This window comes from Gossypium arboreum, chromosome 6, assembly GCF_025698485.1.
Source record: "Gossypium arboreum isolate Shixiya-1 chromosome 6, ASM2569848v2, whole genome shotgun sequence".
In the NCBI taxonomy this organism is placed as follows: Eukaryota; Viridiplantae; Streptophyta; class Magnoliopsida; order Malvales; family Malvaceae; genus Gossypium; species Gossypium arboreum.
In genome coordinates, this window is record NC_069075.1 from 12,135,144 (window position 1) to 12,207,232 (window position 72,089).

A 72,089-nucleotide genomic window follows, 5' to 3' on the forward strand; every position below is an offset into this window, starting at 1 on the left:
TGACAGTGATAAGAGTATATTAGCTAACACAGTTGTGGATCCTACCTATTATCATCTAAATTACAGGCTTAACGAATCGAGTTTCGATCCTTTAATTATAATTAAATCATTTGTTCGTTTTAATAAACCACACACACATTACGAATTAAAAAAAAAAAAAGAGTATAGTACGTGTGAAGGATATAATTTTAATGCTTTGTAAATAAAGATGGGTTAATATATTAAAGTAGTTTAGTAGTTGTCCTATCTTGCATAATTGTATATATTTATTAATATTTTAATAAATATTAAAATAAAATAAAATAACGTTTCAATTTTCATGGCTTTATTTTCTGAGCTTTCTCGGCTCATTTATTTATGATATATATCTACAAATTGTTGAAAATATTTGTCTACTATATACCCTTGCAAAATCATAAATATCTATCTTTAAAGTTAGTTTTGTATTTGTTTCCTAAGATTATCTTCTTCAATATTTTCCACAATATTTTTAACATATAGTATTCTACAAGTAGTATTAAAATTTGACATGTGTTCTTTTCTTTTTTTTTAATGTTTTATTATATCTCTATAAGACACTTGACAACCTCTTAACTCTATTTGTAGAGTCTAAAAACTTCACTAGCACTAAAAGTATACCAAATATTTTTCCATTAACAAATAGATAAACTAGTACATAATTAGTGAATATAATAATATACCAAACAAATAATAAAATATATAATACTTAAATAATAAATAATTCTAATTATATTATTATGTAAAAACTAAAGTAATTATTGAGTTTTATTTATAAAGTTCGGAAACAACATAAAATTGAATAAAAAATGAAAAAAAATCATATAATTAAAATCTAAGAAAATACAACAAGAGCTTAAATTATAAATAAAAAGTAAGAAATTAAAATTAAATCCAAAAATCAAATTTGAAATCAAAACTAAAACTAAAACTAAAACTTAAATAAAAATATAGAAAAATCTGATAAAAGATGAAAGGATTAAAATTGTAACTAAATCTCGTGTTAAAATCATATAAGGAATAAAAATCCTTTGTGATCATACGAATGAGGTGATAGGAGACCTAAGTGGTTTGAAGATGGAAATTAATATGAAGATAAACAAAGAGGAGTTATACTGGGAGCAAAGGTCGAGGGCTAACTGGTTGAAGATAAGAGATTGTAATACGACTTTCTTCCACAGATTTGCTTCTTAGAGGCGTCAAATAAATCATATTAATGAGCTAAAAAGGGAGGATGACTCGGTGTAACGCCCTAATTTTCGGGAATTCTGTGAATGTTGGCATAGGTTTAATTATGTTAGTGGGCCTCTAGAAGGCCCAAGCTTAAGATAGAACCCGACAATTTTAGTTAATTTTCGTTCCATAAGTAAAAATGGAGTGAAATTATGAAATAGAACCTATGTGAAAATGTTTGAAAATGCTATAGGCTAAATTGAAGTGGCCAAATAAATAGGAGTGCAAAATAGGAGGATTTGCATGACAAACCTCCCATTTTACATGAAGTGGCCAGCCATCATGTTGTTGTAGACAATATAAGCACTTGATATCCATAATTCATGGTACAAATTGATAATGGGTTAGGTAAATGTTCCATGATAATGGATTAGGTAAATATTCCATGATAATGGGTTAGGTAAATGTTCCATGATAATTATGGTTTAGGTAAATGTTCCATGATGGGCATTTCATGTCTTTTGTATTAAAGAATTAAATGGATGAAATATAAAATTTTATTAAAAGAAAAAGGGGTGAAAAGAACAAAGTTTTGTCCATCTTTGTTCATCATAGCCTAAAGTTAGAGAAGAGAAAGGAGAGGAGAAAGCTTTTGAATGTTCGGTCACTTGGGGAAGAGAATTGAAGGTAAGTTCATGGTAGTTTGCTTCTATCTTGATGTTCATGAGTTCTTCTTGATTCTACCTTAACTCTTGAAGCATATTTTGGTTTTTAGTTGTGTTGTGAGCATTTAGTGATGAATTAAAATGAAGGAAATGGTTGTTGTTTCATGTTCTTTTGATGAAAAATGGAAGATAGGTGAAGTTGAGCCAAACAAATGAGCATGCATGTACCTTAGATGCTAAGGGGAAAAATCGGCTAACATGTTGTGCTTTAAAATGATGAAATGGAGACTATACTTAAGTAAACTCGTAGATATGTGATGATTGATTGGTGATATACATGTTTAAATAACATGCATGCAAGTTATGTGTGAAAGACTGATTTGGTAATAAATCTGCTTGGGACAGCAGCAGTAACGTGACTTTGGAAAATCACCATAAATTGTGAGAGATGAGTTAGAAGGTGAATAAATTATGTAATTAAAGCTTAATGAGTCTAGTTTCAAATGAAATAAACAAGAAAATATTTTGAATTCTGTACAATGAGAAATTTGATTCGTAATGAAGAGTGGTTAGATTAGTCAAACAGTGAAACATGGGAAACTTTAAGAAAAATCTGGTATTGATTGGCCAAACCAAAAATTCTGAAAATTTTATGGATAAAAGATATATGAGTCTATTTTCAGAGAAAATTAACGGCACTTGATTTGGAGTTTCGTAGCTCCAGTTATAAATGATTTAGTAACTGTTGCTCAGGAAGACAGCTTGCAGTGAAATTATGATTATGTGGTAAACATTGACAAAAATTTGTTAATGAGTTGCTTATTGATTTCTTATAAGCTTACTATGATCTGTAGGTGTGGTTGGCCGAATATTGTAAGGGGTTAATACGTAGTTTGTATTTGAATAGTTAGATTAACGTGTTAGTAATCCAATTGTAAGGGGTTCGTGTGTGGATCTCGTCAGCATATCGTCGCAAACAGGTGTGTAACTGACACCCTCTCATAGACTAGATTGGCAAAAGCCGAAAAGCCGAAATGCCGGTATTTTGGGAATTTGCGAGTGTGCGAATGCTCGTAAGATAGTTGGGTTTGTATATTTGGTAATCTAAAGTAATAAACTGCAGTACGCGCGATTTCGTACATTTTGATAATTTGGGCTTAATGGGCCAAAGATCGGGTTCATGGGCCAACGGCCCAATTCGTAAGTATGCGTGTAAGTGTTCGATAGTACGTAAATAGTTAGGATATGCATGAAAACCCTAAAAGTAGCTAAATTACTATAATACCCCTATGTATGGAAAATTATGTTATACCCCTAGGTGCAAAATTACCGTTATACCCCTAGGGTTAATTTTGACCGAAAAGCATGACGATCGATTCGTATGATGTATGCCATGATTATATATCATTGCATGGGACATGAGTTATATTATGGAGGAAGCGCCCGGTGGCTATGCCACAATTATTCGATCTGGTGGCTCGCCACATATATTCTGCTCCGTGGCTATGCCACGATTATTCGATCTGGTGGCTCGCCACATATATCTGCTCGGTGGCTCGCCACAATATTCAGATCTGGTGACTTCGTCACAATATCCGGAAGCCTCGCTGCGATTTCGTGGTGTGTAGCGGTTGGGTGGGTCGAGTAGTCTCCCACATGGTGTAAGGTCTGTACGGGGTGTTATGGATGAATCTGAGTTGGGTTTCGCATAAACATGTAATATCGTTTCGCTCATTATGGGCCTATGGGCTTTATTCTGAATTTCGCTCGGCTAAGGCCAACTTATTCTGCTTCGTGGGTTGAGTGATTTAGACTATGGTTGGGTTATTTTACACATCGAGTTTCCCCAAACTCACCCTTTTATTTTATCCACGCAGGTAATCCCCAACCATAGTGGGCTTGGAGCTGTGAGGGAATTTGGAGTGGCCACCCATTCTGAAAGTTTGATTTTCTTCTGGTGAACTGGACATCCTTTTAATTACATTTGAGGTCTTGGGCTTTTAAATGTAATAAGGCCGCTTATTTATTTTTGATGGTTTTTATATGTTTTATTAAGATAGGTAATATTTATATTTAACTGTTGAAATTGGATAGCTTTAGGGCGCATTTTCAAAAACAGTAGTTGATTTCAAAACAACACGAAAACAGGCAAAGCTTCCGCAATAAAGATATTTTCCAAAATTAATCACTTTACCTAAAAAGGACTTAATCAAATCGGTTTCCTAGAAATATACATGACGTTAAGGTATGGCAATGGCGATTTGCATATCTAAGATTGGATCCGAAGAGAGTTTGGTACTTAAGCAATCCGATGGACTCACCTCCTCTTTTCCGGTTTCCTACCTGGTGCACAGCTTCCATTCACTTTAACCTATAATGAAATCATCTTTTAAAACACTAAGTTTTCTTTCTGGATCGGAAATGTTTTGAATGCTTCGATGTGGTATGTCAGATCCGGCCATAACGTCTGGGCCGGGTAAGGGGTGCTACATTTAGTGGTATCAGAGCCTAGGTTACAACAACTCGGCTGTGGAATGGGTTTACAAAAACAAAGATTTTCGAAAACGAAAATTTTATAAAGAATGCGAAAAACTCGATTTTCAAAATTTAGATCTTTAGAAGGTGGCGTTCCGAATCTCCGGCTCAAGCCTGTAAGTATTACTCTGAACTTTTCTGAATATTTTCCTGAATTATCTGTCTGTACTGAAACCCTATTAGGATGCTCTAGATAGGATGATACTGAAACTATAGGAAAATCTGATAAGAGACTGAAACTGTAGCTAGACTTCGATTCTGCGAAAACAAACTCTGAATTACTGTCTGATTCATAAAACATTCGTAATAAACACTGGAATATTGAATTAATGCATAAAAATTCGTAATCAGATAATACGATATGAGTACAAGAGCCGCTCGTGGAAGAGGCCGTGGACGGGGCTGAGGAAATGCTCGAGCGAGATCTTCGTCTTCGAGACATATACCGGCAGTGGATGCACCGATACCACCAGCAACAGAGGTAGAGTCTCATGATTGCGGTGCCGAGGATGATGCCCTGTCACAGGCAATGCTTCGTGTTTTGAAAAGGGTTACCGAGGCAAGTACGGGCAATGGAGTTCGGGGATCTATTTCTGAACGACTTCAGGCTAACGGAGCGGAGATCTTTAGGGGCGTGTCTGGTATAGCCCCGAATGTGGCGGAATATTGGTTGGAGGCCACAGAACGGATTATGGACAACTTGGACTGCTTTGAGGAGATTGTGAGTGGGTATCTGTACTAAGTCCTTTGGGTCACTCGGTTAGGGTAGACAAACTGTATAGGGATGTACCCTTAGAAACTCAAGGTAGGATTTTCCCTGGAGATCTGATGGAGTTACCGTTCAGAGAGTTTGATCTCATTTTGGGAATGGACTGGCTTGTTAAGCATAAGGCAACCCTGGATTGTGCTGCTAAACGAATGGTGTTAAGGACTATAAGGGATGAGGAGGTTATGGTGATAGGTGAGCGAAGGGATTATTTGTCCAATGTGGTGTCGGCATTAAGAGCCGAAAAGTGGATTCAGAAAGGTTGTGAGGCCTATTTGGCATTTGTAAGTCAGTCGAAAGAGGAGGGACTGACAGTGGATAAGTTTAGGACCGTAAAGGAGTTCCAAGATGTTTTTCTGAAGGAGCTTCCAGGATTGCCTCCGAACCGAGAAGTTGAGTTTGGAATAAATTTCTTGCCTAGAACAGCGTCTGTGTCCATCGCACCGTATAGGATGGCACCGAAGGAGTTAGTGGGTTAAAGGCTCAAATTCAAGAGTTGTTGGATAGGGGCTTCATTAGGCCAAACATGTCTCCATGGGGAGCACCGGTGCTATTCGTGAAAAAGAAGGATGGTACGATGCGGATGTGCATTGATTATCTCCAGTTGAATAAACTGACGATTAAAAATAAGTATCCACTGCCAAGGATTGACGATCTGTTCGACCAGCTTAGAGAAGCTTCTGTATTTTCCAAGATCGACCTTCGATCTAGATATCATCAGTTAAAGATCAAGGAGGCAGATATCCAAAAGACGGTATTCAAGACTCGGTATGGTCATTACGAGTTTCTGGTTATGCCATTTGACCGATTTAACGCCTCGCAACATTTATGGATCTGATGAATCGTGTGTTCCAACCATTCTTAGATCAGTTTATAGTCGTCTTTATTGACGATATCCTGGTATATTCTGAAACTGAAGCGAAATATGATGAGTATCTCCGTATAGTGCTATGAGTGTTAAGGGAGAAGGAACTCTTTGCGAAGTTCAGCAAGTGTGAATTTTGGTTGAGGGAGGTAACCTTCTTAGGACATGTGGTCTCTGCCGAAGGGATTAAGGTGGACCCTCGAAAGATTGAAGCAATTTTGGAGTGGAAGCCACCTAGGATGGTGTCGGAAATACGAAGTTTCCTAGGGTTGGCAGGATACTACAGAAGGTTTGTGGAAGGTTTTTCTGTGATGGCAGCACCTCTGACAAAATTCATAAGGAAAGGGGTACCGTTTGTATGAACTGAGACCCAGCAAGAGACTTTTGAGAAGTTGAAGAAAATTCTGACTGAAGCACCTGTGTTAATTCAGCCAGAGTCTTGGAAGGATTTTACTGTGTACAGTGACGCATCACATGTAGGCTTGGGTTGCGTGTTAATGCAGGAGGGTAAGGTGGTTGCATATGCATCACGACAACTTAAACCTCACGAAGGGAACTATCTTACTCATGATTTGGAGTTGGCGGCAGTGATATTTGCACTTAAGATTTGGAGACATTACTTGTACGGGGAGAGGTGTATTATATACACAGACCACAAGGGTCTTAAGTATTTGTTGACTCAGAAGAAGCTGAACCTTAGGCAAAGGAGATGGATTGAGTTGCTTAAGGATTACGACTATTCAATCGAGTATCACTAGGCAAGGCTAATGTGGTAGCCGATGCTCTAAGTCGTAGAATTGTATCTGATCTAAGAGCAATGTTTGCTCGTCTGAGTCTCTATGATGATAGAAGTCTGTTGGCTGAGTTGCAAGTGAGGCTAACCTGGGTGGATTAGATTAAGGAAAAGCAGTTGAACGATGAGTCTTTGGTCGCTTGTTTTCAACAAGTTAAGGAAGGGGAAAATTCTGAGTTTAGGTTAAATGGCGAAGGAGTTCTGTGTTTCCGAGGAAGAATTTGTGTTCCGAAGGACTCTGATTTAAGGCAGACAATATTGAAGGAAGCTCATGGGGGACTATGTGCCATTCATCCTGGAGGGAATAAGTTGTATCACGACTTGCGAGAATTGTACTGGTGGCCTGAACTTAAGCGAGAAGTAACGGAGTTTGTAGGAAAATGTCTGACATGCCAACAAGTGAAAGCTGAGCATCAATTACCTTCTGGACTGTTACAGCCGGTGAAGATACCACTTTGGAAGTGGGAGAGGGTAACCATGGACTTTGTGAGTGGGTTGCCTTTGACACCATCAAAGAAAAACTCGGTGTGGGTGATTGTGGATAGGTTGACCAAATCAGCCCATTTCATACCTGTACGTACTGACTTTTCGCTTCAAAAGTTAGCCAAGCTGTATGTGGTAGAGATTGTACGACTTCATGGAGTCCCAGTTTCAATTATTTCTGATCGGGATCCCATATTTACATCTCGGTTTTGGAAAAGGTTACATGAGGCGTTGGGGATGCGATTGAATTTTAATACGGCTTTCCATCTCCAGACTGATGGTCAATCGGAAAGGGTTATTTAGATTCTGGAGGACATGTTGAGGGGATGCGTGATTGACTTTCGAGGTAGTTAGGAGGATTACTTGCCGTTGGCAGAATTTGCGTACAATAGTAGTTACCAGGCGAGTATTCGAATGGCACCGTATGAAGCACTGTATGGACGAAGGTGTCGTACACTTAGTTGTTGGACCGAACTAGGAGATCGACAAGTTCTTGGACCAGAGTTGGTAGCTGATACTGAGGATAAGGTCAGAATAATTAGGGACCGATTAAAAGAAGCATCTGATAGGAAAAATTCATATGCAGATTTGAAGCGTAAAGAGATTGAGTACTTAGTAGGTGATATGGTCTTCTTAAAGGTTTCTCCTTGGAAGAAGATATTAAGGTTCGGTAAGAAGGGCAAGTTGAGTCCGCGGTTCATTGGGCCTTATCGGGTTTTGAAGCGAGTAGGCCCAGTGGCTTATCAGTTCGAATTGCCTCCAAAGTTAGACAGGATTCACGATGTTTTTCACGTCTCCATGTTAAGGCGTTATCGTTCTGACCCTACTTATGTCCTGCCAGTTGCTGAAATTGAAGTTCAGACTGATTTGACCTTTGAGAAGGAGCCTGTGCAAATATTGGCTCGAGATGTTAAAGTTCTCAGAAGGAAATCTGTCCCGTTAGTGAAAGTACTTTGGCGTAATCATGGAAGGGAAGAAGCTACTTGGGAATCAGAAGAGACTATACGTCAACAATACCCTCAACTAGTTGGATCAGGTAACTTTCGAGGACGAAATTTCTTTAAGAAGGGTAGAGTTGTAACGCCCCAATTTTCGGGAATTCTATGAATGTTATCATAGGTTTAATTATGTTAATGGGCCTCTAGAAGGCCCAAGCTTAAGATAGAACCCGGCAATTTTAGTTAATTTTCGTTCCATAAGAAAAAAGGGAGTGAAATTATGAAATAGAACCTATGTGAAAATGTTTGAAAATGCTATAGGCTAAATTGAAGTGGCCAAATAAACAGGAGTGCAAAATAGGAGGATTTGCATGACAAACCTCCCATTTTACATGAAGTGGCTAGCCATTATGTTGTTGTAGACAATATGAGCACTTGATATCCATAATTCATGGTACAAATTGATAATAGGTTAGGTAAATGTTCCATGATAATGGATTAGGTAAATATTCCATGATAATGGGTTAGGTAAATGTTCCATGATAATGGTTTAGGTAAATGTTCCATGATGGACATTTCATGTCTTTTGTATTAAAGAATTAAATGGATGAAATATGAAATTTTATTAAAAGAAAAAGGGGTGAAAAGAACAAAGTTTTGTCCATCTTTGTTCATCATAGCCTAAAGTTAGAGAAGAGAAAGGAGAGGAGAAAGCTCTTGAATGTTCGGTCACTTGGGGAAGAAAATTGAAGGTAAGTTCATGGTAGTTTGCTTCTATCTTGATGTTCATGAGTTCTTCTTGATTCTACCTTAACTCTTGAAGCATATTTTGGTTTTTAGTTGTGTTGTGAGCATTTAGTGATGAATTAAAATGAAGGAAATGGTTGTTGTTTCATGTTCTTTTGATGAAAAATGGAAGATAGGTGAAGTTGAGCCAAACAAATGAGCATGCATGTACCTTAGATGCTAAAGGGAAAAATCGGCTAACATGTTGTGCTTTAAAATGATGAAATGGAGACTATACTTAAGTAAACTCGTAGATATGTGATGATTGATTGGTGATATACATGTTTAAATAACATGCATGCAAGTTATGTGTGAAAGACTGATTTGGTAATAAATCTGCTTGGGACAGCAGCAGTAACGTGACTTTGGAAAATCACCATAAATTGTGAGAGATGAGTTAGAAGGTGAATAAATTATGTAATTAAAGCTTAATGAGTCTAGTTTCAAATGAAATAAACAAGAACATATTTTGAATTCTGTACAATGAGAAATTTGATTCGTAATGAAGAGTGGTTAGATTAGTCAAACAGTGAAACATGGGAAACTTTAAGAAAAATCTGGTATTGATTGGCCAAACCAAAAATTCTGAAAATTTTATGGATAAAAGATATATGAGTCTATTTTCAGAGAAAATTAACGGCACTTGATTTGGAGTTTCGTAGCTCCAGTTATAAATGATTTAGTAACTGTTGCTCAGGAAGACAGCTTGCAGTGAAATTATGATTATGTGGTAAACATTGACAAAAATTTGTTAATGAGTTGCTTATTGATTTCTTATAAGCTTACTATGATCCTGTAGGTGTGGTTGGCGAATATTGTAAGGGGTTAATACGTAGTTTGTATTTGAATAGTTAGATTAACGTGTTAGTAATCCAATTGTAAGGGGTTCGTGTGTGGATCTCAAAAGATATCGTCGCAAAATGTGTGTAATCGACACCTCTCATAGACTAGATTGGCAAAAGCCGAAAAGTCAAAATGCCGGTATTTTGGGAATTTGCGAAGTGTGCGAATGCTCGTAAGATAGTTGGGTTTGTATATTTGGTAATCTAAAGTAATAAACTGCAAGACGCGCGATTTCAGTACATTTTGATAATTTGGGCTTAATGGGCCAAAGATCGGGTTCATGGGCCAATGGGCCCAATTCGTAAGTATCTTGTAAGTGTTCGATAGTACGTAAATAGTTAGGATATGCATGAAAACCCTAAAAGTAGCTAAATTACTATAATACCCTATGTATGGAAAATTATGTTATACCCTAGGTGCAAAATTACCGTTATACCCTTAGGGTTAATTTTGTTGAAAAGCATGACGATCGATTCGTATGATGTATGCCATGATTATATATCTGTTGCATGGGACATGGGTTATATTATGGAGGAAGCGTCCTGGTGGCTATGCCACAATTATCTGATCTGGTGGCTCTGCCACATATATCTGTTCTAGTGGCTATGCCACGATTATCTAATCTGGTGCCTCGCCACATATATTCTTCGGTGGCTCGCCACAATATTCAGATCTGGTGACTTCGTCACAATATCTGGAAGCCTCGCTGCGATTTCTGTGGTGTGTAGCGGTTGGGTGGGTCGAGTAGTCTCCCCACATGGTGTAAGGCTGGTACGGGGGTGTTATGGATGAATCTGGGTTGGGTTTCTGCATAAACATGTAATATCTATTCTGTTCTGTTATGGGCCTATGAGCTTTATTCTGAATTTCTGTTCTGGGCTAAGGCCAACTTATTCTGTTTCTGTGGGTTGAGCTGATTTAGACTATGGTTGGGTTATTTTACACACTGAGTTTCCCCAAACTCACTCCTTTTTTTTTCATCCACGCAGGTAATCCCCAACCATAGTGGGCTTGGAGTTGTGAGGGAATTCGGAGTGGCCACCCGTTCTGAAAGTTTGATTTTTTTCTGGTGAACTGGACATCCTTTTAATTACGTTTGAGGTTTTGGGCTTTTAAATGTAATAAGGCCGCTTATTTATTTTTAATGGTTTTTATATGTTTTATTAAGATAGGTAATATTTATATTTAACTGTTGAAATTGGATACCTTTAGGGCGCGTTTTCAAAAACAGTAATTGATTTCAAAATAACACGAAAACAGGCAAAGCTTCCGCAATGAAGATATTTTCCAAAATTAATCACTTTTCCTAAAAAGGAGTTAATCAAATCGGTTTCCTAGAAATATACATGACGTTAAGGTATGGCAATGGCGGTTTACATGTCTAAGATTGGATCCGAAGGGAGTTTGGTACTTAAGCAGTCCAATGGACTCACCTCCTCTTTTCCGGTTTCCTACCTGGTGCACAGCTTCCATTCACTTTAACCTATAATGAAATCATCTTTTAAAACACTCAGTAAGTTTTCTTTCTGGATCGGAAATGTTTTGAATGCTTCGATGTGGTATGTAGGATCCGGCCATAACGTCTGGGCCGGGTAAGGGGTGTTACACTCGGTTACTTCAAATAAAGATGAGATGGCAGGGATTGTGAAGGATTATTTCTTCAACTTGTTCAAATCAAAAAAGGGTAGGAGTTTGGAGAGTGGTTGGGAAAGCATGAATAGATGAATAATAGAGGAAATGAATTGAGAATTGATGGAGGTTTACAAAATCAAAGGGATCCAAATAGCTTTGAAAGATATGACTCTTTTGAAGGCTGTCGGGGATGATGGATTTCCAACACTTTCCTTTTAAAAAATTTGGCACATTGTTGGTCGGGATGTGGGTGATTACTGTTTCAGTATTCTAAATGGAGGTAATTCTTTGGAAGCTATTAATTCGACTCTTATTTTTTTAATTCCAAAAATTTCTTAACCAAATAGGTTGAAGGATTTTAGGCCTATTAGCCTACGTTTGATTCTATATAAAATTATATCAAAAACGGTGGCTAACCGCTTTCAACAAGTACTTGATAGTTGAATTGATGAAGCACAGAGTGCTTTTATTCTAGGGAGAATGATAATAGATAATGTGTTATTGGCCTATGAGATTTTGCATACTTTAAAGCAAATGAGAATTAGTAAGAAAGGATCTTTTGCGCTCAAATTAGATATAAGTAAGGCATATGATAGGGTTGAGTGGGGGTTTTACGAGAGATGATGCTGAGAATGGGTTTTGAATGGGGTATGGTTGGATTTGATTATGAAGTGTATTTCTTCAGTTGTAACGCCCCAATTTTCGGGAATCCTGTGAATGTTGGCATATGTTTAATTATGTTAGTGGGCCTCTAGAAAGCCCAAACTTAAGATAGAACCCGACAATTTTAGTTAATTTTTGTTCCATAACAAAAAGGGGGTGAAATTATGAAATAGAACCTATGTGAAAATGTTTGAAAATGCTATAGGCTAAATTGAAGTGGCCAAATAAATAGGAGTGCAAAATAGGAGGATTTGAATGACAAACCTCCCATTTTACATGTAGTGGCTAGCCATCATGTTGTTGTAGACAAAATGTACACTTGATATCCATAATTTATGGTACAAATTGATACAAATTGATAATAGGTTAGGTAAATTTTCCATGATAATAGGTTAGGTAAATGTTCCATGATAGTGGGTTAGGTAAATGTTTCATGATAATGGGTTAGGTAAATGTTTCATGATAAGAATTTCATGTCTTTTGTATTAAAGAATTAAATGGATGAAATATAAAGTTTTATTAAAAGAAAAAGGGGTGAAAAGAACAAAGTTTTGTCCATCTTTGTTCATCATAGCTGAAAGTTAGAGAAGAGAAAGGAGAGGAGAAAGCTCTTGAGTATTCGGTCATTAGGAGGAGGAAAATTGAAGGTAAGTTCTTGGTACCTTGCTTCTTATTTTGAGGTTCATGAGTTCATCTTGATTCTACCTTAACTCTTGAAGCATATTTTGGTTTTTAATTGTGTTGTGAGCATTTAGTCATGAATTAAAATGAAGGAAATGGTTGTTGTTTCATGTTCTTTTGATGAAAAATGGAATATATGCGAAGTTGAGCCAAACAAATGAGCATGCATGTGCCTTAGATGCTAAAGGGAAAAATCGGCTAACATGTTGTGCTTTAAAATGATGAAATGGAGATTATACTTAAGTAAAATCATAGATATGTGATGATTGATTGGTGATATGCATGTTTAAATAACAAGCATGCAAGTTAGGTGTGAAAGAGTGAATTTGGTAATAAATCTGCTTGGGACAGCAGCAGTAACGTGACTTTGGAAAATCACCATAAATTGTGAGAGATGAGTTAGAAGGTGAATAAATTATGTAATTAAAGATTAATGAGTCTAGTTTCAAATGGAATAAACGAGAACATATTTTGAATTCTGTACAATGAGAAATTTGATTCGTAATGAAGAGTGGTCAGATTAGTCAAACAGTGAAACATGGGAAACTTTGAGAAAAATCTGGTATTGATTGGCTAAACCAAAAATTATGAAAATTTTATGGATAGAAGATATATGAGTCTATTTTCATGGAAAATTAACGGCACTTGATTTGGAGTTTCGTAGCTCCAGTTATAAATAATTTAGTGACTGTTGTTCAGGAAGACAGCTTGCAGTGAAATTATGATTATGTGGTAAACATTGACAAAAATTTGTTAATGAGTTGCTTATTGATTTCTTATAAGCTTACTATGATCTGTAGGTGTGGTTGGCCGAATATTGTAAGGGGTTAATACGTAGTTTGTATTTGAATAGTTAGATTAACATGTTAGTAATCCAATTGTAGGCGGTTCGTGTGTGGATCTCACAAGATATCGTCATAAAAATGATGTGTAACTAACACCCTCTTTCTTAGTCTAGATCGGCAAAAGTCGAAAAGCCGAAATGCCGAAAACTGGTATTTTGTAGATTTGCGAGTGTGCGAATGCTCGTGAGGTAAATCGATTAATGTTTTTGGTAAGTTACAATGTTTAGACTGTAAAGTGCATGATTTCTGTGCCCTCGATATTTTTGGGCTTAATGGGCCAAAATTGGAATGATGGGCCAACGGGCCCAATTCGGTAAGAACCCTCGGTACGTGATTCTGTAGTACGTGAAAGGTAGGAATATGCATGAAAAACCCTAAAATAGATAAATTACTGAAATACCTTTAAAAGTAAAAAATTTACAATTTTACCCCTAGGAGATAAATTACTGAAATACCCCTAGGGTTAAATTGACCTAAATGCATGTTTGACTGTTGTTATTTACTGCATGCCATGTTGTTATTATCTGATGCATGGGATGGGATATTGACGGAGGAAGTACTGAAAGTGGCTTGTCCACGATTGGAGGCTTTGCCTCAATTTATCGTTAAGCGAGCAAAGAAGTTTGAAGCTGTGGAGTGTCATTTGGGTGGGTTGAGCTATTCCCACATGGAGTGTATGGCTGGTACGGGTGGAGTGTAGTGGTTGGTGGGTTGAGTAGTCTCCCCAAATGGGCTTGCATATGTTTACTGATGTTGCATGTATTTTGAAATGGGCCTATGGGCCATACTGTTATCTGAATAAGGGGCTAAGGCCCAGTTTATTGTAATCTGAAAAGGGCTTTGGCCCAGTACCACTGTTACCCAAATGGGCTTGCATATGTTTCTCGATGTTGCATGTATTTTGAAATGGGCCTATGGGCCATACTCATTATCTGAATAAGGGCTAAGGCCCGTTTATTGTAAATGAAAAGGGCTCGCCCAAGATCACTATTACCGAATGGGCTTAGGCCCAATAGGCTTGAGTGACTTGGGCTTTGAATGGGTTTTCCTTACACACCGAGTTTCCCAAACTCACCCCTTTTATTTTCATCCACGAGGAAATCCCCAACCATAGTGGGCTTAGAGTCGTGAGGGAATTCGAGTGGCCACCGCTCTAAAAGTTTGATTTTCTTCCGTGAACTGGACATCCTTTTAATTACGTTTGAGGTTTTGGGCTTTTAAATGTAATAAGGCCGCTTATTTATTTTGATGGTTTTATATGTTTTATTAAGATAGATAATATTTATTTTAACTGTTGAAATTGGATAGCTTTAGGCGTTTTCAAAAACAACAGTTGATTTCAAAATAACACGACAACAAGAAAAGCTTCCGCAATGAAAGTATTTTCCAAAATTAATCACTTTTCTTAAAATGACTTAATCAAATCGGTTTCTAGAAATATCCATGACGTTAAGGTGTGGCAATGGCGGTATGCATGTCTAGGATTGGATTCAAGGAGCTTGGTACTTAAGCGATTCGATGGACTCACCACCTCTTTTCCGGTTTCCTACCGGTGCATGACTTCCTTTCACTTTAACCCTTAATGAATTAATCTTTTGAACATCAAGTATGATTTTCTGGACTTAGAATGGAAATTTTTTTTTTTACGTTTTGATGTGGCATGCCGGATCCGGCCATAACTTCTGGGCAGGGTTTGGGGTGCTACATCAGTTTTGTATTTAGTGTGAATTAATGGTGAAGCGGGTGAAATGTTTAAGCCGACAAGTAAACCCGCTGAGTCCTTACTTGCTTCTAATTTGTAGGAAGGGTTTGTCAACATTGACGACATCGACATATTTTTCCACTCTTTACACTTCTTTGTAGAAATTTCAATTGTATTGTTGGTCTTTTTTATGGAAATGGTAGATGGGTTACTGAGTGGCAGCATATTGAAAATTTGGTTTAGGATCACTTCTACCAACTTTTTACCACTTCCGAGGAAATATCCAATTCTGCCTCTTTAAGATTTACTCTTGACTGGCCTAGACTTTTTACTTTGGAAGCTCAATCCCTTCTTGTAGAGGTTTCCCCTGTTGATATCGCCAAGGTAGCTTGGTCTTTCAAACTCCTGAAGGCCCTGGTCTAGATGGCCTTCACCCATTTTCCTTCCAAAAATGCTGACCCGATGTTAAACAGAAAGTAATTAGGATACTTTTTGGGATCTTCTCTAAATCTTCTATTCCGCCTTCGCTAAATGAAACTATGATTTCACTGATTCATAAGTCCAGAAAAGCTACCTCAATTTCTCAATTTCTTTCGATTAACCTATGTAATATAGTTTACAATACCGTCACCAAAGTACTGGTTATGAAGCTTAGACTTATTCTATGTAAGATAGTATCCCCCTTTCAAGTAGTTTTGTGCTTGGAAGGCAACCTTTGGATAACACCATTATTGTCCAAGAGATCATGCACTCATTCAAGAAGGTAAAAGGGAAGAAGGAAGTCATAGTCATTAGACGTGATTTGGAGAAAATGTATGACAAGTTGGAATAGAGCTTCATTAAGAAAGTCCTACACTTTTTTAAGTTTTCGAATTCCTAGATAAATCTTATCATGAGTTGAGTTACTACTACCTCCTACGCAGATCTATTAAATGGTTTTAAGCTTAAGTCCTTCAATCCTTCTCGTAGAATTAGATAAGGAGATCCTCTCTCTTCCTACTTGTTTATCTTATACATGGAATTTTTTAATTTCCAAATCTTTCCTGCCATTGACCAAAAGGAATGGCAACTGATCTGAGCATTGAGGAGTGGGTCGATTTTCTCCTATATCTTATTAACTAATGATGTCATCCTCTTTGGGGTATATAAGGCAAACATTGGATCTATCTATAAAGGAATCTGGTCAGTGTATTAACTTTCAGAAATCTAGAATAGTTTGATCTTCCAACTGTCTACGAAGTATAAAGGCTCGAATAGTTAATTTCTTAGGAATTTAGGAATCCTCAAACATTTGGAAATATCTAGGATTTCCAATCCTTCTTAGGCGTTCCTCTTGAAGAGATTTTAACTTCATTGTAGATAAGTGTTTTCAGTGGTATCAGAAACAGTGGTTTCGGGACCACAAATTAGACGAATAAGTTCGTAATATTTATTATTATTTTATTCATATGAGTTAATTATAGTTATTATGAATTTTGATTTGATTAAATCTTATTTTATTGAATAAATAGTAAAGGTAAGTTGTATGTCCCGAAAGTCAAGTGGTTCTAGAAAATAAGTTATCGAGACCTCATTTCTGAAAACTGAGATCGTAAATATTTTTAGATCGGAGTTACTATTTAGGTCTATAAAGGTTTGGTTTAGAGATTTTATTGTTTAATTAGTTAATTAAAGAAAAATACTAATTTATAAAAGACATAAAATTTAATTGCTATTGAATTTTAATGATTAAATTACTTAATGAACATAAGTGGAAGGATTTAAATGGTAAATATACCATTTTTATATAGTGGGACAAGAGGTAAATTTTATACATTTTATGCATTAAATTTTAATGTTAATAATAATAAAACATATAATAATAAAAGTAAAATATAACAAAATCATCATCATGTTTATTTTTCTTCTTTGGAAACTGAATGTTCCATTGAAGTGCATTCAAAGTTTCGGTCATCCACTTTGTCTTTGCATAGTATGTAACTTTGATCCGTTTTTAGTAATTTTTTTGTGTTTTTTGAGGTCGCTGTAGTTTAATCCAGCTAACTCAGGGATTAATTTGTAGAACTGTTAAATGCTTTAAATTATTCCATTGATGAATTGGTGATTTTTTGAAGTTTTATAATAGATTTATAAGCTTAATAGTCAAATAAGACAATTTTATAAAGTGATTTTGGTTAATTCTTATGTTAAAGGACTAAATTGCTAAAATAGTAAAGTTATATAAAAATTTTGTGAAATTTGGATAAATGTGGGCTGATTAGGGACTATATAGAAATTGGCTAGCATGGGTTTTGCTTAAATGTGGATAATTTGTAAGTATCGGTTTTAGGGACTAAATTGCATAAATGGTAAAATATTAGGGTAATTTTGTAAATTTGTAATGAAAGGGCTCATAAGCTTAAGTTTAATAATTTGAGATGTTTGGATGAATTAATTGAATGAAAATTATTATTTAGATCAAGAATTGATACAATTAGACTCAAATCGTGGAAAAGCTAAAATAACGGATTAGTCGTTAGCCTTGTTTTTGCAACCGTTTTTGGTCTAGGTAAGTTCGTATATTGTTTAAGCTTGTTAATTTTTATTTTGGATGAATGTTCAATTCATTTTGTGTTTTGTATAATTTTAATTGTTTATAAAATGTTAACCAGTGATTTGAACTAAATCGTAATGTTAATCAAATTGATGATTATGTGTGAAAAACGTGAATTTCATGGATGTATATTTGAGATGGTGTAATGGAATGAAGTTAAAGGATTAGATATGGAATCTATCCCGTTTGAACCTCGTGAATACTTAGGATACAAATGACATTACATTAAAGGTTATTTACAGTTTCGAGTGCTGGTCTTGGATGTCCTACCGATGGCTAAGGTCCTGCATTTGTTATGGATTCTCCATAGTTCATGTGAGTAGCATTGTGTAGCCTAACATCCTGACCCACAGCTTGTGTGAGCAAGCCCATTTCACAGCTCATGTGAGCATATATGGTTACATGTTACATTCACAACTTGTGTAAGCATTTCTCGAGTATCCAATATTATTTCATTTGGTTCAGCAGGTGATAAAGGCTTAAATGAATGTGTATATATATGAAATGTTTTGTGATTAAGACATGTGAATTGGAAAATGTTGATATAAATACTTGAAGTGGGAAGCTATGTTATCAAATATAGCTATGTTATCGAATATATGATGGATGAAATATGTACATAAATGTTTATTATTACATGTTCCATGATTTGTTGGAATTATATGTTTAGTTAATACACCTACTAACCTTGCAAAGTTGTATGTATAGGAATAAAATGTGTGCACATGATCTAATGAATGAACTCATGCTTGAATGGGTTAAATATAACATGTTTGGTAAGTTTAAGTTCACATTATAAGAGCTTACTAAGCTAATTGCTTATGTTAGTTGTTTATCTTTTTGTAGGTCAACGAAAAGTTCGATCGGTTGGAATCAAGTCGGAATACATTCACACTATTCATCCTTCATATTAGTATAAGTTTTGGTTATTTTGATTTTGGGTTATAAATGGTATGTACTAGGAGCCTTTAAGTTATTTTGTTTATGATGATGTTGTTTATAAGCTAGTTTGAGTAAGCTTTGTGGTTGTATATATATGTTTGGTATCTTCGGGTTATGTTTGAGACTTGAAGTGCTTTTAGTTATTGTTAAGTGCCTACTATGATTAACTTGAGATATGGTTAATAGTTGTGATGAAAAAGAGGAAATGACACATCTTTAAGGTAATGTTTTGTAAATATTGAGAATGTGTTTGTTTGGATTTTTATTTTGTGGTACCAATAAGGGTACATTGGTTAGGCACTGAAGTTAATTTCTATTTGGTGTATTATGGTGTGTTTGGTGTATTGTGGTACCAATAAGGGTACATGGGCTATCACATGGCTGTGTGTCACACATGGTCACCCCACACGGTCGTGTGTCATTTTAATTTTAAGTGCAGGTTGGTCCACACAGTCTCAAAGAGTTATACGGCCTGGCAACACAGCCGTGTGACCTTATTTTGAATATACACACGGTCTGACACACGACCTATGACACGACCGTGTGATGTTATTTCGAATACTCACACGTGCGGGCACACAAGCTGGAACACAACCTTGTGTCCCATATTTCGAATTGTACATGGTTAGCCACACGACCATGTTTCTGAGCCATATGGCCTGGGCTTTTCACACGGCCGTGTGACCTTTGTTTCCAAAATTTTTAGATTTTTCTAAAATTTTCTATTTCATTTCAAATTAATCCCTGATTGTTCCTAAACTATTTTTAAGGCCTCATAAGCTCGATTTAAGGCCCATAAAGGTATTTATGCTTTGAATGAAAATTGGAATTGAATGTTAATATTTTTAAATTGGTTAATTATTCTATGTGATGTTAGTTGTTTCAAATTGTATTATAATACTCCATAACCTTAATCCAGCAACGAAGACGAGTTAGGGATATTACAACTCATCCATGAAAAGGATAGTATTTGGGCTAAGTTGCTCATGGCCAAATGTGTCTAGGATCTTAAGAATTCTTTACCGGCTTCAAATGTTTTACCGACTTGAAATCCCTCCAGAGTATTAGCTCGCTCCTAGCTTCTGGATTCAGATAGGTGATAAAGGATAGTCATTTTGTGAACTTTTGGATGGATAACTGGTGTAACATCTCGAAATAGAGCCTAAATGGAATAGTGGTTGCGAAACCAAAAATCTGAGGTAGAAAAGTTTATTTCGATTAATTTTTTTATGATTTACCGAGTGATTAGATGCATGTGTTAGAGTATTGATAAGAAATTTTATAGATTGCATATTTAATTTGCCTATTAGAGCTTATTTGCAAAAGTTGCTGTAACAGCCCGATTTAGGGCCTAAATGGAACGATGGTTTTAGAACCACGAATTCGAAGTCAAAAAATTTATTCCGATTAAGTTTTAAAGTTTATTTATTGATTAAAATATTGTGTAAAAATATTGTTAAGAAATTTTACTGATAAAGTGCTTAATTGGACTTTTAGGACTAAATTGCAAAAGTTGCAAAATATGTGTTTTAATTCATAAGTACTTGATTGAAATGGGGTTTTAAAGAGGAGGTCCTTAAATAGCAATTAGACCATTATATTTCGTTTGGACAAAAATGGACATGAATAGGACAAATTTTAAAGAAAGGCCTTAAGGGTATTTTAGTCATTTGGTAATTAAAAGAAATAAAAAGGGAAAAAAAGCCAAAATTGACTCATCTTTTTCATGGAGGCCGAAATTAGCATGGAGGAAGCCATGGCTAGGGTTTTCAAGCTTTCCAAGCTCAATAGTAAGTCCGTTCTAGCCCCGTTTTTCAAGTTCTTTATATTTTTGGAATCCCGGTAACTTGATTAAGCTTATTCTAGCAATAATTTAAGCTAGGGTTCATATTTGGAAAAATACCCATAGGTGAAATGTTTTTATTTTGATGTTTTATGGTAGAATATGAAGGCTGAAATTATGTTAAACAACTTTTGCTAAGTGGTTTTAAGCAAAAATGAGTAAAACGGCTTAATCGGTAAAAGTTGTTATTGTTCATAACTATGTGTTAGAGTGAGAATTTGATGTTTCCATAGAAGGGAAAAATGATAAGCATGTCATAAAACATAAGAATAAGGGATGAAGTTTAATTCCCGAGCCTAGGGGCAAAAGTGTAAATATGCAAAAGTTTAGGGCCAAATTGTAATTTTTCCAAAGTTTGAGTTAAGGACTGTTTTGAATAGTACATTAATTGAATAAGTAAAATATGATGTTTTAGATCCCAGAAAATGAGATTTGAACCTAGAATGGGAGAAAAATTAAAAATGGGAAAAGTTGGTAAAATGGTCGTTTTAGTATCGAGGTAAGTTCATATGTATAATAAGCATTAATTTATGCATGTTTCAATGTAAAATTAATATATTTACTATGATTGCCGATGTGTTGAAAGTAAGTATAATTATGATGATTTAAATGTTCAATATTAATTCGGCATGGAAATGAGAAAGTATGTAAGTTTGTATGTAAATAATACATTACCTTTATTACGTTTTTATATTTCAGCATATTTTATGTATTGTAGCTGATTTTTGAATCATAATCGACTATTGGAAGAATGGAATAAAGTATTAGAAAGTGAGATACTTCCCGTTTGAACCTTCAGAATCGAAAAATACAGATGGTATATAGCTAGGTCACATGTGTAATACGGGATGTATACCATGTGTACAAGAGAGCTACGAGACATTATGAGGTCGCATGGGTGATACTATGTGTACACCATGTAGACAAGAGAGCTACGAGATAGATGTAGCTAGGTTGCATGTGTGGTTCCAGGTGAAGGACACCATGTAAACAAGAGAGCTACGAGATAAAGTGGCTAGGTCACATGGGTGATACTATGTGTACACCATGTGTACAAGAGAGCCAAAATTATGTGTACAATCGAGCTAGGTCACATGAGTGGTGCTAAGTGAAGCCCACTATGTGTACAAGAGAGCTTCGATTTTAAAGGTGGACTGTGTGCGATACCATCGCGTATCTGTTATTATTCCGAAGTGTTCAACTGGGAAGTTGATTAAATGAAATTGTGTATGACTTTGTGAAGATATGTGATTGGAAATTGGAAAGATTGTTATGGGTAAGTGATGAATACAATTGAAGTGTGAAAGATCAAAATTGACAATAAAACTGTTCTGGATAGTTGCAGTGATGAGAATCTAAAAATTTACCAAAAATAGTAGAAATTGAATCAGATACTGAATGAGATATCAAATTAAATTTTAATGAGTCTATTTTCATATAACAGAAATAGAGCAAGCAAAGAAATTCTATATTCTGAGATATTTAAGTTTCTATGAGACTGGTTCAGAATGACTACGTGATCCCCTGTTCTGACTTTAAAAAATCATTAAAAATTTTAAAAAAATAATTATGGGATATAATTTATATGTTTGAAATCCTTAATGAGTCTAGTTTCAAATAAAATAAACGATAACATCATATGAGTTCTTTACAAAGAGAAAATTTATTTGTAGTGAAGAGTGGTCAGGGCAGTTGAGCGGTGAAACAGGGGTAACTTCAATGAATAAACTGTACTAATTGGATAAACCAAAAATTCTGAAAATTTTTTGGTAAGAATATACATGAATCTAGTTTCAATAAAAATTAACGGTTTGTAATTTGGAGTTTTGTAGCTCCAGAAATAAATAATTTAGCTTCTAGCACTCTGCTAGACAGCTTATTTTGAACCTGTTTATAATTGTAATAGTGAAAGAATGTGTGTTTGTGATGGTAATGTTCCGGGAACATATTGTGACTTTGTTTAATGTATGATAATGTATTGTTTATTAATATTTACATATTTACTTACTAAGCTATAATGCTTACTCCCTTCCTTTCTTTTTTCCTATAGTATCGCAGATGTTAGCTCGAGTTGGAGGTCGCCAGAGGTTAAATCACACTATCAAACTATTGATCGATATATAAAGGTTTTAAAGTATTTTTAAGTCTTTGGCATGTATGGGGACTCGTTTAATTATTATTAAGTTGCTAGGAGTTGACCTAAAAAACTGACCTATGTTATTTGAAGGTCGCTATTGTATAAAGTCATTTAATGTAGATAGTCTTGAATATGTTTGAAAAGTTTAAAATTGATGAAATTTATGTCTCGGTTTTTAAATGATTACAAGTACTCAAGTCTGGTAATACCTCGTACCCTGTTCCAGCGTCGGATACAGGTAAGGGGTGTTACAACTGGTTGAGCATGGGACCTTTGAGAGAATTGTTCCAATGACCGTTACTAAGGGAGGACGAACTCATGACTTTTAAATAAGTGCGGGACAAGTAGGAAGATCAAGGGCCTTCATGTCTTTCTTTGAATTTACCCTAAGTTTTGATTGATACATTCTTGAGTACCCCCATTCCAAATTTGCCCAATGTCCTTGATTCCTTATGCTAGGGGTGCAGGAGTGATGTGAACTTTTATTTGGCTAATGCCTTTGATATTGCTACTGGTATTGATACTAGAATCCTCGATCCTAATGAAAGGACCACTCAAGATTAAATTTTTTCTTTGAAAATTTGGGCATCACGCATTTCCAACAAGGACCTTCCTTAGAAGTAGACATCTTCTATTAGAGGACCCTTGTCCATGGTGCTCTGCAACCCCTGAAGAGATCTTCCACATGCTTCAAGATTGTGCTACTGCTCAAAATATTTGGGAATCCTTGTCTAATTTGATTCTTTGTAGACCGAGACCTCAGTCCTCTTGGGTAGTCTAGCTTATTGTTAACTTGTCCTTTAAGGGATAGACTTCTTCTACTAGCCTCCCCTGGTATATGGTGTTTGTATTTGCTCTTTGGGAATTTTGTTGGCTCAAAATGTTGTTATTTTTGGAACTCCTCGTCCCAAAAAACAAATTATTCATAGAGTGTTATCAGCTATAGGGGAATTTGTTGTTTATTCTTCTATAATTCATCGTATTCCTCTCCCCACCTTTGCCCTGATCTCTTAGAAACCTCCTGATAGAAACTGATTCAAACATAATATCGAGGGGTCAGCTCTTGGAAATCTAGGAAAGGCAAGAGTAGGAGCAATTATTCAAGATTATCAAGGAAATTAGGTGATTGGCTTCTACAGACACCTTCTTTGTTCTAGTAGTGTCAAAGTCGAACTGTAGGCACTTAAAAACGGGCTTCAACTAGCTAGATCTTTTAACCTCAACGACCTTGAGATTGAAGTTGGTGCCGCCATTGTTATTTCCTTCATGTCAAATAATAAATCTACTCATTTGACTTTATCTCCTTTGATTAATGAGTGCAAGATGTTATTGCAATCTTTGACTACTAGACCTTTGTGCATGTTTTTTGAGAAGGGAACAAATGCATTGATGCACTTGCCCGATTAAGGAGTAGTTTCCAGTTTAACTATTCTTTGGATAAGGGTTTACCTTCTAGTTTTCTTAAAGTTTGTATTAATCCAATTAATTGTTTAACTACTAATCATTAAGAATCCAACAAATCAATTTCCTAGGTTCAAGGATCAAACAGTTAGGATATTTTAAATTTACAAACCTTCTAATTTGGATAAACTACATCCAATGTTACAAAACTATTAGTACCTTTACGTTTTGGACACCCAACTTCAAAAAGTTATAAAATGATCAGTAAACTATTAAAAAAATTCATTTGTCACGGGGCTATTAAAATCGTTGTCGTATGACATTCTCTGTTCATAACTCCTACACCAACCGAAAACTCTCCTTCCCCTTCTCTCCTATGGTTCTCTTTTTTTTCATGAAATAGTCAAATGACTTTGATAAAACTTTTGAATAGTTTAGTGACTTAAATGAAAACTTTCGAATAGTTTGGTGACTATTTTGTAACTTTTTAAAATTGAGTGACCAAAACGTAAACTTATTAATAATTTAGTGACTTTAAGTATAGTTTACCCTTTAAGTTTATTGTTGGGACTTCAATTTTATAATTACTAATATTTTAATCGACTAATTATTGATAAAGTGATAAACTATTTATGTTATTTAAAGTTTCATTCACATCTGATCCCAAATTACCATTCCTTCTACCCTTAATGGAAATATATATATATATATATATATATATATATATATATATATATATTATTGTTTGTTTAACCAGTGTATGTAAACATTAATTATAGTATTTATACTCATATGTGATAATCTAATATTAGTTCACATATCTCTTTCGATAAACATTTTTTCAAATAAATGCAATAACTGACAATTATTTTTGGTAATTTTAAATGCATTGATGAATATGTTATTATCATTTTTCAAGAAATATGTTACTATATATAGTAATTACGAATTTAAGACTCCCATTTCCATATTCCAAAATATAATAATATGATTGATACTACTAAAATCACCACATGAAAATGAAATATACCTAAATATGTGTATCATACATAAATATGCTCATAATTCAATAATCAATATACATATGATTTTACCTTCCACCAATAACATGAAGACATATTTGTATTATTAGGCATATGGTTTTTCTAATTAAAAGCAATAATTATTAGGCATATATTAATAACTTTAAATCGGGTGTTAAAAATATAATTAATCAAATATAATTAGAGGTGTTGATGGCATATTGGGTCAAGTTTATAATTAGGAGCATACATAGTTATTAAAGATGTTCAAATTTGTATAGATACTTTCATATTTTTAAATTATTAATTTAAGCTTCATCCATATTATTTTTATTTAATATAATATTTTTTACTATTATTATATATTTTATTAATTTTAATAAAATAATATATTTTTAATATTTATATTATAATATAGTATATTTAATTTTTATATAATATAGATTACATAATACATCAAATAAAAAGTATATATTACAAATTTGAAAACAATTCAAGCCCGATCATATTGAGTTTGAGCTTTTAATATCTATACTATTATTTAAATCATTATGGTGTCATAAATTAATCAAGCACCGATTAAATTAAAAGGTAACTAAAAATCATTCTTTTAATAAAGTAAATTGTATTTTTATGAGAGTATTTTTACATTTTATAAATTAAAATTTATATGATAAAATTTGAAATAATAACCTTATAAATTTTAAACCTTTTAGTTTTTCCATTTTAATCAAAATAATAATTTGATTTTCATATAAATTTTTGATAAATATATTTATTAAAAGATTAATATTTCATACACCACTAATTTACCTTTCCAAATATCGGATAAGCCAAAATTAATCAAATGTGGTCTAAAATAACGAGAAATTATTTTATGGAACCTTCTCACCACATCATTTATAGTCACTTTTTAATTATTTAATAACATTTTAATAATTTTTTTTATGTCATTGGCACCTAATTTTAGTATTTTTTTTACCTTTGAATCTTGAATCTTGAATCTAGAATTCTAAATTTCAAACCCTAAACCTTAAACTTAGTCTAGAATTCAGAGTTCAAGATTCAAATTTAAATTCAAGATTCAAGATTTAGAATTTAATGTAAAAAATTATTAAAATTATATATTTATAACATAAAAATTATTAAAATATAGTTAAATAATTAAAAATAAATCATGAACGAATTGACGAGAAAGATTGATAAAATAAATTCCCCTAAAATAACATATTTATAAAAAATCATAAATTTTCTTTTTATTTGTTTGTTATGTAGGGTCCGCACTTCCCTCCCCTTTCTCGTCGTTCACTCAAAACGAAAAGAACTCTCACTTTCATTTTTTCAACCATCAAATTCTCATTTCTCACCAATTTTTTTCTCTTCCGAAATGGAGAGCCAAGAAACATTAAACGCAGAAGTCAAAAATCTATCACCGTGCGGCAGTGGAAGAAGGAGTACAAGCAACCATTCAAGTTCACCCGAGTTCGAGTTCTGGATGGTCCGAAACCCGCCTTTCCCCGAACCCGACCTCATCTCTGCCGATGAACTATTCGTTAATGGCGTTCTCCGTCCTCTCCATCTCTTACCCAACAAACAACCCGAAGAGAACCCACAAATAGACTCAAATCAACCCGCATCACAACCTCATATACCCGAGCCAGACCCCGAACCTGACCCTGTTATAACATCGGATCCGGTTCCTGTATTGTCAGCTTCGAAACGGTGGAGAGATATCTTTAAGAAAGAAAAAGGAAAAAACGGAAAACAAAGTAAAAAAGACAAGGATAAAGAGAAAGAGAAGAAGAATCATAGTCCGAGTCAAAGCGGTGCCAGTGGAGCTGAGTTGAATATAAATATTTGGCCTTTTTCAAGGAGCAGATCTGCCGGTACCCGGCCCAGGATGACAGCCCGGTCGACGGGTACCCGTAAGGTAAGTAGCGCCCCATGTTCCCGAAGCAACTCGGCGGGTGAATCCAAGTCTCGAAAGTGGCCGAGCAGCCCCGGGCGGGCAAGGGTTCACTTGGGCCGAAGCAGCCCAGTTTGGCAGATCCGGCTCGGAAGTTCCCCCGCAAAGACTGTCGATGTTAAGGGTCGAAGTGCTGAAAAGAGTAGCGTTAGAAAAGAAGTTACCGAGACGCGTGGCGGTAAAATTGGTACGAGTGGAAACGACGCTAACAAAGCCAAGGTTTTGAATTTGCATGTGCCAATGTGCATTGGGTATTGGCATGATTTGAATTGTAGAATCGATGAAAATAGTGCGATGCTCGCCGGTATTAGTACCGGCAGCGATGATGGTGGCAATGTTAGAAGCAGCAACGCCAACGTTGGAAGTGGCAGTAACTTTTTTAATTTGCGCAATCTTTTCACTAAGAAAGTTTATTAAGCGTGTTAATCATTATTAACCCCTTTTTTTCCCTTTTAAAACACCTTATATTAGTTGGGTGAATTAATACATCTCATTAAGCTGGATATAAATAGTGTTTTTAATTTTTTTTTCTCTTAAATATTTGTGTAGACAGAAAACTAGTTCTCGTAAATCTTACTATTTGTTTTGTACTACTTGTACGTATTTAAATTAGAAATGTAGTTTTTTCGCCAATAAAATGTACATCTTTTAGTGAAAACTCTGTGTGCAATTGATGAACCAAATCTTCAATGGCTTTAGTGGAGCTGTCTGTGATGACTATGTCATCAACATACACCACAAGGTAAATGGTGACCTTTGAATCTTTGTAGATAAAAAATGAAAGACGAGATGCACTCGGTGCTTTGCAAATCAACTTGGTGATGCTTACAAATTAGCTCTGAACCAGCGGACGTCTGATCTTTGTAAACCCCACGTGAATTTTGAAGAAGCATGGGTGTAGAAGTGGGTTTAAATTCCTCATCAATCACCTGTTGTGTACCATTTGCGTAAAGGAAACATGTGATCATCAAAGATTACATTGCTAGACACAAGTTCTCCCATGCTCATCTTGACATTTTATACCTATGATGCATAGGACTGTACCTAAGAAAGGTACAAGCATGTGACCTAAACGCCTACTTATGAGAGTTAAAAGGACTTTTCATAAGATGATGAAAGTCTACCAAGCACCTTAGAAGGTAAACTATTGATTACATTCATCAACAATTACAAAACTACTATTTGTCAGTATGGCAGGCACGTGTGAGCTAACAAAGTGATGGACTCCCTCGCTGATAGAGACGATAGAGTCCTTTCTATAACCTCTAACAGCACTTCATTTATCAAACTTAACAACATAGTGCGCCATGAACTTCAAAATAAAAATGAGTACCCTTAGCAAACTTAAAAATTTATATGAGATTTTTTTTTGTGTAACAAGCTGCACCTCCACTATTGCTGACCCATCTAATTGAGTTTTTAGAAACTGTGAAATTTGTGGGATTTTTTTAATATTGATATTCTTGATAAATTTGAGAATTTTAGAAATGGATAAAGGTAAAGTTTGAATAGAATGGTTTTCTTTTTTCAGAAATTCCAAATTGGCATTATTATATGTAAAATACATGTCATATTGATGTAACTTTTAGGGGCAATTTACTAAAAAAGGCTTTTTTATATTATTATTTATCGAAATGGCCTGACTTTTTTTTTTTATTGGAAAGGGTCATTTTTTCTCGAAAGCGCGTTCACGTCGGCGCAAAGTCAGGGGACGTGTCAGCAAAACGCTCCCCCAAGGAAGTGTTTTGCCCCCAACAATCACATGACCGTTTGAACTCCAACGGTAAAAAAAAAGACACTATAAAAGGCCCCTTCCCCTTTTCATTTTTTCACACAATAGTCCTCTCATCTCTCACAATTCTCTCCAATTTCTCTCAAATTTCTCTCAATTTTTGTCAAAGCTCTCTCTAATTTTTGCAAAAAATCTCTGTTTAAATTATTTTGAATTAGTTTTATTTTTTAAATTACAAAAATATTCAATCGTGTTAGCAATGGCCGGAGAATTAATTCATTTTGATACGAAACACATCTCTGTCGATCAAATGACAATGGTAAGTGATAAGTTTAATTAATTTTTGAATAGTATTTAATTTTTTTTTCATTTATACAATTTTAATTAATATTTATTTTATAATTTTTTTATAACAGTCTGTAGATCGGGTGTTGCAATGCTATATCCGTAATATGTTTGGTCCTCCATCACCGTTGATAGAGAATTACTTTCAGGAAGCAGGTTTTTGGCACGTGGCCACGATAAGCCGGGGGTGCAAGTTGGACCCAAAACTAATCAGTGCATTGATAGAAAGGTGGAGACCCGAGACGCACACTTTTCATCTTCCATGCGGAGAGTGTACTATCACTCTAGAAGACGTGCAATTACAATTGGGATTGCAGGTCGATGGGTACGCAGTCACCGGGTCCACTCAATCTGCTGATTGGGGCTCTATATGCTACGAGCTTTTGGGTGCTATTCTGGAAAATATTAACAGAGGTCGGATTGAGATGAACTGGTTACAAGATACATTTCTGGAGTGGGATAATGATTCGACTAAATTAGAAAGAATACGATATTCTCGGGTATACATTATTGAGATGATTGGAGATTATCTGATGCTGGACTTATCACGAAACTGCGTACATCTGATATGGCTGCTGAAACTCGTTGATTTTAGAGTAGCAGGTGAATTAAGTTGGGGGTCTACCGTGTTAGCAATATTGTACCGGGAGATGTGCGGGGCGACACGACCGAATAAAGCCAAAATCGGAGGATGCCTATCACTACTATAATCATGGGCACGATTTCATTTTCCATTTTTACGTCTTCGAGTGAATCACCAATATACATTCCCACAAATAACGAGGTAAATTTTATATTAGATTTTATAATTATTACGTAGATTTAAAATATAATTATATGCTAAAAAAATATTTAATTAGATGGAACCATTCGGCGAGTTATGTTGGAATACTCACATCTCTTGAAGATATACGGCTTCTATTAGACCAACGGTCGGAAGCACAAGTAAGTATTAAATAAAATATATATACATAATAAAATAGTTCTTTCGTATTTAGTATTTAGTATTTAGTATTACCTATATAACTAATATTTTTATCATGTTCATATAGTTTCAATGGAAACCATACGAGGATCCGGTAATTCAAACAGTAATTCTGGATGAATTTTTTCAAAATCCTAACATTTGACATGTGAAGGTCCTATCGGTCAACTATACTATCGTGGAGATGCACCAGTCAGATAGGGTATTGCGGCAATTTAGATTCTGACAACCAAATCCCGTGGAACCTGAGGTGCTCGATGATGAGCACAAAGTCGACTTATGGCTATTGAATACAGATTGGCCGAGACACTGGTCAGAATATATCGAAATGTGGGAAAATCGGTATAACTATATACCTACTCGGGAACCGATCATCATTCCTGAGTTAGCATGTGTGCCAGAATACATGTCATAGTTTAGGATCCATGGCAAGCCATATTTACTATCAGAAGAGGAGAGGTGACGGTAAATTCGTGTGTAAAGGGAACGACAGAGCCCTTTAAATCCAAGACGAAGGGATGACGACGCGGGCCAATTAGCAGCTCCCACAAAATCACCGGGCCCATCAACAGCGCCCACATAGCCACCTGGCCCAGCACTTCAACCGGCGACACCCATATCACAGCCTTTTCAGATTATGCCAGGTGCGTATCCGAGCCCTTATATGTATCTTAACCCTTTTATGTTTCCTTTTCCCAGTCCTATGGCAGGTTGAAATGCATGGCCCGGTTCATCTCTGTTCCCAATTACTCCGAGTCAACCGTCGATCAATAGGCCACCGTCGCATGAGGGATTGCACGAGGCGCTGTCGGGGAGCTCTTCTTTTTACCATTCCCCATCGCCTTATGGGATGCAAACACCTCCACCATGGGTGATGCAAACACCTCCTCGTTCATTATTCTATCAAGGTGGGTCATCCTCCCCACACCCACAACCAGATCCCCTACCGGAGGAACCACAATCCTCATCAGAGAAACCACAACCCTCACCGGAAGTTGAATCAAGGAGGAATCCAGTGCATTACGGTCGACAACCCCTAGTGGCACTGATTTCGACTAGCACCAACATTGATTTTTTTAATATATTTGTAAAAACTTTTTTTTATATAGTTTCATATAATAAAATAAAAGTTGTTTTAATATTTTAATTGTATTTTCCTTTTTTAATTTTATTAAAATAAATTTTCTTTTAAATTAGGTAATATTTTTATTATTTTTATATAGTTTTAATTAATAAAATAAAAGTTTTTTAAATATTTTAATTGTACTTTACTTTTTTTAATTTTATTAAAATAAATGTTCTTTTAAATTAGCCAATATTTTTATTATTTTTATATTTATTATTTATATAGTTTTAATTAATAAAATAAAAGTTGTTTTTAATATTTTAATTGTACTTTACTTTTTTTTAATTTTAATACAATAAATGTTCTTTTAAATTAGCCAATAATTTTATTAGAATAAATGTTATTTTGAATACGGTAATATTTTTAATATTTTTATTTTTTAATAAAATATAAATAATGCAACATAATTTTATTACAACAACTATTAGTTATTCTGATTTGGACATGATCGAGTTATATGGCCTGGGTTCCTACACCATCCGCACAACCTCTGTTGGTTCATTGTTTCTCGGATATCCATATTGTTACGTATTCTAGTCGAGCAACGTCGACCTTTTGGTTTGCGACGCAATTCTCTATCCGGTAACAACTTAAACGGAGAAAGCGATACAGACGGCCACTTACGTTCATCTGGGATCTGTAGGAATATGTGTCTCCACATGTTGTACATATATTCTATTTTGTACACTTGTTCGACATACATCATAGGATCCAGACGGAGATTCTGACAAGCTGCAATTTAATAAGCGCATGGATAACGTAGTGTGTCAAAAACCCCACAGTCCCATGTCCTATTTTTCAAGTGTACATGATATTGCCCGTCAATAATACCTTGGTTCGGTCTGTCAAACTCCGTCACACGAAACCATAGTGTTGGTTCGTGCCTTCATCTTATTAATCTCTCGCAATACCTTTGCACACCATACATGGCTTGGCCTTTATAACTTGCTGCTTGCTTTGGAAATAGTGCCGCTAAACGAAAATATGTCTCTCACACAATGACTGTTATCAACAAATGATGCGTTCCTTTTAGAACAGAATTTATGTATTCAGCTAGGTTTAAGGTCATATAACCATATCGTAGGCCGTCGTCGTATGCTTGTGTCCACTATTCAAAAGGTATGTTACAAAGGTAGTCTGTGCCTTCTTCGTTAACTGAACGCAAAACCGCTAACATTTCATAAAAATAGTCCTTACTTATCTCATACCCTACCAATATAAGTTGATAACGAAACTTACATACCACTCTTCCATTCAGAATAAATTGAATATTACAAATGAAATTTTATTAATAGAGATTAAATACCCATATTGGTCACTTGCCGTCGCTTAGTTGTAGATCGATATTACCCGTAGTAGTTGGACGCAACGTGCCTTAGGTAATACCGATGGTGTGTGAGATGCCATTAACTTCCTTGTCGCTCAATTGTAGCTAGTATTCCAATGCCCCGATCTGATATAATGCATGTATCAAGTTGGGGGCAGACATGCCTCCTTAACTTAGAAAGAAAGAAATCTTAGTCATTAGCTGACTCCTCCAGTATTAGTGCAAACGTAATTGGAATGATTCTCCCACTGCCATCCTGTGCCACAGCTAGCAATAGCTGATTGGTATATCTACCATACATAAAGGTACTGTCAATTTGTACCAATGGCTTGCAGTATATAAATGCGTCCCGACATTGCTTAAAGCTCCAAAACAGACGTTTGAACACTTGGCATCCACGGAGCAAATGGTCGTTATAATATGCAAGTGTCGTTTCAAGGTCTGTTATGCAACCTAGGACATATCTCTTCAGCACCTGACACCACTACGACACTTCATTATATGAAGCGTCACACCTACCATGCATCTCTTCTAACACCTTCTGCTTAGCTATCCAAACATTGCGGTAAGAGGGCGTGTACTTCAATTAGCTACGAATATTGGCAATTAAGACTGACACTGAAGTCTTCAAATTCGCCTTCACCGTCGGTAGTATTAAGCTAGCTAACATATCTGAATCCATCTTGGGATGATCTTGTGAAACACCTGTCAACGAAGTATGTTAAATAATGCAACATTACGTAATAACAGTATTATTCAAAAACCCTAAACACCTAGTGATACTTTACCGCCAACACATGTATGTGGACCTTTGTACTTTTTTATCTCCCACAAGCCTGTCATTTTCCTCAATGAGGCCATGATTTTCCATTAATATGTACCGTCTTGCACTACATACTTGGCTTCAAACTTATCGAAATTGGATTTAACCACATTGTAGTTAACTCCGTTCATGATGCTATATTGTTTCAATGCACCAAGAAAACTATCCTTATTGGAAAACTCCCTACCAACTTTCATTTCACCCGAATCCAATGACGAACTTGTACGGTCACGCCTTCTGTGTGGTAGATTTGGAAACTCCAAAGCATCATCTTGAGATAGATCGACATTATGCATGTGGGCTGAAGGCGAGTACATCCTGAATCGCGGATCTTCTTCTTCTTCATTTGAACCTCATTCAACATCTTCAGGTATGGTTAGAACAGGTTTTGGTTCAGAAAATAATCCAAATTCTGCACCATCGGGGTCGGACTCTCGAGGTGGATCCATATTGGACTCATCATCTGACCCACCATCATCTGCAACGAATGAAGTCCCCTCGCCGGTGGATGTCGTAGGGAGTACATAATCCCTTCTTATGGATGTTTCATAACATCCCTAATTCGATGTGAATTGCCAACCACTAGAAGTTGATGTCATTTCTCAGTACGTATTTCCAGTATCAAACATCAATCCACTGAGGTGCATGTCCCATCCACCAACGGAGTGTCGTGCAGGGGTTGTGTATTCCATATTGCTACCAAACACGTGCACTTCCGTGTTTTGCCACCTACTAACGGAGTGTCGAGCAGGGGTCGTGTATTCTTCTCGAACAACATTAGATGTTGAAGTAGCAAATGTATCATTTGACGATGAAAATTGTACATATAACTCAAGATAGGGTGATCTACTAGCAAGATGAGTCTGCACCATTGCCTCCAAGCTACGAGGACCTTTGATGTCGAATGAGTCATATCTCACGGGATCAACCGAAGTACAAAATCGATACTTAATAGACAAAACTTTCATTGGCATCGTTCCGAAGATTTTACGCCTAATTCTTTTACAAAGTTCTGTCAAATCTATGTTCTAGTTAAAAACCAGTCGTGCTGTATTCTTCGATAAAAAAACAACGTCATTCTCAATGTCACAGACCTTGCCATCATAGTAAATAACAACATTAATACGTTCACTCATTTTCAGTTTCTATTTTACTTTAACCTCAATTTGTCTTGCTGTAACTTATGCAACTTGAGAATGAAATTTGGCTCATTTATAGTCTAAGGCTTTTTTAGATACTACTGTAGCAAAAGAGCATCTATTTAGCAGCTTTTTTCCATAATTTTGCTGACAGTGCATCCTTTTTGAAGCGTTTTTGACACTATTTGTTCAGAAACATCTTCTTAAAATTATTTTTTCAGATACTACTGTAGCAAAAGAACGTCTACGTGGAGCTTTTTTCCATAATTTTGCTGACAGTGCATCATTCTTGAAGTGTTTTTAACACTATTTGTTCAAAAATATCTTCTCAAAATTATTTTTTCAGATACTACTATAGCAAAAGAGCATCCACGTGGGAGCTTTTTTTCGTAATTTTGCTGACAATGCATCCTTCTTAAAGCGTTTTTGACACAATTCGTTCAAAAACATCTTCTCAAAATTATTTTTTCAGATACTACTGTAGCAAAAGAGCGTCCACGTGGGAGCTTTTTTCTGTAATTAATAGTTAATTTAATTAATAAACCCTAAAAACCCTAAACCCTAATTTAATTAATTTTTTAATTTCCTAGTTAATTTAATTAATTAATTCTCAACTCTAATTTAATTAATTTTTCCCTTAAAAAACACTAAAATACTAAACCACTAAACCTTAATCCTAACCCTAAACCAATCAAAAACCTTAACCCTAAAAAAAAGAGAAAAACGCTTCCCTGGGAGAGCGTTTTGCTGACACGTCCCCTAACTTCGTGCTGACGTGGATGCACTTTTAGGGAAAACGGTCTTTTCCGGTAAATAATAAAAAAGTCAGGCTATTTTGATAAATAATAATATAAAATAATTTTTTTTTTAGTAAATTGCCCAACTTTTAGCTCTACAAATGCAGATGAGCTGTGAAGTAGGAATAATCCTTATTTGAACGCATTAGAAAACGCTCGAGCCTTATTGTTTTGAAAGATTTTACTTTAATATAGCTAACTCATAATTTGGTCTCAATTTTTTTTAAGTAGAATAATTTCATTAAAAGGTTACCAAAGAGTACACAGTCCCAAAAGCCTAGAAATAAAACATGAAATACATGGGTTAAAATGGTCCAACCCAACCCAAAAGGAGACAAATCCTACTCCTACCATTTTTAATCTGCTGCAGTTGGAGCAGCTTATAAGCTAGACCATCTGTACAAGGTTGAATATATATTTAAAAATTGAGTTTAGGTAAAGTTTAATACTCATTTTTTATATAAGTCGAGCTTTTAAGTAAAATTTTTGCTTAAGCTAAACCTAATTCAAATATATTATGATATAAAATTAATTATATATATATTAATTAATTATTATATATATTGAATCACTAATCTTATGACAATTAAATTCATTAGTCAAAACTCTAAAAACTAATCCAACCTAAAATATAAAATTTTAAAAATTATATTTAATATAATAAAATATTTATTATATTTATAGTAATATATTTTAATATAAATATTTTAATGTGTTAAAAATATTTATTTTAGTGTTTTTAGTTCATTTAGTGTACTATATATATATTTTAAAATATTATTTTAAATAAAAATGAATTTAAAATAAAATTTGGGAGGGCTGGATTGAGTCGGGTTCGGGTTTATCTTTCTTAAATTGAGATAAATTTGAAAAAAAAGAAAGTAAGTTTATTTTTTCAGGACATGTCTAAGCTTAGAAATTTTGCCTAGCTATCTTGTATGTGCCCGACTGACTAATAAGCACCTCTAGTTGTAGTGGGATGAGGAGAGCTTGTTATCGAGGAGAAGCCAAGACCTATGGAGGGTCCAAGAGTACCACCGTTGACTCCGTGGAACACGTCTGGACCATCGATTGCTGTAAACCTTGAGCCTTTGAGAGGGAATCAACATCCAAATCGCAAAGATCCAGAACAATTTGATTGACATCGCCATGCACGAGCCTTCAAGGCCAAATGTCAACAATGTTCTACCCTATGTAACATCCTTGCTAAAAGGAACAAAAACAAGGCCAAGAAGGCTTTCGACCAGACTAAAGGAGACAAAATCTTGGACAAAAGACTATGGAAAGCCCATGGGAAAGCTGATGATTTCTCCTCCATCTGTACGGCAATCGAAAACCAAGTCGAAGTGGGGGGGGGGGGGGGAACCCGATTATTCTACCAAAAATAAGGAAAAGGAAAAGAAGAGGACGAGAACGAAGATCGAAAGGAGACATGAAGGGAGAGAGAGAGGAGAAGGGAGCCGACCACTTTCGGTCGCTAAAGTGTGGCAAAACTAGTTCTTAGGAAATACAAAATGTGAGAGAAAAGTACAAAGACAAGGAGCCAAAGAAAATTGAACATTTAAGCTTCTTAATAATTACATGTTATTGTCAACATTTATTTGAAGTAATGGTTAAAGTTCTACACCAAAAATTATTTGGGTTCAAATTTTGATATCTCCTTTTATTAGGCAATTAGATAATACGGATTAAAATTTTGATATCCCTTCTCATCTTTTAGTATTGTATTTATAAAAAAAAATAATGCTTCTTTTGGTTTCAAGAAACAAATACCATTTTCATTTTTTTCTTGGAAAATGGAAAAATAAGAAATATTTTGGTTGGTATTTTTAAAATAATTTTTGATAATAAAAAATAAAAATATGTGAAAATTAGAAAATAATAAGGTGTTATTTTCATTGTTTTCACTAAAAATGTTTTGTAAAATGAAAATGATGAAAATAAAAAAATTAACTTTAACTAAATTCGCTTTGGCTTAAACCCATATAAAGGAAAAAATATTTTTTTCAAACTTTTTTCTAATATTAAATTAGGTATATTAGTTTGAATTCATATAAATATAATTTTATTTTGAGACAAGTAATTATCAAATATGTTTTCATTATTAAAAATATTTTTATTTTTAATTTATCAAATGTGTTTTTAATTTAAAATTAGAAAATAAAAAATTATTAAAATACCAAACCAAGTATTTATGGCATCGAATAATAATAAGAATTTTTACTGATTTTTACTTTTCCTCTTGAAAAATTTAAATTCAACTAAAAATATTAAAAAAATTTTAATTTATCATGCTACTATTAGAAAGGGATAAGAATAACATGGAATTATAATTTCATACAATTATTTCTCTCTAGTATGTAAAAATATAAATTTAATTGAAATATGGATTATGTTTTTGAGTATAAATCACATTTATAAATTTATGGTGCTTCATTTTCATTTTTGAGAGAATTTGGTTTAATTATGCTCCGTACTTGTTCTTTTCATACTTTTATGACTGCAAAGAAGGATTAAATTACAAAAATCTAAAGAGTATAGGGACCGAAAGCAATTAAACTGGAGAATTTTGGACATCCTTAGTTCCAGAACTTCCAGGTTCCAGCTCAACATGCAATTTACATTTTTACTCTTGTGGAAGAAGAAAAGACTGCTTGCTTCCACATCTAAGAAACCTGCTTTCTCCCATTAGCCACTTACGTTTTCCAGTGATTTCCAACCTTAGCTTTTAAACAAACACAGAAGAGAGGAATCTAGAGAGGCTAAGCGAGTGCGGTTCCATTTTTATCTCCAATGGCAGTTTTCGACCGGCTTGTAAGGACTACTGCTCGTTCATGGCGAAGGATCGTCTCTCCTAAAACCCTAACGCCTTTACCTTCTTCCTCGCGTCAGCTCCCTCCTCCTCCTCTCTACCACCGTAAGTTTCTTCCTCTATTTCTTCTATTTCTTTTCCTTAAATTTTTTACACACTCAATGACGGGAAATTAAGGGATCAAATGTGTGAATCACTTAAAAATGGACTGAAATTTCTGTTTTCAATTTAGTCAAATGGAATTTTGTTTTCGTAAAAATTTGATTGTCATTTGGTGATTAACAATGTTTTCTTCTTGGGATGCTTTCGCTTAAATTTGATTGTCATTTGGTGATTAACAATGTTTTCTCCTTGGGATGCTTTCGCTTAAATTGGTTTACTTGGATAAAAAAAAAATTGTTTTTGTGCATTTATTTGATGCTTCTTTGTTGATTGATTGGCTGTTGGACTGATGGTTTATTGCTAGTGAAGGTTTAGCAAGTCTTGGTGTTTAGTCCGTGTTGCCTAGATTGCTTACATCGTGGTGGGTTGCATTTTCCATTTTAATCTTTTGGGAAGATATTCTTATTATCGTTATATGCAGATTTCCCTGGAAGCTCAAATTTTACTATTGGGTCAGATGTCCAGCAGCTAAGATTGGTGACTGCTGCTTCAGGGTCATACTCTATACTTCCGGCTGTGTTAGCTGGTTTGCTTGGAGCGGGAATGATAGAAACAACTTATGCTGATGCTGATGAGGTTTGTGCGATTTATACTTCTTGGTACAGTTGATAATGTTCCCTGCATCATTTTTATTTTGGCCCCCGTCTTTTGTTAATATAAAAATCTTCTGACTATTGCAAAAAATATTTTCTGTTAGAGGAAAATCCTATACTATTTTTGGAAACTGACATTGCTATTTTACCATTTTGCCTTTTCAGAAAATAGTATAAATAGCAAGCCATTCTTCTCATTTTACACAACACAACAAAGGCAAACAACTTTTCTCATTCTTCTTTTCTCTGAAATTTTGGTGTTTAACTAAATTACATTAAAGGGATATTCTGTCTAGGAGATTAGATTTTAAATGGGACCGAATGTGACCCATTCAATCTTTCTTGAGAATTGAACCTAGTGTGGTTTAACCGGTTTTCTTCCAATTTATTTCTCGGTCTTATTGTCCGGTTCCTTTTGAGAAGAACAATACCAATTATGTTTCATTTTTTTCATTCGAGCGTATATATATTGAAGTACTGCATTAACTGTAGGGGTGATGTCCACTACACGATTACATTGATCCCAGTGAATTTGCTTCCAAGGCAGTGGTTCTTCCACAACACAATGATTATTTCATTTATTTACGTTCTGTTTATTTGTCCTATCAGTGCTAACGATTTTGTTTTGCAATAGTATATTTCCAACAATTTAGAAGCAAATTCATACTATTGTTTAAACATGAGAATCGGGTAAAGGAAAATGAATTACAGTGCACTTGTGGATCGTTGGAGCAAGTGAAGTCTCCTATTAAGGCAATCGAGTTTGAGGGCACTTGAGTAGTGCAAGAGTGTGCATAAGTTGTGTTGGAATTGTTGCAAGTTTCATCTGTGTTGGCCAGTGGGCCATTGTGATCAAGATGAGCTTGGAAGGCCTAGTGAGATTGAGCGGTCAGAGGACCACTTGAGATTATGGCATGGTAAGCCAATTTTGTATTTTTTGTTGTGCATGTCAACAGACCTATTGAGACGAGCAAGGCAGATGCAAGTCTTGACTTTGAGCCGAGCTTGGTACCGCAAGCTTGTAACCCAAGTGGGGGCATTAACGTGGTGGTACACAAGCTCATTCTGCCTAGTCATATTCCTTGTGGTTTAATTTTGGCTTGCCCATTGCAAGCTTAGAGTTGAGTTGTGGGGCTTGAGTGTAAACTCTAGGTTTCGTGGCTCCTATATTGGAGGATTATTGAGTCTAAGAGCTAGAACAAGAGAACCAATAGGGGATGTCTTGTTCAGGCAACCTTTGAGATTGAGATTGAGATCGACCTAGTTCGGTGGTTTTGTATGTGTTGTAGTTGGCCAAGATGATCACACCTAGTGAGGTGACCTTGGAGGGGTCGAGAAGGCCTAAGTTGAGGATGACCAATGAGTCTGAATTTCTCATGTTGAGAACTTTAGTGTTGGTGCCGCAAGGGGCGGTTGACATAAACTACGTCCAAAGGGATGCATCCAACGGGATGTTGTAAGAGTGCGATTTGTACTACGTCCAAAGGGATGCATCCAACGGGATGTTGTAAGAGTATCAAAGACATGGTAATATTCAGTCGACAAAGGGTCATACCATTAAGGGTCCCTAAAGGTTGTAACTTGATGATTATGTGGCATTGAGTCCAAGTGTTCAGTGGAGGAGTGAGTATAGACGAGACTACACCAATAATTGAGATGAGACTAAGTTAAGTCTATATCCGATGTGTATTGAATGGATCGTAACCTTAGGCCTTGAAAGTCCAAGATGGACTTGAGACTGAAATATCAACTCGATGCAACAAGGTTATTGAAGTTGTGGCTCCATGTCGATGAGGGCATCAACATAGTAAGGGGGGGACGGTGCTATGGTCCACAATTTACTATGTTAGTTATCAAGGTTGAGCTTTTTCCAAATGGTCTTAAGTGAAATTAAAAGTATAATAACTTGGAAGTTGGAATTTATTGGATACCCTGCAATTCTAAAGGGATGTTGTGATACAAATTGGGTAATTGATAAAGTTAGCCTTACAAGTGGATATGTTTTTACTTTGGCTGGAACAACTATTTCTTGTAAGTCTGCTAAACAGACGTGTATTGCTTGCTTCATGATGGAATCAGAATTTATAACTTTTGACTGACCGAGGTAAGAGGCCGAGTGACTTAGAAATTTACGCGCAAAGACTCCTTAATGGAAAAAACCAACATCTCCTGTATCTATTATGTGATTCACAAGCCGCAATTTGCGTTGCTAAGAGCCAAACTTACAATGATAAGAGTAGACATATTTCGAATAAAAATATGAATCTGTGAGACATTTAATAAATAACAGGGTTCTTGCTGTGGAGTATATAAGGTTTGAAAGAAACCTAGCTAATCCACAAACCAAAGAGTTAAGTTGGAAAATGATTCTTAATTCGTTGAAGGGGATGGGTCCTAAGGTCCGTGGTTAAGGAATTCATAATGGATTCCCAACTTAGATTTTTAAGTTATGGTCAAACGAAACCATGGAAAGGTACATAGTGTACATTTTACCTATACCTATGACAAACGATGTACATGCATAAGATTGTGTTTTTACTCTTAATGAACTAATATCCCAAGGTTTGAGTGGTCCTATTGAGATTGACTTGATGAATTTACCAACATATGAGGTTGAGTTTCTTATTCTTAATGAGTTCATATTTCAGAGTTTGTGTGATTCTATTGAGACAGACTTAATGAATTCACAAAATTTAAAATTGATATGATGAGCTTAATAAATGCTTTTAATAGTTTCATAGTCCTGATTCGAGTAGTCTATATTGAGATAAACTTGATGAAATCACTTAGGTAAGTGTGAAAAATTAGTCGTATTCTATGAAGGACATTGAACCGTCTTTCTAGAGCACTTACCAGCATCCCGAGGCATATTGGTTAAAGCTTGATCTATCGCGGAACTTCAATTGGATCTAAGATTAGTCATGGATTATGAGTTAACCCCTATATTAATAAGTTCAAGATTTTTTCACTTGTTAAAGAGAGAATCACTCATTTCACTATATACTTGTTCAAATCCAAAAGATATTAGTGCTTAAGCGGCTAATTTTGTTGTTACTCTTCTCACGTTTTACCTTTTCTTATATTTACAAAATTTTCAATTTTTTTGCATTAGTGGAAGAATGCTGGTAATGCAAAAAATATATTTAGAATATTTTTAGTTGCAGAAAATCCTCTAACTATTGCAAACAATATTTTCAAAATATTTTCAATTGAGGAAAATTTTTTGCTATTTTTGAAAACTAACACTATTATTTTACCATTTTGCCCCTTCAGAAAACAATATAAATAGTAGGCCGTTCTTCTCTGTTTACACAATACGGTAAAAGGCAAACAACTTTCCTCGTTCTTCTTTTCTCTAAAATTCTGGTGTTTTACTAAATTACATTAGAGGGATATTTTGTTTTGGAGATTGGGTTTAAGTGGTAGCGTCTGTGACCCTTTCAATCTTTCCTAGGAATTGAACCTGTGTGGTTTAGCCGATTTTCTTCCAATTCTTTTTCTGAATCCTTTCGAGAAGAGCAATATCAATTGTGGAACACAATCTTTATTCGAGTGTATAAATATTGAAGTACTGTCTTAACCTTCGGGTGCTAAGTTCACTACACGGTTACACCGATAGGGCGAATTTGCTTCTAAGACAGTAGTTCTTCTATGGCACAATGATTATTTCATTTATTTACACTTTGTTTATTTGTCCTATTAGTGTTAACGATTTTGTTTTGCAATAGTATATTTCCAACACTAATGAAAGTGTTTCCCGAAATGTGTACCATATTCTTACGCTTGTTATGATGATTTGGAGATGCATTACTTGAATTGATTATGGAAACTAGCTTCTTGCAGGTCTCCTCCAAACCTCCTCTCCCATCAGAACCTCCTACAAGTCATTTCAACCTTGAGGAAACTGCCAAGAAAGAGAGGCAGCGAATTGAACAGATGCTTAAAGATAAGGGAATACGATATGGTTCTTATCCTCGGTTTACTGTTGCTGTGAAGGGCCAAAAGGTTGTTTCTGTTCATTTATTTTTTCCCCTTGGATGTCATAGCCTGTTTCGTGGGTTAGATAGGGTGGGTCATGGTGATGATCCTAATGAACAATTTATTCTTTCTGATGATTTAGTGTTATATTATATTATATATATTAAATAGTTTATTTTCTGAATGCATGATTCACTGCTAATTGTCATCTGTTGGTTATATGTCTATAACTGGATTCATGATATTTCTGCTTGGCTCAAGTATTTTTAACAGGATACACTTGTTATAGGTTACAATCAAGTTCCAGATTCCTCCTTCATGTGAAGTTGCACAGTTGGTTGCAAACCTTGTTTCACATCTTGGGCTGAAGGTTGATGAGCGAGGTGGTGGTTCCGATGTGCTATTACGTGCATGGGACAGGTTGTCAATGATAAAGTTCTTTTCAAATCTAAAGCTGCATTTATGTTGGCATTAAATTATGCGAAGTTTTAATCTCTTTGTTGTTTCAGTTCAGTGGCCTGGCAGCTGACACTTAATCCACTGGAGAAACAGAAGGAAACTGGAGTCAATGAGGGACATTCAGAATATAGGAATGGAGATGAAGGGGATTTATGCATCCTCATTTTCCGTTCACTCATAAGCTCTGACAAAGCGGTTGGTCTTAATTTCTTACAGTTTCTAACAATATTGTAGTATGAGTGAGATTGCATTATTTTTTATTTTATTTTTATGTTTCACAGAGTAACTGTTCAATCATACAATTTATCATAGGAAATTGAGTTTATAAAGCAAGGAAGTTTGAATCAGAAGGAGCTTGAAGCCTTCGTATCTGCCTTAGAACTAGCAGGTGGAAGGTTTGCACAAAGTAGCTCTCTGGGAAACAAACCAAGGGAAGGTTCTGCACAGATACCTGCACAAAAATCAATCTCTAGCCTGGAGGCCATGGGGGTAAGAATTTATGGACTTGATGCACCACATCAGAATAAACCATACAATGAGATATCATGGGACAATATTGCTGGATACGATGAACAAAAACAGTAAGTAAAAGACTTGACAAATATTATATCCTTTATTTTTCCATTTTTGGTCAAACATAGATTATGCGGAGATGGTGTTTCGCATATTTATTTCACACAAACAACTTCTCATTTTGTTAGAGAAATAGAAGATACAATTTTGCTGGCTCTAAATAGTCCTCAAGTATATGATGATATAGCTCGTGGGACTCGCCAAAAATTTGAGTCAAATAGACCGAGAGCTGTGCTCTTTGAAGGACCTCCCGGTTTGCTTTTCAACCCAGAAAGAAATATTGATTCATTTTCCTGGAAATGTAATATTGAACTGATTCATTTATGTCAAAATTTTAAGTATTGCAGGTACAGGGAAGACATCTTGTGCTCGTGTTATTGCTAATCAGGCGGTGAGCAACAAGTTTCTTATCTAGAACGTTGATGGTTATAATACATATAGTTAAACATTACAATTGTTTTTGTTGCTTGGTATAGTTTGCTTTATTCTTTGTAGAATAAGTCAGTACAAATTTGATAGTTTCTGTAGGAGACTGTTTTATTTGATTGTGTAATGGAACTGAAGCATGTTCATGCTTTGCAGGGTGTCCCATTGCTCTATGTACCACTTGAGATTGTTGTGTCAAAGTACTACGGTGAAAGTGAAAGGTTACTGGGGCAAGTTTTCTCTCTTGCCAATCAGCTTCCCGATGGTGCTATCATATTTTTGGATGAGGTAAATGAAGCAAGTAATGATCAATAAACGAGGCTTCCCTTTTATTTATCAGCCACTGGTTTCCTTCCCCTTTTTTACCATCAGTCAATTTGCATTCATTTATATTAGATTGTTGACAAGACAGCCTACATTGCAGGTTGATTCTTTTGCCACTGCTCGTGGTGGTGAAATTCATGAAGCTACACGTCGAATTTTGTCAGTGCTATTGCGACAGGTTAAATTAAATTTTCAAGTAGTTTTGGTTTCTAGGGAAAATTAACCGCTTAGCAAGCCTTTTTAAAACATGAACTTCTGATTATTTTAGGTTTTAAGAGTTATGTTTCTCATCAGTTCAGCAGTCAATGTCCTTGCTACATTTCAATTGTAGCCTATTATTACCTCTGCTCTGTGCCAAACGGTTATGCTTAATGAATCCGAAAATGTCACAAAATCAAAGAATGATTCTTAAACATCAACAATGGTTATAAAGAAGTCCTAATCTTATAGGAGGAAGTTTTGCTGGTCTGCTGTGTATAAATTTTTACTAATTATCCTCTGTGGGAAACATTTGAAGAATTATATTTTGCCTACTATATTGTACGAGTAACATTGATCAAGTTTTCTGGATGCCTAAATAACGGTGCTATTATGGTACCATTAATGAAATTATATTATTATTTTTTCAGATTGATGGATTTGAACAGGACAAAAAAGTAGTTGTCATTGCTGCTACAAATAGAAAACAAGATCTTGATCCTGCATTGATTAGGTAAAGTAGATGCTGTTCCAGTTCCTTTTGGAGAGCCTAATTGTTTCTTAAACCAATGAATTGTTTCTGATTCAGTCTTTGTTTGCAGTCGTTTTGATTCAATGATTGTCTTTGGTCTACCCGATGAGCATAACCGTCAGCAAATAGCAGCTCAGTATGCAAAGCATCTTACAGAATCCGAGTTGGCTGAACTTGCTCGAATCACCAACGAGTAAGTTCAATTTGTTATCATAATTTCTTCAGTACATTCAATGTCTCTAAATATGACGAAAGCTAAGTAGAAAAACCTCCTGTTTAATATCTGAAAGTTTTATACTAGGATTAAACATTTTTTCAAACTTATCTTCTACCATTCGCATGCATCATTTAACAAATAATTAATCAGCCTTGCTTATCGACATCCAGAATGTCTGGTAGGGACATCCGGGATGCATGCCAACAAGCAGAGCGGTCATGGGCGTCAAAGGTATTAGCTATCTGACCTTAAGTCTCAATATGTTTTGATCTATAAATACCATGTTCTATTATTTACATTCATTCATGGTTTTCACAGCTTATTCGAGGACAAGCAACAAATAACAAAGAACAACCAGCTCTCCCACCTTTGGAGGAATACATCAGAAGTGCCACTAATCGAAGACAGGCCCTTCTCAGTGTTGCAGAGCAGAGAAACCAAAACCCAAGCCCTCGTATGAAGAAACCTCCATTAGATTTGTTGTCTTTGCAATCTACAGCACTTTAGGTGATTACATTTGTAGAGAGACAAAGGACTTTTGCAGAGAGAGATAGATTTTTCATTTAATATAATAATCAGTACATTACATATATATAGTATATAAAATCCCAACTTCATTTTCATCCTCAATTTTGATAAATAAACCAAAGATTACTCAATTAATTTTAGTGAATCTTCAGAAGATTAAGTTGCACTGCAACAAGCTCAGCAGCAAAGCTCCTTGTCTGCATTTGAAAGGAAGAAAAAAAGTTACTTTTATAACGATATTGATAATATCGTTATTGTCATTAAAGTGGTTATTCTGATTTTCTTTTTACTGATGAATTTGTATTATTGATAACAGTTAAGGGATTAAATCTGTAATTTTAGCATAGTATAGGGACTAAAACCATAATTAGATAGAGAGTAAAATGGAGAGAAACGACACTTTTTTTTACCTAACAGAGGAATCCCTTGGTTCGTCATCTGCTCCACGCTTCCGTTTCCTGGTATCAGCATCTCCGGCGACAAACGAAGCGATCTGGGACTGAGTTCGGAACATCATCCGAGTCAATTCGGCCTCGGATTCCGCCCTCCGTTTCTCCGCCTCACATCTGGAGGCTTCCATTGCCTTGACCATCTCCATCCCGGCCAGCTCCATCCTAAGAATCGAATCAGAGAAGACACGAAGACCGGCGGAGAGATCAGTGAAGTGCGTGGAATCACAATCAGAGTCGCAGTCGTCGGAATCAAAAGTGGGTGGACTGTTGGAATCTTCTTCGTCGAGGTTTGGAGTGTCGGAGGGGTGTGGGTTAGAGAAAAACCCAGCATCGCAGGTGTATTTTAGACAATTGTCGTCTTTGGTGAGGGTCGGATTGGGTGGAGCAGTCGGGTCCGCCATTAACGCTACGAGTAGAGGCTTTGCCCTGCCTGGGTACACAATATCAGTAAAGGGAATAAGAGTTTACTGGGTTGTTGGTAACCGGTCGGTAAAATGAGACAAAAGTGGATGCCATGTCATAGTTTGCTCCGTACTCAGGGTCCCACCATTTAAGCATCCAAGTTTCTATTACATTATTAATAATACGAAAATAAAAATAAAAAAATACCAAAATGTTGGCAAAATAACACCTATAGGCGGTTTTTTAATTAATTAGGGTTTTCAACTGAAATGATGAAAAATTTTAAGTAGTTTTGAGGGGTCGGGATGTAATAATGCGCCTCAATATGCATACATTTCATATGTCATGGCGGAATAAGACTATGACCTTAGAAACTCATTGTAGAGAAATTCAGTTTCTACATACATTTGGTTCACATACCTTTCTCTAAACTTCTCCAGAAAGGACTCATAAGTCACATTGGTCAATGTTTCCTACCACTCGTAGGCTTCTCATTCCAACAATAATATGACACACAAGAGACTATCTTCTGACATGCATTTTAATTCCCTTATCACTCTGCAAACTAGAGACAGCCGCTGTTCAACCATAATGAGATCATCACCTTTGTCACCCAGAAATTCCTTAGCACCCCTTTTATGTATTTCTTTCACAGGGTCTCCTTTAGGTAGAGTTACAATCGGTACTGGTGGTGTAGTTGGTGATGGGCGAACCACTTCTGGTTGTGGTTACTGAGGCTATTGAGGTTGGGGTGCTTGAGTATTCTCCATAAATTTATCAAATATTTGTGCCATCATCGTAAAAAAAGATGTTTTCAGAAGCATTTCCAGTTGCTCTCAAACCAGCTGCAGGTGCTTTAGTTGGAATATGGGGCACATGGCTTTCAATTTCTTCACCGGTCACTTCTTTTGATCCTTCAGACATTGTTGTCACACTATAAGAAAATTCAGATTAGTTTCAATTACAGGGACTATGCCAAAGGCGTATCATGCATGCTAGGGCATGACACAACACTTAATTTTTTCGAGAATCAGCTTAACCTTGGATTTGATACCAAACATGTAATACGCCAAACCCGACCCTATGATAGGATCTAAGCTTGATGTGTCACTACTCAAAATCGGACTAACTTATGGCAAAACAATTTGGCGGAAGCTTTATAAAATTATTACAAAAGTATACATATAAACATATAATAGTTGTGGTTTTACTAAAGTTTGAAATAACGTTCAAAACATTTGGCGTATAAGTTCAAATATAATAACTTCATTAATCAGAATGTAATAATTCAAATCCAGACATTAATACTTAATAGAAATCTCGTAAAAATAGAGATTTGTCAAAATAGAAGTTCTTTATGTAGTTCATTTCCAAAATACATTTATACGCCACACTAAAGAGTCATGCATGATACAGAACAAAACATCCAGCTCACAATAGCAACAACACTCTGGCATAGTCCTTTTAACAAAGTCTTCCTTCAGTCAGCAAGCTTGAGAAGGAAAAGGTAATGGAGTAAGTTCATATGAACTTAGTGAGTTCCAAAGATATATTATACATATCTTTACTTACAATACAATTGAAACTTTTCGAGGGACTTATACACGATAAACATAATACTCCCAATGGCTTATACAAAATTGATCCACCATGAATTACACTATTATCTACATCCTTTTTTGTAATAGCCCGTTTTTAGTGAAATCAGAATAGTGATTTTCGGACCATAAATATGAAGTCAAAATTATTATTTTATTAATATTTTAATGTCTACAGCATGATAATGTGATTGTCTGAAAGTTTCATTAAGAAATTTTATTGTTTGGTTGGTTAATTCGGCAAAAAGGACTAAATCGCGTAAAGTGTAAAAGTGGAGTTCTATTTGTTAAAAGTATTTAATAGCTATAGAATCTTAAAGTAAAGGTCCTTATGTTGTAATTAAACCATTAATATCATGAGTGGACATATATGGACATATATTAAGGTGTTTTAAATGGTTTATTATTAAGGTTATAATTGTAATTTGGTAATTTAACTTAAAAAAAAACCAAATTAAAGCTTTATTATCACCTTCATTAATCGAATATTGAGGAGGAAGAAAACCATTTTGTTCATTTTAAGGTTCGGTCACTTTAGAGCTTAATTGGTAAGTGATTTTGATAGGGTTTTTAATGATTTCTATGTTTTTGAGGTTGTTGCAGCTAGTACTAGCTAGCCCAAGGACTATTTTGCAAAACTGTTAAAGATTTTGAATGATTCCATTGATGAATACATGTGTATTTTGAAGTTTCTTGATATATTGTGAAAGCTTGTTGATTGATATACAAGTTTTGTTAAGTGATTTTAGTGAAAAATGCAAAATAGGGATTAAATTGAGAGATGTTGAAACTTTGTGGTTAAAATGTGAAATAAATGAAAAATATGGGCTTCTAGAGGCATAATGGTAATTCGGCTAGCATGGGTGTCTTGAAATTTGCATGAATTTGTGATTTTGTGTAATAAGGACTAAATTATAAAAATGTGAAAATTTAGGGGAAAATGTGTAAAATAGCCTAATGTATATTTTGGATCGAATTGAATAAATATATGATTAAATAAGTTAATTTTGAATATATTTAGACCAAGAAAAGTGGAATTCGGATATGGATCGGGGAAAAACGAAAGTTATTGACTAAACGACTTATTTCGTCTTTTCCATATTCGAGGTAAGTTCGTATGTTATAATTTCATTTCAAATGTATTCTATATGCTTTGATATAGCATAAAATGCGATTATGTGACTACAGACAAGTTTGGAAATGATTCGACGATAATTCGACGGTTGGAATCCCAGTTGAATCTTAGGAATAGTTTAGGATACTAATGACATGTCATTTGGGATACTTTGATGTTGGCTTCTGGCCATGATTTAGCACTTCGGGTACGAGATAAACTGATTTGGCTTCGGGCCATGATATAAGTATTTTGGATAAGTTATCTTGATTTGGCTTCGGGCCATAAGATAAGTATTTCGGATAAGTTACCTTGATTTGGCTTCGGGCCATGGTATAGGTACTTATCGTGTGAGACCCTTGAGTATTCGACTTCTATTTCTAAGGGTTCAATGGGTAAAATTAAGACGAGAATGTATATGAGATTTGTACGAGATGATACAGGTATGTGTATAAATTATTTTAGCATTGAATCGAAAAATGATGATGAAAATATATAGTTATGTGAATGAGTATTTGAAAGGTTTGTTAGCTAAAGTAAGCTACATGTTGATGTATTCAAATTATTGAATTATATTTATGTGATTGCATTAAGTTTATTTCATACGAGCTTACTAAGCTTTATAGCTTACTTTGTTTATATTTCTCATGTTTTATAGTGTTAACAACTAGCTTGGATTTGAGGATCGTCGAAGATCGTTTCACACTACCACTTATCACTTGGTACCTTTGAACTTTGGTTTTTAAGTATATGGCATGTATAGGTATTTTGAGTCATTTTGATTATAGGTTGATAGTGATTTTGATTATTTGTAATGACTTGTAATGACATATGTTTTGGTTTGTAAATATGACCATGAGTGTTGGCTTAATTTGCTGAATTTGGTTATGTGCATATATGTGTATATATGGTTGATATTTTGAGTTCATGGATGGATATGTGAATAACTTATATTATCAAGCTTGTGAATATTGATATAGTATATGTTAAATGGTGAATTGGTGCAAAATGATGTATGTTTAGTGAATTTTTAGTTAGTTGATTTGTATACGTGTTTTGGTATGTTTTGATTGAATAACACTTTGAGGTTACAAGTATGTTGGTTGTTAGTATTGAAAATGGTATGAATTAGCCTTGATTGTGGTTAAATTAGATGTTCATTTATGCTATGATTTGGTGTCATTTTGGTTGTGTAGGTATATGCATATTTGGGTGGCAAATTGGTTTGGTAAATAGTCTATTTTTGTCCACATGGGCGGAGACACGGGCGTGTGTCTCAGCCGTGTGTGACATACGGTCACATACACAACCGTGTGTCCCCTGGTGTTGATTTTGAAATTAAGTCTGTAATGGCCTAAATTCGAAATTATCGGAACAGTGGTTTTAACCAAAAATCCGATTTAAAGAGAAATTATTTTAAAAATTATTGCATGAATATTAATATAATAGGAAAATCGCATGAAAATATCGATAGAAAAATTTTACCGATTTAGTGGTTAGTTAGAAAAGGAAATTATTGAAGAAATTGGGTAAAAACAAGGTATCGAGATCTTGATCTCATAAAACCGAGTCAGAAATATTTTTATAAATATTTATGAAATGTTAGTGATGTGATATTAAAATTTTGTTAGGAAATTTTAATGTTTGGGTAGTCAATTAAATGAAAAGAACTAAATTGGAAAATGTGTAAAAGTTGCTAGAATGATTAAATAGCTTAAGTGTCTAATGAGAAATGATTTAAAAGGCAATTAGACCCAAAATTTATTTGGGCTGGACGGCAAGGGCATGAAATCACCAGGAAAATTGATTATTTAAGGGAAAAATTAGAATATTGCACAATTAACTAAATAAAGATAGGACTAAATAGGAAATATCTAGATTTCTCTTCATTTTTTATCATTCTCATCAGCCAAAACGCCATAGGAGGGGTTCTTTAAGCTGGTATTCCATAATTTTTGCACCAAGTGAGTTAATCCTTGCCTTTTCCTTATAATTTTTGTGTTTTTAAGGCTTTTACAACTAGGTCCTACTATTAAATTCATTAGTTTTTGATTTCATGGATGAAATTGAAAGTCACCATGGTTGAGTGCTGTAAGTTTATGATGAAATAGCATGAAATTGAAGCTTTAATTTTTTTTATGAGATGATTTTATTAGGTAATTTCAATAGAAATTGATTTTTAGGACCTAATTGTGAAAATGTTTGGAATTAAAGTCTATGCTGAAATTATGATTCTCAAAGGTTATAAAGTAGTTTAAAGTGATAGAATAAAGTGTTAATTGAGAAAAATCAGCTCAATTGAGAGGCTAATTGAGTAGGGACGAAATTATTATTTATTAAAAGCTTAGGGGAAAAATGGTAATAAATATCTTGCACTAAAACAGTTTTGGATAGCAACAGTAGGCTAACTTTGAAAAATCACCATAAATTTTGGAAATCGAATTAGAAGATGAAAAAAATATGGAATTAAAGCTTATTGGGTCTAGTTTCTTATAGAAGAAACGGTGTAAGCAATAGAATTGTGAATCATGAGATATAATAAATTTTGTGAGATAAGGTCAGAATGAATTTGGGTTCCCTTGTTCTAACTTTGAAAAATCATAAAAAATTTAATAAAAATAATTATAGGCTTAAATTTATATTTTTAGAATCCTGAATGAGTCTATTTTCAAGAAAAATAAACGGAAACATCATCCAAATCTTGTATGAAGAGATAATTAATTTTTAGTGAAGAAGGGTTAGAACTATCAGACAGCAGAATAGGGGTGAATTTAAAGAATAAACTGTACTTATTGGATAAACAAAAAATTCTGAAAATTTTATGTAATAAGATATGTGAGTATAGTTTTGGTGAAAATTAGCGGATCCTAATTTGGAGTTTTGTAGCTCAAGATAAAAATAATTTAGTTACTATGACTCAAGTAGAAAATTTTGAATGAACCATAAATAATAGTGGAATTATAAAGAATGTTGCATATGAACATGAAATGTATTAAATTGATGATTAAATTTATTTATTTAGATCCAGAAAATTCAAATAGGAAGCTAGATCGAGGAAAAGAAAAAGTTCGGGATTAGTAGATTTGTGTATACGAACAAGTATCGAGGTAAGTTCGTGTAACTTGAATTATATTCTTAAATGCTTGAAATGTATGTTATTTATGTGAATATGATTTGAATGTTCATTGTATGAAAATTGATGAAACATTGATATATTTGATAAAAGGGAAAGAAATCCCGGTTGAATGAAAGGAAAATTCGATGGATCTCTGAAAAGGAATTGACAGTAAAAAGGATCTAGCCCGGACGGGTGATCCTATCTTGATATAGCCCTCTCGATGAATATGTGGAAAATGGATTTAGCCCGGACGGGTAATCCGAATTAGGTTCTGAATTTAACCTGGACTTGTAATTTAGATCCAAGCTCATTAAAATAATTTTCGTTGCAGGGGATTTAGCCTGGACTGGTAATCCCGCTGTAAGGATGAGGTTCACAGGAGTGTACTCTCTAAAATGGAAATTTGCGCATATGAATATGAATTGACGGACCCGGAATTGTACACTAAAAGTGTACCTCTAAAAATCCATCGAAATTCCGAGAATTTCAACGAGATAAATATGAAAAAATAACAAGGGAATGGAAATCATGGTATTGATGAGCTCATCAATCATGGTATATATTATTGATACATGAAAATTATTAGACTAACTTGAATGTTGAGTTTGTGCATGTTAGGGTAATAATGCATTGAATAGATATATGAATGTTTATTGCATTGTATTGAAAATATTAGGTAAGTATAATTCTTGTTACATGAGCTTTCTAAGCACAAAGTGCTTACCCTGTTTCCTTTTCCCCTTTTTTTTTGTGTTAAGAGCTCGGAGGTCGAATTCGGTCGGAGACACATCACACTATCAACTTTAAGATTTAGGTATATAAAGAAATTTTATTTTGGAAATCAATGGCATGTATAAGATAATAAAGTAGATGTTAATGTGAAATGAATGTAAGGTCAGCCATTGGTATGGTTAACAAATCTTGGTTTTGGTATGTGACGAGATTATCTTATAAATATGCATGAATCTATCTTGAAAATATGTTAAATTGGATTGGTCTCGGTTTAAAATTGTAGGGAAGGTTAGATATCTATAAAGGGGTTATATTGAGTTAAAAAATTTAATTCGTAAACTTCGGTAATACCTCATACCCTATTTCAAAAACGAATACGGGTAGGGGGTGTTACATTTGTTGGTATCAGAGCTACGGTTTAGTCAGTTCTAAGATCGATGTAGCAAATACGGGATTAGCTATACATGCCATTTAAATTATTATTGATAGTGTGATATCTCTTGACCATTTAAAATGTGTTTTTCTTATAGTAATGTCATCCAACCGAGCTCAATCCGAGGAAGCTGGGAGTCATGCTCCAGCTTCAGTATAAAGAGAATAAACTAGTAGTAGAAGGCCCGAGACAGAGAGTCGAGGGGAGGAGGCAAAAATAGCCTTCTTTCAAATGATAAATGAATGGTTTAGTCAATACTTAAGAACTAACCCTGTAGTGTAGCAAGTTCAAGCTCCCCTTCCGGCTCCTCCACCAGTTCTCGAGATTCTACAAGGTACAGGTACTGAATCTGTCAGAAAAGGAAAAGCTCCAGTTGATAAAATCTAAAAATATGGGGCAGAAGAATTTAGAGCTGCAGCTGATGATGATCCCAAATGGGCTGAATTCTGGCTAGAAAATACTACTCGGGTTTTGGAGGAATTATCTTGCACACCAGAAGAATGTCTAAAATATGCCGTCTCACTGCTAAAAGACACAACTTATCATTGGTGGAATACTAAAGCTTCAATTGTTCCGAAAGAAGAAATTACATGGGAGTTCTTTCAGAACGAATTTAAAAAGAAATATATCAGCCAAAGGTTCCTTGATCAGAAAAGAAAAGAATTTCTTGAGCTGAAACAGGGCAATAGATCTGTATCTGAGTATGAAAGAGAATTTGTTCGGTTGAGTAAATATGCTCAGGAATGGGTGCAATTAGCAGTAGAAATGTGTAAACGATTCGAAGAAGGGTTGAATGAAGACATTAATCTACTGATTGGAATTCTTGAAATTTGAGAGCTTGCTACATTGGCAGAGAGAGCTTATAAAGTAGAAGAATTGAGCAAAGAGAAGAAACATAATGAAAGGGAAGCTCAAATTTTTAGTAAAAGACTGATAGGAAAATCCCATTTTTTGCTCCAAAGAAATTGAAGAAGTACCAGGATCATTCTACCTCAGCCAATGGGTATTTGGGTAGAGAGCGAGGTTCTCAACGCAGTAATCCAAGACCTTCCACTCCATCAGTGACCAGTGTTGGCAGTGTTGGTACCCTTAAGCCAAGATGCCAGTAGTATAATAAAGCTAATTTTGGAGAATGTCGGCTGAAAAGTGGGGCTTGTTACCGATGCGGTTCATTTGATCATTTCCTCAGAGATTGTCCAGAAAGGGGTGAAAAAGAAGTTGAATAGACATCGAAGCCAATTAATTTAGTTTCGAAGGGTAGACCACCTCGACCATCCGGTAATGTCAGTGGTAGCCGAGGAGTTACAAAAGATACTGCAGGTAGGACTGAGGCACGACACCTGCTAGGACATATGCCATTCGTGCCAGAGAAGATGCCTCAGCACCCGATGTTATTACTGGTACATTTTCTTTACTTGATATTGATATTACTGTATTAATTGATCCAGGTTCTACGCATTCATATATATGTATAAAGCTTGTATGTGTTAAAGATTTATCTATTGAACCTATTGAATTTATGGTTAAAGTCTCAAACCCCCTGGGCCAATCTATTTTGGTGGATAAAATTTGTAAAAATTGTCCACTAATAGTAAGAGGTATTTGTTTCCTGGTTGATTTGATGTTACTGCCATTTGATGAATTTGACGTGATATTAGGCATGGATTAGCTAACCCAGCATGATGCAATATTAAATTGTAAACAGAAATATATTATGCTAAGATGTCAGAATGGTGAGTTACACCGGGTTAAATCTGATCAGACAGAGGGGTTATCTGATGTGATTTCAGTGATGGCAGCACAGAAGTATGTCAAAAAAGGGTATGATGCTTACTTGGCTTATGTACTCGACACCAAGGTATCTGAGTCAAAGATACATGCAATGCTAGTGGTATGTGAATTTTCTGATGTGTTTCCAGAGGAATTACTAGGGTTACCACCAGAAAGAGAAGTGAAATTTTCTATAGATTTGATTCTGGGAACTACTCCGATTTCCATAGCTCCGTACCGGATGGCTCTTATAGAATTAAAGGAGTTAAAGACACAGTTACAGGAACTTGTTAATAAGGGTTTTGTTCGACCAAGTCATTCACCTTAGGGTGCTCCGGTTCTATTTGTGAAAAAGAAGGACGGGTCTTTGAGACTGTGTATCGACTACCGGCAGCTTAATAAAGTAACCATAAAGAATAAGTACCTGTTAGCTCGGATTGATGATTTATTTGATCAGCTGAAAGGTGCTACAGTGTTTTCAAAGATTGATCTCCGATCGGGTTATTATCAGGTACGGGTAAAGGAGTCAGATGTGCCAAAAACAGCCTTCAGAATCAGGTATGAGCCTTATGAGTTTTTGGTTATGCCGTTTGGGCTAACTAATACACCTGCAGTATTTATGGATTTGATGAACCGAATATTTAGACTGTACTTAGACATATTTGTGGTAGTATTCATTGATGATATTTTGGTTTATTCTCGGGATGAAGAAGAACATGCAGAACATTTGAGAATTGTGTTGCAAATTCTGTGAGAGAAGCAGTTATATGTTAAATTCAGTGAATGTGAATTTTGGCTTCAAGAAGTGGGTTTTCTTGGACATATTGTATCTACCGAAGGCATCAGGGTAGATCCAAGTAAAATCTCAGCTATTGTCAATTAGAGTCCACCGAAGAATGTATCTGAAGTTAAAAGTTTCTTGGGTTTAGCTGGTTACTATCGGAGATTTGTACAGGGATTCTCTATAATAGCTTCTCCGATGACTTGATTATTGTAGAAAGATGTAAAGTTCGAGTGGACTGATGAATGTCAGTAGAGTTTCAACTGATTGAAAGATCTACTAACAAAAGCACCTGTATTAGTATAGCCTGAACCAGGTAAGGAATTTTTTATTTACAGTGATGCCTCATTAAATGGTTTAGGTTGTCTCTTGATGTAAGAAGGTAAAGTAATAGCCTATGCTCCAAGACAACTTAAACCACATGAAAGAAATTACCAAGTATATGATCTAGAATTAGCTGCTATTGTATTTGCACTGAAGATATGGCGGCATTATTTGTACGGTGAGAAATGTCATATTTATACTGATTATAAAAACTTGAAATATTTGATGAGCAGAAAGATTTGAATTTGAGACAGCGTAGGTGGCTTGAATTGATAAAGGACTATGATTTGATTATTGATTACCATCCAGGTAAGGCTAATGTTGTAGCCGATGCTTTGAGCCGAAAATTTCTGTTTGCTTTACGAGCTATATAACACCCCTTAACCCTATACCGTTGTTGGAACAGGATTACGGAGTATTACCGGTCACTACAGTTTGATTACAATTATAAAGAAAGAAATACAATTCAGTTCATAAAATATATCTTAATGTTCCTTTAATGGGCCGTCGAGACTTAAAATGTATGTTAAAACCAAATCGAGACTCAATCGGAAGCTTATAAAATTTTTCATAAAATTTTTAAAATTTCCCTTTTTATGAACAGTACCACACACCCGTGTGGTTTATGTGACACGCCCGTGTGGCCACACCGTGTGACTCACACAGCCTGGACACGCTCGTGTCCTATACTCGTGGAGCTCTCTGACTTTTACCTATGAACAAATTAATTTCATACGGCCAAGACACACGCCCGTGTGCTCAGCCCGTGTGGCAATCTGTTTTGTAATATTTTAGGTGCAGGGGACACACGGCCTAACAACATGCCCGTGTGCAAGCCATGTGTCTCACACGGTATGGTCACACTCCCGTGTGCCAGGCCGTGTGGACTCAATAATGAATCTTTCACACTTTACTAGCCAACCCTGCAAATTTCAAACCATAACCAATAAAAATACCAATACTAAACCAATCCAATACTCGACTTAAAACACTTATCATGTATCATTATCAATTATCAATTTTCTTATTTCACTATTACAATCACAATGCAAAATAACACACTTAAGACATCCTAGGTACATGTCATTATCAACAATTAACATGCTTTACCTTATTGAGTTCGGGATCAGCCTAAGATGCTGATTCAACGGTCTGACCTTAACCTAACCCGCGCACGGAAACAAACCGTATGCTGAGTATGAACTCAGTGGTATCTCTATAATCCTAACACTTAATAATATGAAAATATAACATTTACATAAAAATCATATATCAATCACATTTATATAATTGTTCGATACATAGATAAATTCCTTGTAACTAATTCAATTCGAGATACTTAACTCATGTGTCTTTTTCATACTTGATTCACTATTAAATATCAATAAATATTATTCAACGATTCAATTATCAATCATTATTCGTGTTTATCCATTCTAGTAACAATCAGTATTTTCTATATTAATCACTTTATCAATATCATTCAGTAACGATCAATTGTTCAGTGACAATTAGTTATTCATGTCGATCAATTATTCAAGAATCGTTAGTATCATTCAATTGTTTAGTACGATAATTTACCCCTATTAACATACTCGGACGACGGAGCGGATACGGATCTAACCCACACACCGAGATAGCATACGGTGTTTCATCGATTGAGCTGGAGTACAACCGTAACGGTAATAGTAATAAGATAAAGAAGCGGTATACGAGTACCTCATCGTAACAAATCCGAACGAGAGAGCGAATGAAGAAGGTACGGAATACCTCTTCAGAACGAATATGAAATAGTAACAGTAAAGCGACACTTATAGTGTCTCATCGACACAAAGTCGGAATATCCCTGAACACTTCCAATCTATGGCATGCCAATTATACCCGGCTAGCCCGATACTGTTAATAGGATATTCAGTAAACTTTTAATTTTCATTCAGTACATATTTCAGCTAATCATATATATTTCACTAATCATATATATTTTCAGTTTAATATATATATCAATTCACTTTACATTAACAAATGTTCAAATTTCTCAATAATCATATATTTTCATATCAATTTCATCATTTCCCAAATCAATATATTTTTCAATATAACAAACATTCATATTCAAAACCACACCAATCACATATATTCAAATAAATTCAATAAATTTTAACATATACCAATTAATCCATTTCAATCATAAAACACAATAATTCTTATCTTAACATTTGTCATATACTTTAAATAAAATATAACAATCAATAACTAAGTTCGGATTATAGAAATACAAACCGTAATTTCTGAGCTAACTCCAGTTGTCTTTGCCATTTTCTTGCTTAGCCAAGGTTTTTCCGAGACAATGTTAGCTACGAAAATTAAAACAATTAAATATCAATACACTACTATTCAATTTCACATTAAATATTTCAATTTTTATTCAACTTTTGCCTAAATTTTAATTTAATCCCAATTAACACATTTGCTTTTATTCAAACCCTTAAATTTCCCTTTCTTTTTCTTTTCTTTCTTTCTTTCATTCTTTCATTCCCTTCTAACGTTTCATATTATGTTTCTTTTCTCATCTCTTTTTTCTTTCTTTTATTTTATGTTTTAACTATATATATTTAATATAATAACATCAATAACTATAAAATATCTATTTAATATCAAATATTCATTTTACATTTGTATATCATAATCTCCATACACTTGTCATAATTAAATTTATTTATTAAATAAATATCTTATAATATAATTACTTAATTAATAGATATCTTTTATAAATAATAACTGTCTATTAATAATTAAATACATGTATTACAAATATATGTATTTTTTATTAATACACTTAAATCAAATCATAACCACACATTTGTCTTTCAATTATTTATTTTATTTATTTAATCAATATAAAATAATATTAATATAATAATATTTACTTAAATAATAAGTAAATACATACAGTTATTACAAATGTATGTATAATATTTATTACACATGTATTTTATTTTATCACACACTTGGCATTCACTTTGGCTTATTTACTTATTTAGTCCCTTCAATTTTCTTTATTCTATAATTAAACTTTCACACTATATTCAATTTAATCCTTTTATCTAATTACTCTTAATTTAAGCTAATTCACTTCATTAAACTTTAATTAACCATTCACTTAACTTCGTAAATATTTTTAATAAATATTTACCAATTTATTTTTCAGAAATGGAGACCCGAAAATACACTTTTTCGATAACCGTAAAGTTTGGGTCATTACAATTCTCCCCCTTAATAAATTTCGTCCTCGAAATTTACCTAAAAAGAGGTGGGGGTACAAAGATCTCACTGTTTCTTTTGGTTCCCGATTTGCTTCCTCAATTTTATGGCTTCACTTACTCAAGCTTGCATCTCAACAAGCTTTTCTTCATACGATAAATCATATCAAATCTCAATATCCTTTGCCAAGATAACACGTAAAAGATGTGATTTGCATCATCTAAATATCAATTCCTGAAAAATCCCATAAATTTTTCGTAACTTCAGAGGTTAAACCATTTAATATATTACCAGTCCGACTTTTCCTCAGATTCACATAGCCCTTTTTCATCCCAATCTCAAAGTTTTCTTTCAAGATGAAACTTTAAGAAATACGTATCACCAACAGAATACTCGATATACGTGATTCCTGTATGCCAAAAGCTGCTCCCAATCTATCTCAAATCACTTCCACTTTTTTTTCAATTTCACGAATCAAACAGCTCCACATATTTCTTTTCTTACTATATTCAATCAAGTACCATGCAGTTTTACATTCACTATCATACAGAGCTTCATAAAATGCCGAAAACTGTTATCGCGTATCCAAAACTTCTTACACTTATTCTGAATAAAATATGCAGACTTTGCCATACTCTTAACAGTTATTCAAATTTCATCTTTCTTTTTTGCAGACAGAAATTCTATACCATTTCCATTCTGATATCATCACTAACTGTAACAGTTCTGAAGGTATCAGTATCTGATGTTCAGTTTTACCTTACTGACATATAAACATTTATATACAAGTTCAAAATATCGCTTTTCATTCCAGGTCATTAACACATATTCTTCAATTCACTGTACAACTTATTTATTCCAGAATGCATAGACATGGTACTACTATAAATTTCATACAAATTCTTCTATATAAGCTCTGAATTCTTCAGTACATCTTCTATTTCTAAATAGCATACAATCACCAGATCCAATCCAAAATGTTTAATCAAAAGTCATTTGTATACTATACTCATTTAACTGGTAACTCGTTATCACATTTCTAAGCTTTGTAGATCTACTGTAGAAGAATCAGTTTAACTTTTATCTCAACTAAAATTGAGCCATCTTCAAATGATAACAGTCAGATGTTCATAACTCATAACACAAACAAAACTTTCAATTTTGAGTATACATAACTCCATTTGTCTTTTCCTGGATGAGATTCAGTTATCACATTATAATCTTTTAATGCAATGATAATAGTTACCACTTCCAAATCATGTACCAGATAATTCTTTCCATGTGATTCTAACCTTCCGTAACATAAACTATTAATTTACCTTCTTACATCAAAACACTGCTATCCTTGTAAATCACGGGTTTCTTTATCAAATTTTAGACTAAACCAAAACTAGTGCTTCAGTTAACTAAGCTTTCAGCCAATCAAAACCTTGTTGACATTTATCAGATCATTCCAATTCCACATCTTTCTGTAGTAACCATATATTTCAAAAATCCTTTTTCAAATTTTTGGTAATAACCGACTAGTCTCAGAAAACCTCTGATTTCAGATATACTTTTCAGTATCGTTTCAAGTACAAAATCTATAGCAAACTCAGCTTCTTTAACTAGCAATAATTCAGATAACTCTTCTAGAAACATATCAAAATTGCCACTGATTTAAACTTTAACTCAAATTCTTTAATAACCAATACATAAGCAAAGTAAGTACTTTACCCCTTTCCGACACATTTCTGTTTTGACTTGATCAATATCACAGTAGACAAATCATTCAATCTTCTCTGATTCAACACAAAACATTTCATCATCCTGACTTTGCAATATAATATACTTCTGCTTATAATTTACTACAGCATCATACAAAATTAACTACTCCATTCTCAAAATCACATCAAACAATAATAACACCATATCAATCAGAAAACAGTACCCTAGTATCATTAACAAATAGTTTCAACAAATTTTATCAACCAATAATTACTGATTCGAAAAATTTAATACTTCAACCAAAAATTCAGCAACCTCAACAGGCAAATCTTTAGTAGAGACTGAATTCATACAATTATAGGAATAAGTCAAACCAAAATCAATTTAAAATAATCATATCAGTGTCAATAAAGAAAAAAGTACCAGTATTGACATCTAGTAGAGAAATATCTTTTTATATATGATTAACATATGCCCTGGCTGATGTTTATTCTCCAGACTTTACAATAAAGTCCTTTATCACACTTCGACTATCACTCGTATTTCTGGGGTTACAGGATGATCTACCTCTGGTAATTGTGTCACTCAGTCTTGAATTTTGATTAATATCTTTTCCAACTTTCTTTAAGCAATCACTAAGATAATGATCAGAAGAATCATATCCAACACATGTTCCACTCTTTATTCTACATTTTCCATACCTACTACAGATGTAGCTCAAGATCTTGGACTGAAGCATTGAGTATCTCAATCTTTTACTTGAAGTTTTAATTTCTATTTCAATCTATCTTTTCTCTTTACTAAACTTTTCTACTTTATGTCTTTATTTAAACTGTCTTCAAACCACTTGTACATTACGGTTTCAGTCGGAATACACCCTCCGGTATAATTATTCAATTAGAAAAATTCCCTTCATACACAATTATAGTCATATAACTCTGTTTAAGCTTCAAGAATTTCTTTACATCTCTGATCAAGAAATCTCTGGCTGATATGTATTTATTTCAGAACTCATTTTGACAAATTTCTAAATAACCCCTTTCTTAATCACAACATAAATCAATATTTTCCATCACTAATAAGCTGAATCTTTTAATAGAAATACCATACCTTTCTAACATTTAATCGGTGAACAAAACAATTCATTTACAATACTGATAATATTCTCTAACCAGATTTCAGTTCTTTCAAGATCATTTTCAGCTGAAATTCTCAATTCTTCCACACTATATTTACGGAATATTAACAACAGATAACTTACCCATTCAGACTAGTTCTCTACCTTGAAGCACTTCGGGAACCGATTGAGAAACAGGAGGGATAGATGTCGTAGCAGATACAGTTTCTTTCTACTCACTGAAGAGCATCAGTCATAATTCTAAATAATTATGTATTATGTCTTTCTCTATTATTTCATCAGTCAACATTCAGTAATTAATTACTCATTGAGTTAATACTCAATATTACCGATTCAGTTTCCATCTAATTTATGAGACTATTCGTCTCCAGTATACGTTTCATAATCAATACCATCAATATGTTCATCTAACATTTTCAACTATGAAACAAAAACAAACAATTATATCAGCATTCGATCCCGACTCAATTTTGACTTAATTATGGCATGTATCTCTAGACTCAATTCCAAGCTCGATTTAGTCCGAGAATCTGCTAAACCTAAATAACTCTGATACCACTAAATATTACACCCTTTAACCCTATCCCGTAGTTGGAACAGGATTACAGAGTATTATCGATCACTACACTTTGATTATAATTAATAAAGAAAGAAATACAATTCAGTTCATAAAATATATCTTAATGTTCCTTTAATGGGCCATCGAGACTTAAAATGTATGTTAAAACCAAACCGGGACTCAATCGGAAGCTTATAAATTTTTTGATAAAATTTTTAAATTTTCCTTTTTTATGAACAGTACCACACGCTCATGTGGCCACACCATGTGACTCACACGGCCTGAACACGCCCGTGTCCTATACCCGTGGAGCTTTTTGAATTTTACCTATGAACAAATTAATTTCACACGGCCAAGACACACGCCCGTGTGCTCAGCCCGTGTGGCAATCTGTTTTGTAACATTTTAGGTGCAGGGGACACATGGCCTAAAAATATGCCCGTGTACAAGCTGTGTGTCTCACATGGTCTGGTCACACTCCCGTGTGCCAGGCCGTGTGGACTCAATAATGAATCTTTCACACTTTACTAGCCAACCCTGCAAATTTCAAACCATAACCAATAAAAATACCAATACTAAACCAATCCAATACTCAACTTAAAACACTTATCATGTATCATTATCAATTATCAATTTTCTTATTTCACTATTACAATCACAATGCAAAATAACACACTTAAGACATCCTAGGTACATGTCATTATCAACAATTAACATGCTTTACCTTATTGAGTTCGGGATCGGCCTAAGATGCTGATTCAACGGTCTGACCTTAACCTAACCTACGCACGGAAACAAACTGTACACTGAGTGTGAACTCAGTGGTATCTCTATAATCCTAACACTTAATAATATGAAAATATAACATTTACATAAAAATCATATATCAATCACATTTATATAATTGTTCGATACATAGATAAATTCCTTGTAACTAATTCAATTCAGAGATACTTAACTCATGTGTCTTTTTCATACTTCAGTTCACTATTAAATATCAATAAATATTATTCAACGATTCAATTATCAATCATTATTCTGTGTTTATCCATTCTAGTAACAGTCAATATTTTCTATATGAATCACTTTATCAATATCATTCAGTAACGATCAATTGTTCAGTGACAATTAGTTATTCAGTATCAGTCAATTATTCAGTAACTATCAGTATCATTCAATTGTTTAGTACAATATTTTACCCCCTATTAACATACTCGGACGTAGACGGATACACGGATCTAACCCACACACCGAGATAGCATATAGTGTTTCATCGGTCGGAGCCGGAATACACCGTAACGGTAATAGTAACAGTAATAGTAACGGTACACAGAGAACCTCATCAGAACAAATCTGGAACAGTAACAGTAACAGTAAGGTACGGAATACCTCTTCAGAACGAATCCAAAATAGTAACAGTAAAGCGACACTTATAGTGTCTCATCGACACAAAGTCGGAATATCCCTGAACACTTCCAATTTATGACATGCCAATTATACCCGACTAGCCCGATACTGTTAATAGGATATTCAATAAACTTTTAGTTTTCATTCAGTACATATTTCAGCTAATCATATATATTTTCAGTTCAATATATATATCAATTCACTTTACATTAACAAATGTTTAAATTTCTCAATAATCATATATTTTCATATCAATTTCATCATTTCCCAAATCAATATATTTTTCAATATAACATACATTCATATTCAAAACCACACCAATCACATATATTCAAATAAATTCAATAAATTTTAACATATACCAATTAATCCATTTCAATCATCAAACACAATAATTCTTATCTTAACATTTGTCATATACTTTAAATAAAATATAACAATCAATAACTAAGTTTGGATTATAGAAATACAAACCGTAATTTCCGAGCTAACTCCAGTTGTCTTTGCCATTTTCTTGCTTAGCCGAGGTTTTTCCGAGATAGCGTTAGCTATGGAAATTAAAACAATTAAATATCTATACACTACCATTCAATTTCACATTAAATATTTCAATTTTATTCAACTTTTGCCTAAATTTCAATTTAATCCCAATTAACACATTTGCTTTATCACTCAATTCATACTTCATTACTATTCAATTTTCTATCATATTCAACATTAATATCCAATGTTCATGATAAAAATCTAATTTCAAATTTCTTCCAATTTAGTCCTCAAACATGAAACTTATAAATTACTTTACAATTTAATCCTTTAATCAATTCTAAATAAGAATTCTATCAATTTAATCCCTAATTCAATCATTTGTTCAACATGAACTATACTAGAAAACCTAAGAACTTCCAAAATTTCAACTTAATTTCTACAAAACTTTGTTCTAAAACTTCTAAAACATCAAAATTAAAAGAAAAGGGCTTAATTAACATACCTATTTAAACCTCAAGCTTCAAACCCTTAAATTTTCCTTTCTTCTTTCTTTCTTTCTTTCATTCTTTCATTCCGCTTCTAACGTTTCATATTCTATTTCTTTTTCTCATCTCTTTTTTTCTTTCTTTCTTTTATTTTATGTTTTAACTATATATATATATATATATATATATAATATAATAACATCAATAACTATAAAAATATCTATTTAATATCCAATATTCATTTTACATTTGTATATCATAATCTCCATACACTTGTCATAATTAAATTTATTTATTATATAAATATCTTATAATATAATTACTTAATTAATAAATATCTTTTATAAATAATAACTGTCTATTAATAATTAAATACATGTATTACAAATGTATGTATTTTTTTATTAATACACTTGTATCAAATCATAACCACACATTTGTCTTTCAATTATTTATTTTATTTATTTAATCAATATAAAATAATATTAATATAATAATATTTACTTAAATAATAAGTAAATACATACATTTATTACAAATGTATGTATAATATTTATTTCACATGTATGTTATTTTATCACACACTTGGCGCTCACTTTGGCTTATTTACTTATTTAGTCCCTTCAATTTTCTTTATTCTATAATTAAACTTTCACACTATATTCAATTTAATCATTTTATCTAATTACTCTTAATTTAAGCTAATTCACTTCATTGAACTTTAATTAACCATTCACTTAACTTTGTAAATATTTTTAATAAATATTTACCAATCCTTTTTTCAGAAACGGAGACCCGAAAGTACACTTTTCTGATAACCGTAAAGTTCGGGTCATTACAAGCTATGAATACCCGGTTGTCACTGACTGATGATGGTTCAATCATAGCTGAATTGAGAGCTAAACCAGCAATTCTACAGCAAATATGTGAAGCTCAGAAGAATGATGAGAAGTTACAGGTTAAACGAGCATAGTGTGAGTCAGGTACTGATTCTAAATTTTAGGTTGGGATTGATGGTTGTTTGTTATTCAGAGGTAGGGTATGTGTACCTCAGAATTTAGAGTTCATACAGAAGATTTTACATGAGGCTCACAGCAGTACTATGTCTGTACATCCGGGGAGTAATAAAATGTATAATGATCTGAAAAAGATGTACTGGTGGTCGGGTATGAAATGTGATATCTCTAAGTTTGTATCAAGGTGTTTGATATGTCAGCAAGTTAAAGCTGAACATCAGGTACCTTCAGGTTTACTTTAGCCAATTACTATACCAGAATGGAAATGGGAAAGAATCAGTATGGATTTTGTATCGGGGTTACTGTTGTCTCCGAGGAAAAAAGATGCTATTTGGGTGATTGTTGACCGATTGACAAAGTCAGTGCACTTTATTCCAGTACGTATGGATTATTCTTTAGGTAAACTGGCTGAATTGTACATATTTGAGATTGGGCTGCATAGAGTGCCTGTCTTCATTATATCGGATAGAGATTCTTAATTTACGTCTCGTTTCTGGGACAAATTGCAAGAAGCCTTGGGTACTCAGTTGTATTTTAGCATTGCATTTCATCCTCAGACAGATGGCCAATCTGAGCGTGTAATTCAAGTATTGGAAGATATGCTCCGATGTTGTATGCTAGAGTTTGAAGGTAATTAGGAGAGGTATCTACCTTTGATTAAATTTGCTTACAATAATAATTATTAGTCCAGTATTAAAATGGCTCCGTATGAAGCTTTGTATGGTAAAAAATGTAGAACACCGTTATATTGTACACAGCTCAGTAAAAAGAAGATACATGGGGTTGATTTGATCTTGGAAACAGAATAAAAAGTAAAGGTTATTCGGGATAGTCTAAAAGCAGCTTCCAATCGTCAAAAATCATATGTTGATGTTAAACGAAAAGAGATTGAATTTCAGGTCGGTGACAAGGTATTCCTGAAAGTCTCCTTGGAAGAAAATTCTCTGATTCGGTCGAAAGGGTAAATTGAGTCCAAGATTTATCAGGCCATATGAAATCATAAAAAGAATTGGACCTGTCACTTATCGATTGGTATTACCATCGGAACTTGATAGAATTCATAATATTTTTCATGTATCTATGCTACGACGATATCAATCAGATCCTTCACATGTTATTTCTCTGAAAGAAGTGGAGATTCTACCGGATATGATTTATAGTGAAGAACTGGTCAAAATATTGGCACGAGAAATAAAGGAGCTTAGAAATAAAAAGATAAATTTGGTTAAAGTATTGTGGCAAAAGCATGGGATTGAGGAAGCAACATGGGAACCAGAGGATGCAATGAGAAAAAAATACCCAAACCTCTTTACTGGCAGTAGACTAACTTTGAAAAATCACCATAAATTTTGGAAATCGAATTAGAAGATGAAAAAAATATGAAATTAAAGCTTATTGGGTCTAGTTTCTCATAGAAGAAACAATGTAAGCAATAGAATTGTAAATCATGAGATATAATAAATTTTGTGAGATAAGGTCAGAATGAATTCGGTTTCCCCTGTTCTGAATTTGAAAAATCATAAAAAATTGAAAAAAAATAATTAGGCCGTTAAATTTATATGTTTTGAATCCTGAATGAGTCTATGTTCAAGAAAAAAAATGGGAACATCATCCGAATCTTGTATGAAGAGATAATTAATTTTTAGTGAAGAAGAGTCAGAACTGTTAGATAGCAGAATAGGGGTGACTTTAAAGAATAAAATGTACTTATTGGATGAACAAAAAATTCTGAAAATTTTATGGTAATAAGATATGTGAGTTTAGTTTGTTATAAAATTAGCGTATCCTAATTTTGAGTTCTGTAGCTCAAGATAAAAATAATTTAGTGACTATGACTCAAGTAGATAGCTTTAAATAAACTATAAATAATAGTGGAATTATAGAGAATGTTGCATATGAACATGAAATGTATTAAATTGGTATTAAATTTATTTATTTAGATCCATAAAATTCAAATACAAAGCTAGATCGAGGAAAAGAAAAAGTTCGGGATTAGTAGATTTGTGTATACGAACAAATATCGAGGTAAGTTCGTGTAACTTGAATTATATTCTTAAATGCTTGAAATGTATGTTATTGATGTGAATATGATTTGAATGTTTATTGTATGAAAATTGATGAAATATTGATATATTTGATAAAATGGGAAGAAATCCTGGTTGAATGAAAGGAAAATTCGATGGATCTCTGAAAAGGAATTGACGGTAAAAAGGATCTATCCCGGACGGGTGATCCTATCTTGATATAGCCCTCCCGAAGAATATGTAGTTAGCCCGGACGGGTAATCCGACTTAGGGTCTGAATTTAGCCTGGACTGGTAATTCAGATCCAAGCTCATTAGAGTAATTGTCGTTGCAGGGGATTTAACCTGGACTGGTAATCTCGAAAATACTCTATGAGTTTATATTACAGGGGTTTTAGCCTGGACTAGTAATCCCGCTGTAAGGATGAGGTTCGCGGAAGTGTGCTCTCTGAAATGGAAATGTGCGCACATGCATATGAATTGACAGACCCAGAATTGTACACTAAAAGTGTACCTCTAAAAATCCATCGAAATTTCGAGAAATTTAACGTGATAAATATGGAAAAATAACAAGGGAATGGAAATCATGGTATTGATGAGCTCATCAATCATGGTATATATTATTGATACATGGAAATTATTGGACTAACTTGAATGTTGAGTTTGTGCATGTTAGGGTAATAATGCATTGAATAGATATATGAATGTTTATTGCATTGTATTGAAAATATTAGGTAAGTATAATTTTCTCTTTACGACACTAATGTGATTACTTTAATTGATCATGGATTGACACATTGGTATGTTTGTGAAAATTTATTGTCTAGTAAGAAATTGGCTACTAAGTCTACAGAATTTGTGACTAAAGTATCGAACCCCTTAGGCAAGTATGTTCTAGTTGACAAAGTATGCAAGAACTATCCTTTAATGACTCGAGATTATTATTTTCCGGCTGACTTGATGCTTTTACATTTGATGAGTTTGATGTGATTCTGGGTATGGATTGGTTGACTCTACATGATGCCGTTGTGAACTGTAGACGAAAGATAATATAATTGAAATGACAGAATAATAAAATTCTTTGGATTGAATCTGATGAATCGGGTGGATTACCAGTTGTGATATCAACTATGTCAGCTCAGAGATATGTGAGAAAATATTGCAAATATTATCTTGCTTACGTTTTAGATACCAAAGTGTCTGAAAAGAAGATTGAATCGGTGCCTGTAGTCTGTGAATATTCGGATGTATTTCCAGAAGAATTGGTTGGGTTGCCACCGGTCAGAGAGGTTGAGTTTGCTATTGAGTTGGTACCGGGAACATCTCCAATATCTATAGCTCTGTACAGAATGGCTCCGACAGAGTTGAAAGAGTTGAAAGCTCAGTTGCAAGAGTTAACAGTTAGAGGTTTTGCATGACCGAGTTTTTTGCCCTGGGGTGCGCCTGTGTTGTTTGTAAAGAAGAAAGAGGGGTCAATGAGAATGTGTATTGACTATCATCAACTCAACAATGTTACGATAAAGAATAAGTATTCGTTACCGAGAATAGATGATTTGTTTGATCAGTTGAAAGGTAAAACAGTGTTTTCAAAGATTGATTTAAGATCTGGCTATTATCAGTTGTGAGTTAAAGATTCAGATGTGCCAAAAACTACATTCAGAATGAGGTACAGACATTATGAATTTCTTGTTATGCCTTTTGGATTGACTAATGCTCCTGCAGTCTTTATGGATTTGATGAATCAGATCTTTAGACCGTATTTAGACAGATTTGTTGTGTTCATTGATGACATTTTGATCTATTCACGAGAAGAGTCTAAGCATGCTGGACACTTGAGGATTGTGTTGCAAACCTTGAGAGATATGCAACTGTATGCTAAATTTAGTAAGTGTGAGTTTTGGCTTTGGGAAGTCAGATTTTTGGGACATATTGTTTCGGCAGATGATATTCGAGTTGATCCGAGCAAGATTTCTGTAGTTATTGACTGGAAATGACCTAGAAATGTATCTTAGGTCAGAAGCTTTCTGGGATTGTCTGGTTACTATCGACGTTTTGTAAAAGGGTTTTCGATGATTGCTATACCAATGACCAAATTGGTACAGAAAGATGTAAAGTTTGAGTGGTCTGAGAAATATCAACAAAGTTTTGATCAATTGAAAACATTGTTAACTAAGGCACCAGTGTTGGTTTAATCTGAATCGAGTAAAGAATTTGTGATTTATAGCTACATGCTATTGAATGGTTTAGGTTGCGTGTTGATACAAGAGGGAAACGTTATAACTTATGCCTCCAGACAGTTGAAACTGCAGGAAAAGAATTATCCGACGCATGATTTATAATTGGCTGCTATAGTTTTTGCATTGAAAATTTGGCGTCATCATTTGTACAGTGAAAATGCCACATTTTTACTGACCATAAAAACTTAAAGTATATTATGACTCAGAAAGATTTGAATTTGCGACAACAAAGATGGCTCGAGCTACTAAAAGATTATGAGTTAGTAATCGATTATTATCCAGGGAAAGTGAATGTAGTTGCGGATGCTTTAAGTAGAAAATCGTTGTTTGCCTTGAGATCAATGAATACACAGTTGGCATTATCTGATGATGGTTAGATTTTAGCTGAGTTAAAAGCTAAACCAGTATTTCTTCAGCAAATTTGCGAAGCTTAGAAATGTGATTGTGAATTGCAAGCTAAAAGAGTGAAATGCTAGTCGACTAGTGATTCAGAGTACCAAGTCAGAACCAATGATTGTTTGATGTTTCGAAACAGAATTTGCGTACCGAAAAATCAAGAGTTGATTCAAAAAATTTTGCACGAGGCACATAGTAGTAACTTATCTATTCACCCGGGGACTACCAAAATGTACAATGATTTGAAGAGGTCGAATTGGTGGTTGGGTATGAAACGAGATA

General features: G+C 34.3%; 3 protein-coding genes and 2 long non-coding RNA genes across 5 annotated transcripts; 4 read left to right on the top strand and 1 right to left on the bottom strand.

Moving 5' to 3' along the window:
* The first annotated feature begins 2,786 nt into the window (after positions 1 to 2,786).
* On the top strand, positions 2,787 to 3,933 carry LOC128293703 (uncharacterized). The gene is made up of 2 exons (XR_008283880.1): positions 2,787 to 2,836; positions 3,734 to 3,933. It is a non-coding gene; the product is annotated as an uncharacterized LOC128293703 (long non-coding RNA).
* Positions 3,934 to 8,830: 4,897 nt separating this feature from the next.
* Positions 8,831 to 11,054, top strand: LOC128293704 (uncharacterized). Its single transcript, XR_008283881.1, has 2 exons — positions 8,831 to 8,988; positions 10,855 to 11,054. It is a non-coding gene; the product is annotated as an uncharacterized LOC128293704 (long non-coding RNA).
* A 15,537-nt stretch (positions 11,055 to 26,591) lies between these two features.
* LOC108485450 (uncharacterized) lies at positions 26,592 to 27,950 on the top strand. Its single transcript, XM_017789287.2, has one exon. It carries the CDS (start codon positions 26,714 to 26,716, stop codon positions 27,707 to 27,709), a length of 996 nt encoding a protein of 331 aa, XP_017644776.1. The 5' UTR covers positions 26,592 to 26,713; the 3' UTR covers positions 27,710 to 27,950.
* A 10,069-nt stretch (positions 27,951 to 38,019) lies between these two features.
* On the top strand, positions 38,020 to 46,430 carry LOC108486628 (uncharacterized). Its single transcript, XM_017790778.2, has 14 exons — positions 38,020 to 38,483; positions 38,962 to 39,116; positions 42,977 to 43,138; positions 43,401 to 43,531; positions 43,621 to 43,765; positions 43,883 to 44,151; positions 44,272 to 44,396; positions 44,491 to 44,534; positions 44,726 to 44,857; positions 44,994 to 45,071; positions 45,523 to 45,605; positions 45,694 to 45,816; positions 46,011 to 46,071; positions 46,159 to 46,430. Exons 1-14 carry the CDS (start codon positions 38,360 to 38,362, stop codon positions 46,345 to 46,347), a joined length of 1,821 nt encoding a protein of 606 aa, XP_017646267.1. The 5' UTR covers positions 38,020 to 38,359; the 3' UTR covers positions 46,348 to 46,430.
* On the bottom strand, positions 46,377 to 47,325 carry LOC108486629 (uncharacterized protein At4g22160). Its single transcript, XM_017790779.2, has 2 exons — positions 46,779 to 47,325; positions 46,377 to 46,565 (listed from the first exon to the last, which is right to left on the bottom strand). The coding sequence occupies exons 1-2, from the start codon at positions 47,219 to 47,221 to the stop codon at positions 46,517 to 46,519; spliced, it is 492 nt and encodes a 163-aa protein (XP_017646268.1). The 5' UTR covers positions 47,222 to 47,325; the 3' UTR covers positions 46,377 to 46,516.
* Between the last annotated feature and the right edge of the window lie 24,764 nt (positions 47,326 to 72,089).

Excerpts from the sequence above, each read along its gene's own strand:
- LOC108485450 (XM_017789287.2), top strand. The coding sequence starts at position 26,714 with ATGGAGAGCCAAGAAACATTAAACGCAGAAGTCAAAAATCTATCACCG.
- LOC108486628 (XM_017790778.2), top strand. The coding sequence starts at position 38,360 with ATGGCAGTTTTCGACCGGCTTGTAAGGACTACTGCTCGTTCATGGCGA. Across the intron at positions 43,139-43,400 it reads TTGCTGTGAAGGGCCAAAAG|GTTACAATCAAGTTCCAGAT; the intron begins GTTGTTTCTGTT and ends CACTTGTTATAG. Across the intron at positions 44,397-44,490 it reads GCTCTTTGAAGGACCTCCCG|GTACAGGGAAGACATCTTGT; the intron begins GTTTGCTTTTCA and ends TAAGTATTGCAG.
- LOC108486629 (XM_017790779.2), bottom strand. The coding sequence starts at position 47,221 with ATGGCGGACCCGACTGCTCCACCCAATCCGACCCTCACCAAAGACGAC. Across the intron at positions 46,566-46,778 it reads CCAAGGGATTCCTCTGTTAG|ACAAGGAGCTTTGCTGCTGA; the intron begins GTAAAAAAAAGT and ends TTTCAAATGCAG.